Source organism: Cannabis sativa, chromosome 4 (genome assembly GCF_029168945.1).
Source record: "Cannabis sativa cultivar Pink pepper isolate KNU-18-1 chromosome 4, ASM2916894v1, whole genome shotgun sequence".
In the NCBI taxonomy this organism is placed as follows: domain Eukaryota; kingdom Viridiplantae; phylum Streptophyta; class Magnoliopsida; order Rosales; family Cannabaceae; genus Cannabis; species Cannabis sativa.
This window is the reverse complement of record NC_083604.1, coordinates 72,827,307-72,888,254: the sequence shown is the minus strand read 5'-3', so window position 1 is coordinate 72,888,254 and position 60,948 is coordinate 72,827,307. Positions and strand designations below refer to the sequence as shown.

Below are 60,948 nucleotides of genomic sequence, written 5' to 3'. Positions count from 1 at the left end.
TAAATATCTATAAATAATTTTCCATAATTAAACATAATTAACTGTTAATTTCCAAATTAAACTAAGCGGTCTTTACAGTACCTCTCCGTTTTCTTCTAAGTAAGTGTCCATGTGTCACCCTTTTATTAGTCCACATCACAAATTTTTATTTTTCATTTTAAAATTCATTAAAACTTATTTAAAAATCATTTTAAAATTAAAATAATATATTTAAATGTATAAAAAATAAAAATAAAACTTATTTTTTAAAATTTAAAAAATTACAAAATTAAAATACACATAAACTTAAATTAAATACAAACCTATAATTCACCAAAAAAAAAATACAAACCTTAAAAATCTGAGAAAATCCCATTCCTCCTTCTCTTCTACGATTCAGGTCAGGGGTTCCTTATCGTCTTTTGGGAACAAGGGGTGCGAATTAGGAGGTCATCGTCGTCGACCTGTGAACTAGGGGTGCGAACCAGGAGGTCATCGTCGTCGTCGTCTCCGTCTTTTGGGAACAAGGTGTGCGAACCAGGGGTTCCTCGATGGTCCGTTAAGGACAGAGACGCTTGATTCAGTACATTAGTTTGACCAGGATAGAGCAATCGCACAAGAGGACGACATCGCTTGATTCAGTACGCAATCGCTTGAGTTCTCTCCACTCTCTCAGTCCCTCTCTTTCTCGATCCACTCTCTTAGCCCCTCTCTTTTTCGATTTCTCTCTGCTCAGGGCGGGACGGAGCAATCGCACAAGAGGACGACAAGGTTGAGATCTGGGCATCAACGACATCTGGATGGATCTGGGAAGCTTGAGTGCTGGGGTTGCAATCGCACAAGAGGATGACGATGATGTTGCAATCGCACAGGAGGACGGATGATGTTTCTGTGCACTCAAGAAAATCGCACAAGGCTTCTAGGTATTATTTTTTACCTTTTTTTATTTTCTTTTTCAAGATATTATAGATGAGGATTTTTGTGGGAGAAATTTATTGGGTTTTTTTTTTTTTTCAATTTTGGGATATTTGAGTAGAGTTTTGTTTGTTGGATTGGTTACATCAGTTTTATCTTAGTGAGAATGTTTTTGAGCTTTAATTGGGTGAATGGTTTTGGGTGAGAAATTTTTTTGAGATTTTTGGTTGAAGACAATGGTGAGGGAGATGAAGAACACGATGGAGAAGACTATTTGAGGTTCTGGGTTTTGTTCTTTTCTGTGTTTCAATTTCTCAATTTGAGTTTATTTTTTAATGCAAAGAAAAACAAATGGAAAAGAAATAAATGTTAAAAAATAAAAATTAATTACACCTAGCTTTTTATTATTTTTTATAATTTTCAAATATTTAAATAATTATTTAAATAATAAATAAAAAAATTAATGACATGGACCAATTAACAAGTGACACGTGGATCCTGACCTGGCACTTAACGTCCAGGTATCTACGGAAGTTCCAAGATCCTAACATAAAGTATTTTTACCGTCAAAAATAGGACTTAGGTATTTATCTAGTACTCGGCATAAAACTTCAGTATTTATGGCGCAAATTACTCTTAAATTAATTTTCACAATTTTTTTTGGTAATGTTTTTTTTAGCTGGTAATTTTTTTATTGTTCCACGTGCATGGTCAGATCTAAGAGCAACTGTAGATTAGGACACAGGTCGATCCAACGGCTGTAATAGCGTCTTTGATTAGGCTAGGGTTTTAGTTAACGAGGGCAGTATCAAACCATATATAAACAAACCTTCCTCATTCGATTCGATTGCGGTGCCGCCATCATTCTACGCTGGTCGCTACCGTCGTTTTCGTCTTTGGATCATTTGTTGAATTTTTTTTCTCCGGCGGTGTTTTCCGAAGACCCTCTATCTTCTTCTTCTTCTACCTATAAAAAACGAAAAAGAGAAAAAAATGGCGCAGGTTCAGGTTGAGGTTCCTGCTCAAAATGGTGTCACAAACGTTGCAAATGGTGTCGTTCAGATGGTAACCACGTCTTTGTACGTTGGCGATCTCGATGCCTCTATCAACGAAACCCAGCTTTTTGAAATGTTTAGTCAAATGGGTCAAGTTGTTTCTGTTCGGGTCTGCAGGGATCTGAGCTCAAGACGCTCCCTTGGTTATGGTTATGTGAATTTTAGTAATCCACAAGAAGGTCAGTCACTTTACTTCAGTTTAATTTTCATTTCTTGCTGTTTTAATTTTCATTTCAATAGCTATTGAATTTTTATGGATTGTTTCTATGGTTCTGGGTTTGCTTTTGTTTCTTATTATTGTATTGTTATTTTTTTTTATTACAGCTTCTCGAGCATTGAATATGATGAATTTTTCTGTTGTTAATGGTAAGCCAATTAGAATAATGTATTCTAATCGGGACCCAAGTATTCGAAAAAGTGGAACTGGAAATATTTTTGTTAAGGTACATTTGTTTTATTAAGATTATTGTAATGTGTTTTTTGTTAATGTTATTGTTATGATTTTCTTAACTAATTGTTACGGAACATTTGTTTTATTAAGATTATTGTAATGTGTTTTTTTGTTAATATTATTCTAATGATTGTGTTAATTTATTCTGTTACTTATTTTGTTTGTGGTAGAACTTGGATAAAGGAATTGACAACAAAGCTTTACATGAAACATTTTCAACATTTGGGAACATTTTGTCTTGCAAAATAGCTACTGATGTTTCGGGTCAGTCAAAAGGATATGGTTTTGTTCAATTTGACACTGAAGAGGCTGCACAAAGTGCTATTGAGAAGCTTAATGGCATGCTACTTAATGACAAACAAGTTTTTGTTGGACCCTTTGTTCGCAAGGAGGAAAGGGAATTTGGTGCTGAGAAGGTCAAATTCAACAATATTTATGTAAAAAACTTTTCTGAAACTTTGAGTGAAGATGATTTAAAGAACATTTTTGGTGAATATGGAGCTATTACTAGTGTAGTTGTTATGAGAGATGGAGAAGGAAAGTCGAAAGGTTTTGGATTCGTTAACTTTGAAGAGCCTGATGATGCGGCTCGAGCTGTTGATGCTCTTAATGGAAAGAAGTTTGATGACAAAGAGTGGTATGTTGGCAAGGCCCAGAAAAAAGCTGAAAGAGAGATGGAATTAAAAGGCAAATTTGAGCAGACTGTTAAGGAGACTGTTGACAAAAATGAAGGACTGAATCTCTATGTTAAAAATCTAGATGATAGTGTGACTGATGAAAAGCTGAAGGAATTGTTCTCTGAGTTTGGTACAATTACTTCATGCAAGGTTTGTGTTGTTTCCTGCATTTCATTTTGTGAAATAAGAAGCCTTTATTTATAATTGTTGCTGATTTTACATTTTTATTGGAGATATATATAGGTCATGCGAGAACCTAGTGGCGTGAGCAGGGGATCTGGATTTGTTGCTTTATCCACTGCCGAGGAAGCATCTCGAGCTGTGAGTAATAAGCCTACAGGCAGTTTTGTTTTTTCACTCTGTTTTTTATTTAGTGTTTTTAATCATTTTTTTATTTTCTTGTTGGTAATTACCTTCTTTTTGTTGAGTTTGTAGCTTGCGGAGATGAACGGAAAAATGATAGTAAGCAAACCACTGTATGTAGCACTTGCTCAACGCAAAGAGGATAGAAGAGCAAGGTTGCAGGTATATACAAACTGAAATGAAATTCTTGAAATCTTCCTACACATGTAGTAGGAATGTATGGAATAAGGATAGATGAGGTTGGGTCCTTGGATCTACCTTTTCTATATGGTGATATGGGATTACCAATATAGAAGTAAGATGGATGGGCTATTTTTTTGTAGTGAGATTATTTTGTATCCTTTGCAGGCACAGTTCTCTCAAATGCGTCCACCTGCAATGGTGCCACCAGTTAACCCCCGTATGCCTATGTATCCACCGGGTGCTCCAGGTCTTGGACAGCAACTATTCTATGGTCAAGGCCCTCCTGCTATAATTCCTCCCCAAGTAATCTTTCTTGTTCTTGTTTACCGAATGTTTTTATACTAGTTACTTATGCTGTACATATAGTTTATTGGGCTTGCTGGTGGATTGTCTAATTAATAATTGCCTGTTAGAGGTAAACTGGCTGCACTTTTTTACTGCTCGTGATTCCTTTATTTTCTGTCTCTCTCTTTGTTTTTTGCATGGAGCCTCCTAAGTTAGTTATGGATGTATTTATCAGTCTTTGCACTAACTTCTGTAACCAAACAAAAAGTTCCATCTTTTGCTTGTTTTGAATAGTTTTCTTAAATTCAAGATTTTTAGTAGGTTTTCAGCAGTAAAGTTTATAGTTCATTTTCTTTAAAATGCCAACAACTGATCACTATTCCGCCTTTTTTTTTCTAGCCTGGGTTTGGGTATCAACAGCAGTTACTTCCTGGGGTGAGGCCGAACTTTTACATGCCCATTGTCCAACCAGGACAGCAGAGTCAACGTCCCGGGGGTAGACGAGCTGGGGCAGGGCCTGTACAACAAAATCGGCAGCCTCCACTTGTGCAGCCACAGGTAGGCTTTACCTTAAAATATGCAGTCTGCGTGGTCTAGCTTTTAGTCACTATTCCCTCGTAATGTGTTCTTGTTATTTAATGATATTTTATAATAGTAAAAATCCATTTTCAATGTATAGTATAATGGTTGGTTCTGGTTATTTTATAAGTTCTTATAATTTTGAAAAACCCTTTTCAATATATATATATATTAATATTCTCTGATTGCAATGGTGGTAAGCAGATGCTTCCTAGGGGACGTGGTTATCACCGTTTCCCACCTGGTCGCAACATGCCTGATCTATCCATCGGCGGTGCTCCTGGTGGCATGCTACCAGTTCCTTACAATATGGGTGGTGTTCCTTTTAGGGATTCTTCATTTAACCAACCCATGTCCACTGGTGCTTTGGCTACTGCCCTAGCCAATTCTACACCCGAACAGCAGAGGACAGTAAGTCTGCTTCTTCACAGAATATGCTGAATGTTTGCTTGATTACCCTACTATTTCCTTGTTTCATTCTATGTTTTTGACTATGTTAATTGATCAACATCATAGAAAAGGAACTATTCTGACATTGGATTTTCGTTTCTTGTATAGTTGCTGGGAGAGAACTTGTACCCACTTGTGGACCAGTTGGAGCATGAAAATGCTGCTAAAGTCACTGGCATGCTTCTAGAAATGGACCAGACTGAGGTTTTGCACTTGCTCGAATCTCCTGATGCCTTGAAAGCCAAAGTTGCTGAAGCTATGGATGTTTTGAGGAATGTCACTCAACAGACACAGCAGCCTCAGGTCAGCAGTCCAACTGATCGGTTGGCTGCATTGTCACTGACTGACAACCTTGTCTCTTGAGTTTTCGCAGCAGAGCAAGGTACCTAGGATTAGCAGCATGCTAATTGAAGATCTCAATTTTGAAATTTTGTTCCTAGTTTTTAGTTGCTGCTTTAAGAAGAGCTTTTCTAGAATGTAGCATTCAATTATTGACATTGGATTTTATTTGTGTTAATTAAGAATTTATCGCACACCTGTTGCTGAAATTATGAGTTTTTTATTGGTATGAGTTTCCATTGAATATTATTTATTTTATGATTTGCACTGAAAATACAATCAACCAATTATTCCAACTGCATGAGTAGTGACATATGATTATAAATGAATTAATTGGTAGCCATGACTATTAATATCACCATGTCTTCTTCTTTTGTCTTGAATTTGTTATAGGCATTAAAATTTAGGAAAATATATGTTTATATATATATTTTTTAAATATTTGGATTTAAACTGCCAGTTGTTGGAAATATTTTTTCTGTTGAGAGGACAAGATAATAGTCCATTGTCTTGAACTACAATATCATTTCTGGTTTTTGTTTTCGTGTTTGGAAATTGATTTTGGAAATAAGAGTATCTCCAATAAACAAGTGATGTAAATCTTAAATATAGCTTATTTAGTAAAAAATTATGTTAATGGATACAAAAATGGTACTTTGTTAAATTTAGCACAATATTTGTTATTAAAGTCACTAGTTTTATTTTTATTTAGTTGTAAAATTAAATTAACTATTTATATTATTTTTTACTGTTTTACATAATAAAATTAAAAGTTATTATTATTTTATTATATATTTTAATAAAAACATTAATCAAACATCAAATTTTATATAAATTTTACAATTGTGCTTGGAGGCTAAAAGTAAAATTTGATACAATCTTTTTTTTAACCAAATATAAAGGTGCAAGATAACCGGCTAACCACTTTTTGAGCATAATAGATGCCGCCCTATAACAGATATTGACTGGATCAAAAATACCAAAAGTTGAAGCCAACACAGCCTCTAGTCTACCCAACCACTGAGGCTCTCTTAGGGCTAGCAACACGAGCCCACAACAGCTAATCAAGTGCTAAAGCCACCATAGCTGCATCTGATTTAAAAACCACTTTTGACAACCAAAGTTGGAGAGGAGAACTCGCGGAGAAACAAAGAGGGGCGATGACACCGACAAGCTCCTTGTAGAGGATGCTCTTGGCAACTAAGGTTTTTCTTTTGTGACCTAATGGTTAGGACTCGAGCATGTGCCTCTTCATGAGCATCCGAGACATCGATGGATCCTTCTTGTTCCTCTCGCTCTTGTGAGCATGCTTACGACATTAGGAGACAGTGAGCAGGACTGGGCGTTCCCATGACTAGATGCTCCGTGCTCGTGATGGTCAATCTCGATGTTGTACTTGAAGGATTTGCTTTGTTATAGGTATTATGATTCTATTACAATATCCATTATAACAAATTAAACATGCTCTAAGTTCTTATTTGCCTAGTATATACTATGGGGCTTTTGGTATGAAAAATTGTTTTATAAAAAGATAGTATTTTTGTAAAAAATTTCGTGTGAAAGTAAAATTATAAATTTTTACTTAAAATTTAATATTTTTATAAAAACACCTTATTGTTATTATTATTTATTTTTTATTTAGGCCTCTAATGTTGGATTCTAGATCCATCTCAGGTATGTTTGGGCCAAAATTAACCTACTGTGTATTGCTAAGTGCTAAGTCTAGTAATTGAGCCTATAATATACCTAATGACCGTAGTCTAATTTATTTTGGGATTATTTCACAAATAAAATAATAATAAATAAATAATAATTAAAAAAATACGATTGTACGGAATTTTAAATATTTTTATGATTTTTTTTATTTTATTTACAGAAAGTAGAGTCTTTTTATGTTGTACTCTTGTTAATTTGTTGTTAATTTTTTATTATATATATTTATATGTTATATTTTTTGTTGTTGTTTTGATATTGTTTGGATGTTATTTTCTTATTACTTTTATATAGTTCTCTTGTTGTTTTCATGTTGTTTCTATAGAAAACTGTAAAAATATATATAAAAAAATCTTAAAACATAAAAATATAATCTTAAAACATTATATTTCATATAATGTCTAATAACATTGCTTAATTAATGAAGAGAGTGGATTAGGCGAAACTACATAGGGCCTTGCACGGCCATGGGCCCTATAATTTTTTGGTTTATATATAGGGAATTTTTCAGAGGAAATTACACTCTATACCTTTTTTATATTGTTTTCTTTTATTTTTACTTTCTTTTTTAAAGTCTATTATTTTTATCTCTTTTTTAAACATTGTACCAATTTTGCCCATATCACTTCAAGATACTCTCAATGTGACTCTCTTATGTAAGAGTATTTTGGGTACAATACATATAAAAAGAGGTACGTTTTAATTAAAAATAAAATTAGAGGTAAATTTGATTAATAAAAGTGATATTTTTCAACTTACCCCAATTTTTCAAGTGAGAGTATCACTTTTGTTCTCACTTATGAGAGTATTTTATTTTAGTATTTTAATTGGTTAAATAATTAAAGGTACATGCAGTTAAAATAAGTTAGTGTATATACAAACATATATACCGTTAGTTATATTAGCATTTTTAAAATTAAATTTTTTATTTCTTAATGAAAATTATGAAAATGACTTTTGAAAGTGTGTTCGGTAATTTTTTTTTTACAAGAAAATTTGTTTTTTATTTTTGGGTCTTTTTCATTTTTACACTTTAAAACAATTTTTTTTTTGTATTTTTACAAAATTCTACATAGAAACTCCTATTGCAACTGGCGCTGCAACCTAAATTGCAACAAAAAATCGTATAGAAATCCCTATTGTAACTAGCGCTGCAAACACTTTAGAAACCCAAACCGTAAATTTAAAAAACAAGTTAAAAATAGTATATGAGGTAATTCATTTTTATTTTTTTTTTTAATTTAAAATCAAAATTTTACAAATATAATTTTGATGCTTTTAAAATTTTTAAAAACACTTTTTTTTTTTTCTCTCCCTTGCTTTTCTCTCCACTTCTTCATACGCCTGAGATTTCATGTTGTAACTGTTAATTCTAAGTTCAAATGTTTGTAACAAGAGGTTTTTTTTTGGAACAAATATTGGTAGCGAAAATTCATTGTCTTTGTTTACTGAATATAAATCTAAGCAAATACCACATGTGGAATTACTTGACAAATCATTACATTTATCATTCAAAATCAACTTATAAGCTATATTATATCGTGATAATAATATTGTGACAAATCGTGATTCTCATGAGTGAAGCAAAATTTATTCTCATGGAATTGTAGATGTTCGTAATGAGCAATTCGGAAGGAAATTTAGAGTGAATGAGCAGCGTCTAAAGTATTATTTGGTGGTGAGGTCGATCGAGCAAATACCTCAAAGTAAGTATACTTTAATGCCGATTCTTAAAAAAGGAAAGGAAAAAAAAAAAAACAAGATTTGACTCATTTGATGCCTAGACATTTTGGGCCACCAGAGTTTAGACGGCCAGCATGCATTATTGACTACATATATGTATATACATATATAATATGATATATAGTAGGGAAACTTATAAAAATACTGGAATTTTGATTAACTTTTACAAAAATATTGTCACACAGAAATATTTTTAAAAGTACTGTGTTTTTGTAAAACACTAGTAAAACACAAAGCAGAACAACTCAAAACAACAGTAGAACAACGAATACCAGTGAAAACTTAACACAGTATATTGCAGTATGAAACTTATAAAAAAATACAGTAAAAAAGTAAAAAATACCGCCTGACAGTATTTTTGTAAAAAAATGACAAAAGTTAATATACCATGTAAATTTCCCTATTGTATTATCATAATTACCATTTTGAAGTAATGTGATTCTGTAATAAGATATGTTCTATACCAACTACCAAATATTGATTTAAAGTTTCCTTGGTTCCTTTGTATTGATACTTTTTTGCATTAGCTTTGTTACTTGCAGCTTCAGCCATAATAATGTATCATTTTACTTAAATGTGCTTCTCATATATAATGTGTAAAACCTGCCATAGGATCTACCATTAATAACATTAGTTGAAAAGTGTATATTTTATTTAGATTTACGGCATAAGTTGGCTAGAACTTTTGGAGGACTTATTGTGAAATACTTTGTGTCAATCTAGCTAAATTGGTGTTATAGTCAAGAAAGGCTTCTAGCTTGGTGTTATAGTCAGGAAGACTTCTACTTGCTAAAGTAAAATGTCAATTTCAGTGAGACTAAAATTATGCTTTCCAGTTTAAATCAGTATTTTAATTTCTTAGTTATAATTGTTTGCTATGGGTGATGGAGATAGTGATGGGATAAAGAGAGAATGGAGAGATATGAATATGTACAAATAATAAATTGATGATAAATGTTACAAATAGATGTTTGACTCATTAGACATTACATGATCATGAGCTTTGACCATTGTTATTTTGTACTTAGAATACATATATTAGATATTTTGATAATATACAAAATATATTAGATTTTATTATATTGTAATTACGTTATTTTGACAAAGATAGGCATTATAAAATTTAATAATTTCACTATAAAAAATACAAAAAAATAACATTAACAAAGTATTATTATTAAAAAATACAAGAAATTATTAAGTGGATTTGGACTCTTGAACGTAATGGACGCTTTTCATGTAAATCCACTTACCATACTCAGGCTTTGGAAAGAGTTCCTCCATGTGAGGTGGCTCCATCGCTGTGGAACAGTAAAATTCTGGAACGCCATAAGGTTCTTTGGTGGTCAATTCTTTCCAATGCTCTACTTGTTCGATCTGTGATCCGAAAACGGTTTCATATTGAAGATGCAAGTTGCCGTGTGGGATGGGGGAGGAAACTTTAGAACACTTATTTCTCTCTTGTGATGTGGCACTTCATGTTTGGAGGGCCTCCCCTTGGGGTATTTATCCTGCTTGTGATACTGGTATCCATATGTGGGATTAGGTCAAATTCATCTGAGATCTCAAACACAGGGGAATTGATACTCATGAGGTCTTCCTCTATACTTCGATTGTTGTTGACTCTCTATGGCGTACCCGAAATGATAAGGTTCATAATAATTATCCTACTGACATGAAAAAGTGTATTGATAATATTTGTAATTCTTTTTATAAATTTACATGTTTCTCTTTTTGCTTCCCTTGCTTTATGTCGGAAGGATGTCTGGTCTCTTCCTCTTATGGATTGGATCAAATTGAATTGCGATGTTAAAGTGGGGCTTCAAAGCATGTGTATAGCTGTAGTTGATAGAGACCACCTTAGTAGGGTGGTCGCGCGGGGTTCACACTTCTCTTTTGGATTTCTCTGATGCACTTTGCGGAGAAGTGACGACTTGCTGTTTGACGGTTTTGGTTGCCATGGTCTTGGGCTACAAGTTTGCTATTGTAGAGAGCGACTCGAGGATAGTTATCAATGCTCTCAATGGGATGGAGTCTCAATGGGCTTTAGAAAACTATGTCTCATTTTGTAATAGTTACTCTTCTCGGTATTCTGGTTGTACTTTTTCTCATATAAGGAGAACTTGTAATTTTATTGCCCATAATGTAGCTAGGTGGGCTTTCGCCCACCAAGGATTTGGAGTTGTTCCGGTTGTAACTATTCCTACTGAACTATTTTGTAATGACCAGGAGATCTAATGTCGTTTTATTATTTAATCAAAGAACGCTTTTTATTAAAAAAAAAAATTATAACAATATTAAAATGTAATATTTTTTAATATATAACATAATAATAATGTAATTAAAAATTATACGCGCGATTACATTTTAAAAATATTATTAAATGAATATATATAACATAAGAGGAATAATAACATTAAAAAATAGTTATTATTAAGAAATTATAACAACAGTAAAATGTAATATTTCTATATATATATATATAACATAATTATAATGTTAGTAAAATCTATGCAATTACATTTTGAAAATGTTATTAATAAATGTAACATAATGAATTATAACATTAAATTAATGTTAAATTAATGTTAACTATTTTAATTATATAACACTAAAATAATGTTACAATATGCTATTTAATAACATGTGAAAAATATAATTAAATTTTAATATTTTTTAATTACATGAGCTGTCTTAACAGTTGCTAAAAATGTTATAAAATGCATTTAATTATATTTTTTCAGTGTTACCGTAAATATTTTTACTACAAAAAATTGTTACTTGTGGTGACAACTGTTTAGTCACAACATAATTTTTTTTGACTAAATGTGACTTTTAATTAGTTACAACAAAAATGTTCCTTGTGACTAAAACACATAGTATTTAAATACAATTTGTCACTAATTTAGTTTTAGTCACAACAAGTATTGTCACTAAAACTACATTTAGTCACAATATGACTAATACTTTTAGCCACAGACCTTTTAGTCACATTAACATAGGAATGGTGATTTATAATTAGTTACAATTTTTTCACTTTTAATCACAAGTTTTGTTGTGGCTATTATAAATTAATCTACACCAAACCGATATATAATTTCTTTTTTTCATTCTAACTCTTCTTTTATTTTATTAAATAATCATAAATTAAATATAATTATAATTATTTCACAAATACATTATTGACTATTAATGTAAATAATATCAAGTAATAAAATATTTTTATTAAATATCATATTTGATATATTTGATGTAATATTTTTGTTGAATCATTGGAGTTGTTAGTACAACTATTAGCTAGCTAGAGATGGTTTTAGTTGGAATTTTTATTTTAAAAACTTACACACAGACTAGTGGGATGAGGAAGTTACAGAAAGATAGATCCATTTATATAATATATATATATAATATATATATATATATATTAATTAGAAAGAAATGGAGAAATAAAGGGTTTGGTACGTAGTAATCCAATTTGTTTGAAGCCCAAAAAGAGGTGCAAGTTGACACATAAAAGTTTTATTTTAATTAGAATGTAATTGTAAATATATATATAAATTAATATATATTATATGTATATAATTAATATATATGTAAATATATATGTAAATATATATGTACGTACAATGAGAATGAGATGCTTAAGTTCTGTCAAGTCTTAGGGAATACAAATTGTTGAGATAATCGATCGATTCGTTGCATTTTGCTTTATATACATATAGTGGAAATCTATATATATGTATATTCACGTAAATACAACACTTGATTTTTTTAGATTTGCATATATGGAGATCGTTTTATATTGGCACTAGGTAGGTAGGTACCAAACCTTAAATATCAGCATTACAATATTATATGTATATAATTAATATATATTTCTAGAGAGAGAGACGTACGCCAACTTATTAATTATAATAACCCTAAAATTGCATGTGTTTTCCCATGCACTAATAAAGGGCAACTTTGATTTTCACGTGTGCCTTTAATCGAAGGGAACTAAAATTAAGATCAAGAAAACAGTGACCACCTTAATACACAAAGTTATGTCTTTTAATTAATTAGGGTGAAGTCAAACTAAAAAAAAGTAGTGTATGTATATCTCTTCGAAGAAAACACTCGACACTATTATCTAAAACATTTATTATAACTACTACGTACGTTGAATTTTATGGTCTATATATATAGTAGTTTTATTTAGACAACGTGGGATTATTAGTGTCAATTTATATGTATACATGTTTTTATATACTTTTTGACACATAATATAATCTCAAGTTGACAAAAATTAGCTTACTTGAATTATATATTCATTTGTTATTGTTTCTATGCTATTAACTTATTATATATTATGAATTTCTCAAAATTTAGTTTAAGAAAATTGAAAATATAATTAAGCCATATTTTTATGTATTAATTAACTATTAAAAGCTCATATTTTTATAGAACAATATAAAAAATTATGTGGTTGCCTATTTGTGTTTTAGTTAAATATGCTCTTTGGCCTTCTACCAGTACTGTTTGGTATCTTTTGTATATCAGAAACATTATTATGGCTAATACTATTTGATTAATGTAGGTGGTATTTTGCAGAGGCTATTTCCTTTTTTTTTTTTTTAAAAAAAAAGAAGTTCATATTGTTAAAAATGATATATATAACCGTCTTATTCTGATTAGCAAAAATATTTAAAACTAGAATTGAACTAAAAGTATGTGAAAATGAAAAATGTAAAAACATACTTAAAAGAAATGTCATTGTCAATTATTTCGGACAGTATTATACAAGCAAAACAAGTAACTACTAATCTAAGGTGGTAAAAGGAAAAACACATTTTTAATTTAATTTTCTTTTTTTAATCAAGTTGAATCTGCCTTTGTGTCAGACTTTCTACTCTTTCCAGTCTCTTCTTCTTCTCCCTCTCGACATGCATAGTCTGAACAGACTCTCACCTTCATCTCCAATGAGTTCACACTCATTCCCTCTGCGTTCCCACTCGGTGGAATCTTTCTCAAGCCCCAGATCTATCGATCTTGGTGGCTCCGACTCGCCCTCCATAGACACCCAGCACAGCTCGACTCGCCCGAGCCGCCTCAGCCGCGTCGAACAGCCCTGCCCCAACCATCCCAGTCACTTCAGCCATAACTCCGGCCAGTCTCCCAGAAGTCCGAACCGTACAAGTATTAACCAACCCCTTACAGGTATTAACTCCTCCTTCCACCTTTTCCTATTCCCTGTCAAATCCCATCAGAGAAATGGGTATTTTCTAGGTTATTTTAGATATAAATTCAGCTTGCCCATTAAATTACCTCTGCATAATCGATTTTTGAAAATGAATTTGGGTAAAGGAAATATTTTTATAATGATTTTCAGAATTGCCATAATTCCTTTTGCCCAAAATTTTCAACTGTTAGCATTTATACTAATCTGCAAGGGTGATCCGCCTAGTACCTTTTGTAATCCTATTGTGCAGCAACTCTGCCCGAAAGTAAATGCTCCTGAAGTGATTGTTACCAAATCGGTTCACAACTTCTTCACTAGGATTTTTCTATATAAGGGCAGACCATTCATTTGGTCTTGCACATACAGTTTTATTCCTACAAAGAAGTATCCTCTGCATAAGAATCTTTATAGTAGTCGTATTTCCTTATATATACATATTTTCCACTGTAGCAGCTCAAGGCCTCTTATCCCTCATATTCTCTTGAATCATGTTCTGCATTTAGCCCCAAGTGTCTCCCCCACCGATCCATCTAGCTCGCTGTTCTGGTATTACATTATAGTTAAGTTTTTCTGTTTGTTAAAATTTTCAAGTCATTACAGCCCATATCTTCTTTGGTCAGTTGCTCAAAGATCCCAGGTCTTTAGTCTCACGTGTACTCTTGGTCAAATATATCATTTATCATCTCTGTTTTGGTCTCTTTTTCCTCCTTTCAGAAACATATATCACACATTCCTACAGTTTGCACTGTCCTCCCATAGTTATATTGACCTTTTAGTTTTACGATTTTTTCTGTCCATTTGCATCATGGATGAGCTAACCAATTCCTTATCCGTTGCTCTTAATCTCACAGATACCGAAAGCACCATTCAAACTCTTCATGAACCTAGCCCTACAAACACCCCTGATAATGAGATTCAACCCATCCCACTGTTTCTTGTGATCAAGGTTCACACGGTTAAGTCTTTTAACCGTAAGAACTTCATAGAAAAAATGACCAAAGATTGGAATAATATTTCCCGCAATCCCGTGACCATATCTGACCGTTCCAATGGTCTTTTCCTTGTTGAGTTTGGCTGTGACGGGGACCGACGTCGGGTTTTGCTGCAGCAACCTTGGACTTACCTCAACCAAGCAATCCTTATGGACATCCCCAACTCTTTGGAAGTTCTCAATGGGGATAGCCTTCTCAAAATCCCTCTATGGGTTCAAGTGTTCAATACTCCTTTTCTCAAACGCTCCGAAGAGTTGGCGGGGCTTGTCTCATCCTCTCTTGGCCACTTATTGGAAATCTATCGGCCTTCACTCCGCGAAACTTGGGGTCCCTACTTTCGGCTTAGGGTCATGTTCGATGTGGCTCGTCCCTTGCCACGGGGATTACCTATCCACTTCTCTGGCATTAACAAAGTTGTTTGGCTCGAGCTGAAATATGAAAACCTCCCGGATATCTGTTTCTTCTGTGGTAGAATGGGGCACAGCTACAACAAAGGATGTATGGATTACATGAAAGCCTGTGATGAAGCCCCGTTCCCCCCGGAACTAAGGTATGATATCAAAACTATCACCGGTAAAGTTAAGGTTTCTACTAACACTTTGTTATGCCATGATCAGCTCAACTTTGCAAACCCCCCGGTGGCAGCCTTTATGACCTCAAACCCTGCTAGCTCTGTTTGTGTTGCCCCCCTGGAAACCGCTCCTCCTTTCCCCACTTACGGCTCTCTGGATCAAGGACCTTCTCATGGGCAAACCCAACAAGTAGGCTTTTACAAGTCCGGCCCCATGCCCTACATCCAACACCCCCCTCCCATGACCCAAACCGAAACATATGCAAACACAAACACCATCCAACCCATTTGCACTCAGCCCGAGACCATCAATCCCTCCTACACCGCTATCCTTAATGCCACAATGAGTAACTCCAGTGTCCAAAAAACCTCTCCCATATCTAACCCAAGCCACACTATCACACCCCAGAACTCTAGCAGCTCCCATTCCACTAGCTCTAAATACTGTCAGGTCCCGCTCCCAGAAAACCTTCCCCTCCTTGACACAAGCAAAAAACTTGAAGCCATGAACCTTACCTACCAACCTGGTGCGACCACCCCCTCAAGCTCGAAAGCCTCAAGGAAAAGAAACAAGCCCGACACAAAAGACAAGTTCAAAAGGCAGACTGAGATGGTCAATGGGGAGCTTAGACACCAAATCAAGCGTTCCCGCTCTGAGATTCCGCAAGCCAATGAAGTCGCTACTAGTATGGCAGGCCTCGCCCCCGAGCAGGCCTGCCCGCCACCATGAAGATTGTGAGCTGGAATGCACGTGGATTAGGGAGTGATCGTGCATTCCGGAACCTCTCCCGTTTAGTATCTACTAGTAGTCCTACTATTTTATTTATTATGGAATCTCGGCTTGTAAAGAATGCTATAAATCATGTAAAATCCAAGCTCCATTTTGATTCGGGCTTAGAAATGCCTAGGGTTGGTAGAAGCGGGGGCTTGCTTTTGTTATGGACTAATGATGTAAACGTTACTCTAAGTTCTCAATCTATTAGTCATTTTGATTGCTATGTGTCATGCGCCTTTTCTAATGTTTCGTTCCATCTTACTTGTTTTTACGGTTCTCCTGTTGACTCTCTCAAACCTCACACTTGGGAAATTCTAAGAAGGATAGGCCGGAACAACCCCCGAGACCCTTGGCTTCTCATAGGGGATTTTAACGCTTTCCTTTTCTCCCATGATAAGCAAGGGGGTAACCCCGACCGGGGCCCTTCTCCGGACTTCAGACAGTTACTGGACACCTTCAACCTCTCCCCAATTGACCCCGAGGGGCCTTTGCTCACCTGGAACAATAGTGTGGCCCATCCTAAAAATATTCAAGAACGGCTGGACTGGGGATTAATCAACAGTCCCTGGGAAAATCTTTTCCCCGATGCCACTCTTGCCCACCTGGGTTTTTTTGGGTCTGATCACAGAGCTTTGGAACTTGCCACATCCCCGGCCCCGGGGAATCGGCCAAGGGACCGTAGCAAGAGGTTCCTTTTTGAGAACGTGTGGTTACAAGACCCAAATTGGGATAGAATCTTCAACCACTCTTGGACAAATCTCTCGACCTCTGAGGAAGCTATCCCCAAGCTTGTTGCTACTCAATCCTCGTGTGCTCAAAAGCTCAACAATTGGAACCACAAAAAAAATTTTCAGTTCAAAAAGCAAATCAGTAAGCTGGAGAAGGAGTTAAATTTGGCCCGGTCTTCTCTTATTTGGGACGACCGTACTATCGCTACTGTTAAAGATCTCCAATCCCGGCTTGATGCTTTACTCTACAAGGAAGAAGCTTACTGGAAACAACGCGCTCGCACCCAATGGTTAGCTCAAGGGGACAAGAACACGAAGTTCTTCCACCGTTTTGCTTCCCAAAGGAAGAAAACCAACAAAATTCACCAACTCCACACGCAAAATGGAGGTATGATCTCCGATGAGGAAAGCATTATTCGAGAGATCGAGTCCCATTTCGACCATCTCTTCACCTCATCAAACCCCGCTGACTCGGACATGAATCTAGCCTTGGAGGGAATTTGCAGCTCTCTCTCTGATGCTGATAAGTCCCTCTTAAGCGAGGCTTTCTCCTTGGATGAAATTGAAAAAGCGTTTTTCCAGCTTCCTCTGGACAAAGCCCCAGGCCCGGACGGCTTCAATTCCCAATTTTACAAAGCAAACTGGCATGCTGTCCGGAGAGAGGTTCTCGAAGCAGCTTCCAGCTTCCTCAATGGAAGTGCGAATGTGGCCCCTCTAAATAACACCCTCATCACTCTCATTCCTAAAGTTAAGCAACCTAAGTTCATCTCTGAGTTTCGGCCTATCAGTCTTTGTAACATCATATATAAAATCATCTCCAAGACCATCGCCAATAGGTTGAAACTTGTCTTGAATTCTCTCATCTCTCCGAACCAAAGTGCTTTTCTCCCGGGCCGGCTCATCTCGGATAATATCATCATAGCCCAGGAAGTTGCGCACTCCATCAAACTTAAGACTCGGGGGAAAAAGGGATGGATGGCGATCAAACTTGACATGGCCAAAGCCTTTGATAGAGTGGAATGGCCCTATATTGTTGCTATCCTTAGGAAATTTCAATTCCCCCCCAGGTTTGTCCAATTGATCCATGCGTGCATTTCCACTGCATCCTTCCAATTCAATCTGAATGGCAAAGTCTTAGGCAGCGTCAGCCCTTCCAGGGGCATTCGGCAGGGCGACCCCCTTTCTCCCTATCTTTTCTTGCTTTGTGCGGAAGGTTTTTCCTCTCTTTTGCACCAGCAAGAAAGTAGGGGAGCCCTTTCAGGTTTTAAAGTCGCGAGAAGAGCCCCTGCTATTTCTCATCTCCTCTTTGCGGACGACAGCTTCCTCTTCTGTCAAGCCAACATCAGTTCTTGTAATACCATCAAAGAAGTGCTTGAGGCCTATGAGAGGGCAACGGGCCAGAAGGTTAATTTCCAAAAATCTTCTCTGTACTTTTCCCCTAATGTTGAGCTTAGGGATCAAACTTTAATCTCCGACTTTATGGGCATCCCGGTGCGGTCTTCTTTTGAAAAATATCTTGGTCTCCCGCAGCACATTGGAAGAACAAAAAAGCAATTGTTCCATTACCTGCATGACAAGGTCTGGGGTCACCTTCACAATTGGAAGAACAAAGTCTTCTCGAAAGGGGGTAAGGAAACTCTCCTTAAATCTGTAATACAAGCCATCCCCACTTACTCGATGTCTTGCTTTCGTCTTCCGATTGCCACCTGCCACTCTCTTGAATCTGTTATGGCCAATTTCTGGTGGGGTGTCAATGATAACAACCGTCCTAAAACTCACTGGCAAAGCTGGAAAAAACTCTGTCGCTCCAAGAAGGATGGAGGCTTAGGTTTTCGCTCCATGGTCCACTTCAATCAAGCTTTACTTGCTAAGCAAGCCTGGCGCATCCTCAAACAGCCAAACTCAACGGTGTCAAAAGTCTTGTCTGCTAGGTACTTTCCTCACTCATCTTTTCTTGATAGTTCGATAGGGCACTCACCTTCGTTTGTCTGGCGGAGCATTTGCTGGGGAAAAGAGTTGTTGCACAAAGGTTTAATCTCAAAAATTGGAAATGGGCAGAACACTTCCACGATCCGTGATCATTGGATCCCGGGTATTCGCCAGGTCCCTACCCTTGCCCCTGTCCCCGATACAGTAGCCTCTTTCATTTCCCCTTCTTCTACCTGGGACCTAGTTAGCTTGCAAAGATGCTTCCCTCCCCATGTGGTCGAGCAAATCCTCTCCATTCCCCTCCCCCTGAACCCCCACCCCGACGAGTTCATATGGGAACATTCCCAATCAGGGGTCTATTCGGCTAAATCCGGTTACCATCTCAGCCTTGCTTCCACTCCCCCCCAGGACATACCTTCCTCCTCCTCCCCCTCGCCTTGGTGGAAAAACCTATGGCACCTTGCCCTCCCTGCCAAGGTAAAACACTTTGCCTTCCGAGCCACAAATTCAACCCTCCCCACTGCAAAAAACCTAGCCATAAGGAAAATCATTAATTCCCCGGAGTGTGACCGTTGTGGAATGTCGGAAGAGTCTGTCTCACATGCATTATTTTACTGCCGGAGCATTAGAAGAGTCTGGAAAGGTACGCCTTTTTATCACTACATTTTTACTCATTCTTCTGAGATCTTGTTCCATGACATTGCTGATATGATATTTACATCTCTAACCAAAAAAGAAGTCGAGTTGTTTCTTTGTACTGCTTGGTTTGTTTGGTTCAACAGGAACAAAGCCCTTAAAGGTCAAGCACCCGACCCCGATCATGCAATCCTCAACTTGGCTCAAAGCTTCCTGGAAGACTACCACTCCACTCAGCAGACTATTGCGCCTTCCTCCTTACGCCCGGTCGATTCCCCCGGTCCAACCGTCTTGGTCCCCCCCAGCTGCAGGTCATCTCAAGCTAAATGTGGATGCAGCAGTCTCCAAGGTCAACCGGAAAGCGGGCTTCGGTGGTATCATTAGAAACAGCGAAGGCTTGGTGGTAGCTGCCCTGGCCCAGCCTCACTTCGGAGGAGGATCGGTCTCTACTCTGGAAGCAAAATCCCTCCTCTCTATGCTTCATTGGTGCCTTACAGAGCATTTTTTGGTCCACGAGGTGGAAACGGACTGCAAAGCCATCACTGATGCCCTTTCTCGCCATATAGAAGACATTTCGGTGTTTGGTGACCTTATTCGTCAAATCAGGATTACTTTGTCTCAGTTCCCTGCTGCTCGGCTGTCTCACGTCCGTCGCGAGGCTAACACCCTGGCTGATAAACTTGCGCATCGAGCTCTAGGGTTAGATGAAGTAGCCATCTGGATTGGAGATGACCCCTGTAATCTTATCGAGCTTCTTTCTGTCTAGTGGGCTCCCTTTCTCTCAAAAAAAAAAAAAAAAAAAAAGAATCTGCCTTTGTGTCCCCACCAAAAATAAACTGTGAGCTACCTTGAATATCCACAAGAAATTGATTTTAAGGTATTATGAAGCCTAGGAATAGGACATTAATGGACCCCACATATGTATATTATCATCTTCATTAATTATGATGTCCTTGGTTTTGGTTTATTTTTTTTAGATCTATAAATATATAAATTGATACAAATGTGAAATCATATAAAATAAATCAATTATTGTATGCTTGAGAAAAAACCAAAAACCAAAAAATAAAAAATCTTACCCCACCTCAAAACAAAAAAGGAAAATGAAAAGGAAAATAGGAAGTAAAAAGAAGCATCTAGGCTCTAAATATAACTGAAAATGCCAATAGGGCATTACATCTACATCTTAGCTCCACAAGTGTGTTTGCCTTTTCCTCCACAAAAAAGCATTTGAATAAAGATTATTTAGAGATGCCAACCTTTTCCATATAAATAACTTTATTTATTTTTTTTTAAAAAATTTTATATATAAATAAGATGCCAACTATTTTGTATGTATACATGGTCCCCCCACATTCACTTTTCTAAGTTGACAAAACAAGAATATAATTTTGCAAGGAAATACACAACAAAACAAGACCTATGGCTTTTATCTCTGGCCTTTTCCTAATTGGGACATTGGGATGTTGCTCTTCTATGATTTGTGTTTATTAAGTAATTTTTCCCTGCAAAAATCTTAGCCCTATGATTTAGTGTGTTTTAAGATACAAAAATATACATAAATGAGTAATGGTATGTGCATGTACTATAATTATACTCAAATATATTACATGTTTATTAGAAAAAGTAAGTAACAATTAAAGAAAAATTATGATTGAAACAGAAAATTTATCACATAAGTAACATTACTCTAATTTAATACACTCGAGAATTAATTAGTAAAAATAGTATTTTTTTTAAAAACGAATTTCCTCGATAAAGTATGGAGTATGTAAGAAAGACTGTATAAAAATAATACATATATATTTCTTTAAAAAAAAAAATTAATACATACATATAAGATTATTATTATTATAATTTTTAAAATATCTATTTTACTAAACCCTCAAACACCGACGCATATTATAAGGGAAGAAAAAATTGTCACAGTCAGAGATAAAGTTTTCCTTTGCCAAATTTAAATGAATGGAAAATCCAAAAGAGGTGGGTTGTTGCTTTCAAGGTTTTTGGGACCATATGTTACTTTGATGAATTTAGGGGGTTGTGTGTGGGGGACCATATATACATGTATAAATATGTGTATATAATATATATATATATGATATAGGGTGTTGTACTTTTAAAATGGATCTACCATTTGTTTTGGCATCTGAGGGTTCGTTTGGAACGCCGTATTAGGTCGTATTGTATTGTATTGTATTATATTGAATTGTATTTTATACAATATTTTTATGTAAAACTATATGTGGTATTAACTTTTATTGACACCTAAATATATAATATTTTAGTATAAATTAAAGTTTAACATAGTATTATATAAAAATATGATATATAATCCAATTCAATGTAATACAATACAATACAATACGACCTAATACAGCGTTCCAAACGAGCCCTGAGAGTATTTTTTAATTTATTTTTTTTATAGTTGTCTAAGTTATTTTATTTTTTATTTTTTTTTTGATAAAGTGATTAAAATCACTCATAAATTTACGACGCTCATGTCCGCCATCGGCGCTGGAACCTCCTCGAACTAGGATAGCTCATCGTCTAACCGCAGAGCATGCTTTGCCAACCATGGACCGCTAAAAACTTAGAGCGAACCCCATGGGACAAAACTGCCTCCGAAAATTTAAACAATAAAGCTATAACATTTTCAAGCAACGCTCCTAACTCAATAAAATACTGAACGTAACTCTTTTATTTAATATAGTGTGTGAAATAAATTGTTTGAATCTTATTTTTCAGTGTGATATTTTTTAAAATTTCTTAAAATTTTAAATATCTTAAATAACTATAATATATATAGACAATCATAAAAAAAAAGTTTAATCTAAAAAAATTTATTCCAAATAACAAAGTAGATAAAAATACATTAGTATACTATAAAATAATTTTCTTATCATGTACATATATATATATACATACAAATCAATTATCAATACAATACCAAATCTGCAAAGAGTCAATAATAATGTAAATAAAAACAGTATTGAAATATCCTTACAAAAAAATATATTGAAATGCCTAGTTAGTGGTGATGTTTGGAGTCTCTCTCTCTATATATATATATTCTAGCTAGCTCTTTCCAACAAATGTAATTAGATTTTTATTTAAGTTTACATTAATTTTTATTAGTTTTAACAAAATATGAGTTGATTGAATAGTTATTTACTGTATTAGTCCATATTGTTAGTAATTAATAATTAATGAACTTAGCATTTGTGTGTGTAAAGTTTAGTTGAAGCTGAAGTGTGAGCTTTTTTAATTAACTGAAACCTTTGATGATAGACCTAGTCCAACTAGGGTTATGTATCATTTTCTAACTCTATAAATACATATTGTCCTATCACAATTATATAATTTTGATAATCAGATAAAATAAAACTGCTTTTGATTTAGACATCTAGGAAGGAACAGTTAGTTGATAGTATTGTACTATCAAATTACAATAATTGCTATAGATCAATCAAGTATGTATATCTAACTATTATATCATAGTATTCTATATTGTATACAATTTTGTATCTTGAGATTATTTGATTTTTAAACATGTGGTATCAAAGATTGTCAATTGTATATGATCTAAGACCTATAATTTGTGTAACAATTAATATGTATATGTTACTTTTCATCAATTACATGTTAATTTCGTTATTATTTTATGCTGTATTTTTTCGTTTTTCAATCTTAAAAGTTTAGGGATTATATTCATCATGAAATTTTCTTTTTATTGATATCTCATATGACTAAAATTGTTGAGTAAATTGAGAGGATTTTATGATTAAAATTTTAGGATTTATATGTTTTAATTATGAAATCAAATTTTTTTATTTATTATTATATATTGATTATTGACTGAAATTGATTGTGCAAATCTCATTACCAATTTATTTACAGTATTTTTACACAACTAATTTTTCGAATTGCATGAGATATACACAAAAAATCATAATAAATTTTAGAAAATTTTTCCTTACTCTTACACTCGTTAGTATTCTCTTAAAATCTCACCCTTCACATCTCAAAAAATCGTGAAATTTCATAAAGAGGAAACTAAGATTGTTGCCCATCACTTTTCTATTTGACACATGAAGAGGAAATGTAATTTTCAACCACTAATAATCTCTTTTATCAATATAATGAAAATCTCACTTCTTTGATAGTGGTACTGCTTTGTGAAATATGGTTCAGACCCATCTCAAAATATTTTTCCCCGCTAAGTATAATAAATTTGTACTACTAAGATATGAATATGTAAATATGTTACGCGTTAAATTTGTTTAAACCATCTCAAAATATTTTTTCCCGCTAAGTATAATAAATTTGTACTACTAAGACATGAATATGTAGATATGTTATGCATTAAATTTGTTTAAAATGGCCCCCTAATTGAAAATTTTAAAATTTTTTTCTTTATAGAGTAAATTTTAACAAGTTTTTTCCTTACTCTTGCACTCGTTAGTGTTTTCTTAAAATCTCACCGTACACATCTGAAAAATCATAAAATTTCTCAAGGAGGAGGCCAGGACTGTAAAGCCCGCTTAGTTAATTTGGAAATTAGCAGTTATTTATGTTAATCAGGAAATTATTTATAGCTATTTAAATAATTTATCATTGATATTTATGGAATTCAGATATGCATATTTATGTCATCAGCAGTTTTTATATTTCGTATTTCCGGTGTCCGGTATTTTGGAACGCGGCGTTTGGCTCAGTAGAAATCACAACTTAGTATGTTAGTATTTTGGGGACGGGTTTTAGACATTGGGAATGTCGGGAATGGCCGGGAATTTAGAATGTCCCAAAAAAAAAAAATACCCCTTTAGTATGATTTTAGTGATTTTATGGTGGAGGGGCAAAATGGTCTTTTTGCCCCATTAGTGTTTTGTCTTTTAGTGACTTTTAATTGGAATTGGATGTTTATTTGTTTAATTGCTTTGGCTGAAAAAGGATTTAATAAATGGTATATTATGGCTTTAAATTTTTAGTTTCCTTCATTTTCCAAACTTAGTCAAAAATTAGAAAAAAATCAAAAAGAAGCTCTTTTCCTCTCTCTCTCTATTCGGCCATTAGAGGCAGCCCCTTGGATGATTTTTCTTCTTCAAATTCTTGTGGATTTTAGCTTGTTGTGTGTCTCTAAATCAAGGTAATTCTTGTCTTACTCTTCTAGTTAGTTTTCTTGAGTTTTTGGTGAAATTGGATGAAATGCATGTTGGATTTTATGTTGTTGTTGCTGCTGTAATCTAGTGATTATTTTGAGTTTAAGCATGTTAGTTTAGGGTTGTTTTGATGCTTGATTACTAGGTTGAGCATGCTAGAGGTTTCTATGTGAAATTATGAAATTTTGAGAGAAAATGCCATGTTTTGTTTTACGTATATTTGCTTTGGATGTTTTTGTTAGTTTGGAGAGGTGTTTTAATGCTTAGTTAAGTAGAATTAACTAGGCTAGGGTGCATGCTAGTGGGTTTAACCAAGTTTGAGTTCTTGAACTCAAAGCTTGGTCTTCAATGGTGAAATTTGCTTGTGAGGTTTCTGGGTAGGTTTGAGGCCTTGGAATGGTCATTTGGGACCTATAGAGCAGGTCTGGAAAGTTTGGGATCAATTGGGTTCGAATTGGTCAAGATATGTGAATTTTTGGTTGCTTTGCGAGGAACCGGTATTCCGGTTGAGCATCCGGAATTCCGGATGGGGGTTCAGATTTTCCCAGAACCGGAATTCCGGTTGGGCAACCGGTCTTCCGGTTGGGGATTTTTCAGAACCCTAGTTTTCCTCGTTTTTGGGTTTTTAGGGGTATTGCCATGCTTTTTATCGATAGAAACTTTTAGTTTCAAGTTTTAGTCCCGGGAAGTGATTTAGCGTGTCAACTTATAGCGTTGTGATTTTTATGGTTTAGGAGCCGATGTCCGCCGTTCAGCTTCAGTTCCAGTCAGGTTGACCGGCACACCTGAAATCGGAATCCAGGTAAGATTAGTATAACAGTATGCATATGTAGATTACATGTTTAGCGTGCATATAGGAAGCCTGTTAGTTTACATTAGATATGTATTTAGGCTTCGAACCACCCAACCCTGTCACGTCGGTACGGTGGAGTATGACCCGGCCGTACCGGAGTATGACCGGTTCGGCCGTCAGCCGACACGGGTTGGTGGTTCGGTGCTATTGACCTATCCCGTCGGTACGAGGCCGGAGTATGACCAGCGGCGGAGTATGACCGGTTCGACCGATCAGGAGGATACTTGTCAATAGTACCGTCCCCTGAACGTTCAAAACTCAGTACCATGTTGGACATGGCAGTAGTGCTCAGTACCATGTTGGACATGGCAGTAGCGGGACTCAGTATCGTGTTGGACACGGCAGTCAGTTTTATGTATGATATTAGTATGCTTTTCTTACTGAGTCTGTCGACTCACAGTTTACGTTCATGTGTAGGTAAAGGCAAGGCAGTTGCTGATGGACCGTGAGCGAGCTTATGGGGTTGTACATGTCGGGGCGGTTAGGCCTGGAGCGTACGATCCTCGGGACAGCAGGGCTGAGATTTTTGTAACGGTCGTTAGATGACCTTATTTTTGATGTAAAAGTTGAATAGTAAAAACGTTTGTAAATATTTTTATAAATCGGGATCCCGAGACTTTTTGGTAAAATGGTTTATAAGTTTAATGAAAAAGCAAAATTTTAATTAATCACGTTTTTCCATAAACCTCGTTGATTAGCAACGAGCTGCACAGTACGTTTAAAAATCACGTAATACGCCTAAATTAGTTAGGGTGTTACAACTTGGTATCAGAGCCGCCAGGTTGTCTTCCGAAGATCGTCACGACATGTACAATCATCATCAGCAGTTAGCTCGGTTCACGGTTCAGTAAGCCTTTATTGCTTTAGTAGTTTATTTTATTCAGTTATGAAAAGAAAAGCCTGTTAGGAAGCATGTTAGTAGCCTGATAGTAGAATAGGCGCATGTTTCATTTCTAATTTCCAAATTAAGCGGCATTAGTAAGCTCGCCTTGAATACGACCTGATATGCCAACTCTTGGTTTCGCAGGCGGTTCTAACTAGATGGACGCCAGGCGGACTACCAGGAGTCGAGGCAACTCCGTGGGGTCGAATCAGGGAGAGGGAGCTCGGTTTCCCCCACCTGCTAGGGGCCGAGGTAGAGGTCCCCGAGGCAGGGCTCGTGGTCGGGGTGATGAGAACCCGCCACAGGCTGCCCAGGCTCCCCCAGCCGATCAGGGAGCCCCGAACTGGGAGTTGCGGTTTGCGGAGATGCAAGCCCGGATCGAAGAACAAGACCTCGAGATTCAGAGGTTGAGACAGCAGGGTGCTCCTGCAGTTCCAGTGCCAGTAGTTCCAGTGGCACCTGCCCCTGCTGCCCAGGCCGAGATGGTAGTGGCGGCCCATAGATTGGAACCGTTGTATGAGAGGTTCCGGAAACAAGCACCTCCGGTATTCCTGGGAGGTCCAGATGTGTCGAAAGCCGAGCAGTGGCTTACGGTGATCACCAGAATCTTGAACTTTATGGGTGTCACCGGCAACGACAGAGTGGTGTGCGCCACATTTCAGTTCCAGGAGGATGCCCTGGTATGGTGGGACATGGTGTCTCAGATCCATGACGTCACCACCATGACCTGGGAGAGGTTCCAAGAACTCTTCAACGCAAAGTACTACAATGAGGCGGTTAGAAGCGCCAAGAGGAAAGAGTTCGTTCACCTGACCCAGCGGGAGAACATGAGTGTCACTGAGTATACTACTCAGTTTGACCGGTTGGCGAGGTTAGCCTCGGGAATTGTGCCGACCGACTTCAGCAGAAAGGAGAAGTATCTGGATGGGTTGAACCCCAAGATCAGGCATGACCTGATGATTACCACAGACGACAGCACCACCTACGCTCAGATGGTGGAGAAGGCACTGCGAGCTGAGGGCGCAGTGGGGTGCATGTCAGAATCAGCTAGTACTCCGATTAGTGGCGGAGCTCCTACCCCTCCTGCATCAGGATTTAGCAGGGGGAGTAGTGGTTCGGCCATTGATCAGAGGAAGAGGGCACCCACTGCTTCCGGCGGCTCGAGTCAGAACAAGAGGTTCCGGGGGAACCAGAACAGAGGGAGTCGTCCTGGTGGTAATGAGACTCGCTTCTCCTATCCCGAGTGCCCTAGCTGCAAGAGGCACCATCGGGGAGAGTGCAAGGGGCAGGGATGCTTTCATTGTGGCATGCCCGGGCACTTCAAGAGGGAATGTCCCCGGCCCTGCGGCCGGCCAGAGGCACCGAGAGCTCCAGCGGTACCCACTCCAGCCAGGGTATTCGCCATCACGCAGGCTGATGCAGATGCCAGCCCATCAGTTGTTACAGGTCAGATTCTTATTAACGACTCGTTTTATTCAGTGCTGTTTGATTCTGGGGCTACACGTTCTTATGTGGCGGCCAGAGTCTTTAGTAAGTTGGGTAGACCCTTTGATAGATATGAGTCAGGGTTTGGAACCCTGTTACCTGGCGGAGAATTGGTTATCTCCAATAGGTGGATTAGGTCTATGCCGATCAGGATAGATGGTAGAGAGTTAAGCGCTGATCTGATAGAGATGAGCTTAGTCGAATTTGATATTATTTTAGGAATGGATTTCCTATCTAAATATTCGGCGAGCATTGATTGCAAAAGGAAGATGGTGGTCTTCCAACCGGAAAGTGAAGAACCGTTCGTATTCGTGGGTTCGGTTCAGGGATCTCGGATCCCGGTGATCTCGGCTTTGTCAGCGAGAGAATTATTGCACGGTGGGTGCTTAGGGTTTCTGGCCGTGGTGGTGGACACCACTCGGCCAGACACCTCGGCTCCGAGCCGAAGGACATCAGTGTGGTTCGGGAATTTTTGGACGTTTTTCCCGAAGAACTTCCAGGGTTACCACCTCAACGGGAGATTGACTTCGTGATTGACTTGGCACCAGGGGTGGATACGGTTTCTAAAGCCCCGTATAGGATGGCTCCAGCTGAACTTAAGGAGTTAAAGATTCAGCTCCAAGGGTTGCTTGACATAGGGTTCATTCGGCCCAGTGTGTCACCTTGGGGAGCCCCGGTTTTATTCGTGAAGAAGAAAGATGGATCTATGAGGATGTGCATCGACTACAGAGAGTTGAACAAGCTGACGGTGAAGAATAGATATCCATTACCTAGGATCGATGACTTGTTCGATCAGCTTCAGGGGAAGACGGTCTTTTCTAAGATTGATCTCCGTTCGGGTTATCATCAGTTGAGGATCCGAGAGGAGGACATTCCAAAGACGGCTTTCCGCACTAGGTATGGACACTACGAGTTCCTGGTTATGTCATTCGGACTAACCAACGCTCCTGCAGCATTCATGGACCTGATGAATAGAGTATTCAAGGATTTCCTCGATATCTGTGTGATTGTGTTTATCGACGACATCCTCGTGTACTCTCAGTCAGAAGAGGAGCATGAGTTACATCTTCAGATGGTACTGCAACGACTTCGAGAACATAGACTCTACGCCAAGTTCAAGAAATGTGAGTTACGGTTGTCTCAGGTGTCCTTCCTAGGACACATTGTGGGTAAGGACGGGATCAAGGTGGATCCCGGGAAGATCGAATCCGTCAGGGATTGGCCGAGACCGAAGACAGTGACAGAGATCAGAAGCTTTTTGGGATTAGCTGGGTACTACCGTAGGTTCGTGGGGGGGTTCTCCAAAATTTCTATGCCCCTAACCGAGCTTACAAAGAAGAATCAGCGATTTATCTGGACAGATAAATGCGAAGCTAGTTTTCGAGGCCGAAACGAGAGATTGATTACGGCACGGTACTAGCTTTGCCTTCGGATGAGGAGAAGTTCGTGGTCTATTGTGACGCATCCAAACAGGGTTTGGGGTGCGTATTGATGCAAGCCGATCGGGTTATCGCTTATGCCTCCCGTGAGTTAAAGGATTATGAACAGCGATACCCGACTCATGATTTAGAATTGGCCGCAGTGGTTTTTGCACTTTGAAGATTTGGCGGCATTACTTGTATGGAGAGAAGTGCGAGATCTATACAGAGCCATAAAAGTCTCAAGTATTTCTTTACTCAGAAAGATTTGAACATGAGACAAAGGCGTTGGTTGGAATTAGTGAAGGACTATGATTGTGAGATCCTTTACCATCCAGGGAAAGCCAATGTATTGGCCGATGCCACGAGCGTAAAGGGTCCGGGCAAGTAGCTAGCATGGTTCGGATCTCACCTCGGCTAGCGAGAGGATATGGTTAGATCCGGCATTGAGTTTGTGGTAGGTCGGCTTCACAACTTAACGCGCAATCGATCTGTTAGAAAGAATAAAGGTTGCTCGGACGACGTCCGGAGTTAGTGAAGATCCGAGATGAGGTATTGGCTGGTCAAGCCAAAGACTTTTCAGTGTCAGCTAGTGGAATGCTTTTGTATAAAGCCAGGGTTTGTGTCCCGAACAGTGTGGACTTGAGGAACGAGATCTTTGAGGAGGCTCATTCTACTCCATATTCTCTACATCCCGGCACCACCAAGATGTACCAAGATTTGAAACCGTACTTCTGGTGGAGCGGTATGAAGAAGAATTTGGTAGAATTCGTTTCGAGATGCCTCACGTGTCAGCAGATCAAGGCTGAACATCGAGACCGAGCGGGGTTGTTGCGGCCTCTAACCCTACCGGAGTGGAAATGGGAGGATATTACGATGGATTTTGTGGTCGGGTTACCTAGGACCACGGGTATGTATGACTCCATGCGGGTAGTGGTGGATCGATTTACGAAATACGCTCATTTTCTGCCGGTTAGAACAACGTTTACGGTGGATCGGTTGGCGAGTTATACGTCGGGGAAATAGTGAGACTTCACGGGGTACCGAAGTCTATAGTTTCGGACAGGGATCCGAAATTCACCTCCAAATTTTGGCAGAGTTTGCAACGGGCAATGGGTACGAAGCTAAAATTCAGTACAGCATTTCATCCTCAGACAGATGGTCAGTCCGAAAGGAAAATTCAGATATTGGAAGACATGCTGAGAGCCTGTGTTATGGACTTTGAGGGTTCATGGAATAAATATCTACCGTTAGTGGAATTTTCATACAACAACAGTTACCAGAGTACGATAGGGATGGCACCCTACGAACTGTTGTACGGTAGAAAATGCAGATCCCCTATCCACTGGGATGAGACAGGGGAGAGGAAATATTTAGGTCCAGAATCAGTTCAGCGGACCAATGAGGCAATAGAAAAGATTAAAGCTAGAATGCTTGCCTCCCGGAAGCGGACGAGAAGAGTTACGCAGATCCGAAACGTAGGGATGTTGAGTTCCGAGTAGGGGACCATGTGTTTTTGCGAGTATCTCCGATGAAGGGGATTAAACGTTTCGGGAAAAGAGGCAAGTTATGCCCTAGATTTACAGGACCTTTCGAGATTCTCGAGAAGATAGGTCAAGTGGCATATCGGTTAGCGTTGCCTCCAGCTTTATCAGCAGTGCACAACGTATTTCATGTCTCAATGTTGAGAAAATACGTTTCAGACCCCTCTCATATACTCAGTTATGAGAGCCTTCAGCTTCAGTCAGATATGTCTTATGAGGAACAGCCAGTGCAGATCCTGGATAGAAAGGATAAAGTCCTTCGGAATAAGACCATAGCATTGGTCAAGGTTCTCTGGAGAAACAGTAAGGTGGAAGAAGCCACCTGGGAGCTAGAATCAGATATGCGAGCTCAATATCCAGAGTTATTCAGGTTAGATTTCGGGGACGAAATCCTTTTAAGGGGGGAATAGTTGTAAAGCCCGCTTAGTTAATTTGGAAATTAGCAGTTATTTATGTTAATCAGGAAATTATTTATAGCTATTTAAATAATTTATCATTGATATTTATGGAATTCAGATATGCATATTTATGTCATCAGCAGTTTTTATATTTCGTATTTCCGGTGTCCGGTATTTTGGAACGCGGCGTTTGGCTCAGTAGAAATCACAACTTAGTATGTTAGTATTTTGGGGACGGGTTTTAGACATTGGGAATGTCGGGAATGGCCGGGAATTTAGAATGTCCCAAAAAAAAAAAATACCCCTTTAGTATGATTTTAGTGATTTTATGGTGGAGGGGCAAAATGGTCTTTTTGCCCCATTAGTGTTTTGTCTTTTAGTGACTTTTAATTGGAATTGGATGTTTATTTGTTTAATTGCTTTGGCTGAAAAAGGATTTAATAAATGGTATATTATGGCTTTAAATTTTTAGTTTCCTTCATTTTCCAAACTTAGTCAAAAATTAGAAAAAAATCAAAAAGAAGCTCTTTTCCTCTCTCTCTCTATTCGGCCATTAGAGGCAGCCCCTTGGATGATTTTTCTTCTTCAAATTCTTGTGGATTTTAGCTTGTTGTGTGTCTCTAAATCAAGGTAATTCTTGTCTTACTCTTCTAGTTAGTTTTCTTGAGTTTTTGGTGAAATTGGATGAAATGCATGTTGGATTTTATGTTGTTGTTGCTGCTGTAATCTAGTGATTATTTTGAGTTTAAGCATGTTAGTTTAGGGTTGTTTTGATGCTTGATTACTAGGTTGAGCATGCTAGAGGTTTCTATGTGAAATTATGAAATTTTGAGAGAAAATGCCATGTTTTGTTTCTGTATATTTGCTGGATGTTTTTGTTAGTTTGCAGAGGTGTTTTAATGCTTAGTTAAGTAGAATTAACTAGGCTAGGGTGCATGCTAGTGGGTTTAACCAAGTTTGAGTTCTTGAACTCAAAGCTTGGTCTTCAATGGTGAAATTTGCTTGTGAGGTTTCTGGGTAGGTTTGAGGCCTTGGAATGGTCATTTGGGACCTATAGAGCGGTACGGAAAGTTTGGGATCAATTGGGTTCGAATTGGTCAAGATATGTGAATTTTTGGTTGCTTACTGCGAGGAACCGGAATTCGGTTGAGCATCCGAATTCGGATGGGGGTTCAGTTTTCCCAGAACCGGAATTCCGGTTGGGCAACCGGTCTTCCGGTTGGGGATTTTTCAGAACCCTAGTTTTCCTCGTTTTTGGGTTTTTAGGGGTATTGCCATGCTCTTTATCGATAGGGAAACTTTTAGTTTCAAGTTTTAGTCCCCGGGAAGTGATTTAGCGTGTCACTTATAGCGTTGTGATTTTTATGGTTTAGGAGCCGATGTCCGCCGATTCGGCTTCGGTTCCAGTCGGGTTGACCGCACACCCGAAATCGGAATCCGAGTAAGATTAGTATAACGGTATGCATATGTAGATTACATGTTTAGCGTGCATATAGGAAGCCCGTTAGTTTACATTAGATATGTATTTAGGCTTCGAACCACCCAACCCCGTCACGTCGGTACGAGTGCCGGAGTATGACCACGCACGGAGTATGGCCGGTTCGACCGATCAGCCGACACCGGTTGGTGGTTCGGTGCTATTGACCTATCCCGTCGGTACGGCTGGAGTATGACCAGCGGCGGAGTATGACCGGTTCGACCGATCAGGAGGATACTTGTCAATAGTACCGTCCCCTGAACGTTCAAAACTCAGTACCATGTTGGACATGGCAGTAGTGCTCAGTACCATGTTGGACATGGCAGTAGCGGGACTCAGTATCGTGTTGGACACGGCAGTCAGTTTTATGTATGATATTAGTATGCTTTTCTTACTGAGTCTGTCGACTCACAGTTTACGTTCATGTGTAGGTAAAGGCAAGGCAGTTGCTGATGGACCGTGAGCGAGCTTATGGGGTTGTACATGTCGGGGCGGTTAGGCCTGGAGCGTACGATCCTCGGGACAGCAGGGCTGAGATTTTTGTAACGGTCGTTAGATGACCTTATTTTTGATGTAAAAGTTGAATAGTAAAAACGTTTGTAAATATTTTTATAAATCGGGATCCCGAGACTTTTTGGTAAAATGGTTTATGAGTTTAATGAAAAAGCAAAATTTTAATTAATCACGTTTTTCCATAAACCTCGTTGATTAGCAACGAGCTGCACAGTACGTTTAAAAATCACGTAATACGCCTAAATTAGTTAGGGTGTTACAAGGACCGTTGTCTATAACTTCCCTATTGTACTTGTGGAGAGAAAATGTAGTTTTTGAGCACTAAAAATCATTTTTATCAAAATAATAAAAATCTCACTTTTCTAATAGTAGTACCCCTTTGTGAAATATGACCCGCACCTATCTTAGAATATTTTTCCCTACCAGGCACAATGAATTCGCACTACTAAAAGTGAATGTGTAAATAGGTTTCGCATTAAATTTGTTTAAAATGGTCCCTTTTAAAAAATTTAAAATGTTCTTCTTTTTAGTGTAAATTTTAATAAGCTTTTTCCTTACTCTGACACTTGTTAGTGTTCTCTTAAAATCTCACTCTACACATTTTAAGAAGTCGTGAAATTTCATAGAGAGGAAGCCAAGAGCGTTATCCATCACTTTTCTATTCAACAAGTGGAGAGAAAATGTAGTTTTCAAGCACTAATAATCATTTTTATGAAAATAGTAAAAATATCACTTTTTTTTATAGTGGTACCCCTTTGTGAAATGTGACACATACCTATCTCGGAATATTTTTTCCCGCTAAGCAAAATGAATTCTTACTACTAAGATGTGAATATGTAGATATATTTTGCGTTAAGTTTATTTAAAATGACCCCCTAATTCAAATATTTAAAAATGTTCTTCTTTTCAGGGTAAATTTTAATAAATTTTTTCCTTACTCTTACACTCGTTAGTGTTCTCTTATAATCTCACCTTACACATCTCAAAAAACTATCAAATTTCATAGAGAGGAAGCCAAGACTATTTTTCATCACTTTTTTATTGAACGAGTGGAGAAAAACTATAGTTTTCAAGCACTAATAATTATTTTTTTGGAAACAGTAAAAATCTCATTTCTTTAATAGTGGTATTGCTTTGCGAAATGTGGCTCAATCCCATCTCCAAATATTTTTCTCTGCTAGGCACAATAAATTATACTACTAAGACATGAATATGTAGATATGTTACATGTTAATTATGTTTAAAATGGCCCCCTAATTCAAAAATTGAAAATATTTTTCTTTAAATGGTAAATTTTAATAAGTTTTTTCCTTACTCGTTCTCTTTAAATCTCACTCAACACATTTCGAAAAATAGTCAAATTTCAGAGGGAGGAAGGAAAGACCTTGTCTATCACTTTTGTTTTGGACTTGTGGAGAGGGAAGGTAGCTTTCGAGCACTAAAAATTATTTTTATCGAAATAGTGAAAATCTCACATTTCTAATAGTGCCCCTTTGTGAAATGTGGCCCGGACCCATCTCAGAATATTTTTCTCCGCTAAGTACAATAAATTCATACTACTAAGACGTGAATATGAAGACAGATTTTGCATTAAATCAATTTAAAATGGCCCCCTAATTCAAAAATTTAAAATGTTTTTCTTTTTAGGATAAATTTTAGTAAGTATTTTCCTTACTCTGACACTCGTTAGTGTTCTCTTAAAATCTCACCCTACACATCTTGAAAAATCATGAAATTTCATAAAGAGGAAGTCAAGATCGTTATCCATCACTATTCTATTCGACACGTGGAGATAAATATAGTTTTTAAGCACTAATAATTATTTTTACGGAAATAGTGAAAATCTCACTTTTCTGATAGTGGTACCCCTTTGTGAAATGTGACTCGGACCCATCTCGGAATATTTTTCTCCGCTAAGCAAAATAAATTCTTACTACTAAGTTGTGAATATGTAGACATGTTTCGCGTTAAATTTGTTTAAAATGACCCCTAATTCAAAAATTTAAAAGGTTCTTCATTTAAGGATATATTTTAATAAATTTTTTTCCGCACTCTTACACTCGTTAGTGTTCTCTAAAAATCTCGCTCTATACATCTTAAAAAATTATGAAATTGCATAGAGAGGAAGCCAAGACCGTTGTGCATCCCTTTTCTATTCAACACATGGAGAGAAAATGTAGTTTTCAACCACTAATAATCTTATTTATCGAAATAGTTAAAATCTCACTTCTCTAATAGTTGTACTGCTTTGTGAAATGTGGCTCAGACCCATCTTAGATTATTTTTCTCCGCTAGGCACAATAAATTTGTACTACTAAGACATGAATATGTAGTTATGTTATGCGTTAAATTTGTTTAAAGTGTCCCCTAATTTAAAATTTTAAAATGTTCTTCTTTTCAAGGTAAATTTTAACAAGTTTTTTTCTTACTCTTGCACTCGTTAGTATTTTCTTAAAATCTCACCATACACATCTCGAAAAATCGTTAAATTTCACAGGGAGGAAGCTAAGACCATTGTCTATAACTTTCCTATTGGACTCGTGGAGAGAAAATGTAGTTTTTGAGCACTAAAAATCTCACTGTTCTAATAGTGGTACCTTTTTATGAAATGTGGCTCGGACCCATATCAAAATATTTTTCTATGTCAGGCACAATGAATTTGCGCTACTAAGAATTGAATATGTAGATAGGTTTCACGTAAATTTTTTTTAAAATGGCTCCCTAATTTAAAAATTTAAAATGTTCTTCTTTTCAGGATAAATTTTAATAAGTTTTTTTCTTACCCTGACACTCGTTAGTGTTCTTTTAAAATCTCACCCTACACATCTTAAAAAATTATGAAATTTGATAGAGAGGAAGCCAAGATCGTTGTCCATCACTTTTCTATTCAACACGTGGAGAGAAAATATATGAACACTAATAATCATTTTTATGTAAATAGTGAAAATCTCATTTCTCTGATAGTGGTACCGCTTTGTGAAATGTGGCCCGGACCCATCTTGAAATATTTTTCCCGTAAAGAACAATGAATTTGTATTACTAAGACATGAATATGTAGATATGTTATGAGTTAAATTTGTTTGAAATGGCCCCTAATTCAAAATTTAAAATGTTCTTATTTTCAGGGTAAATTTTAATAATTTTTTTTTTACTCCTACACTCTTTAGTATTCTGTTAAATATCACCCTACACATCTTGAAAAATCGTCAAATTTCATAGAGAGGAAGCCAAGATCGTTGTCCATCACTTTTCTATTCGACACGTGAAGATAAAATATAGTTTTCAAGCACTAATAATCATTTTTATGGAAATAGTGAAAATCCCATTTCTCTAATAGCTAGTGGTACCGCTTTGTAAAATGTGGCCTGTTCTCATCTCAGAATATTTTTTCCTAATAGGCACAATGAATTTGTACTACTAAGACATGAATTTTAGTTATGTTACTCGTTAAACATGTTTAAAATGACCCCCTAATTCAAAACTTAAAAATGTTCTTCTTTTCAAGATAAATTTTGATAAGTTTTTTCCTTACTCTTACACATGTTAGTGTTCTTTTTAAAATCTCGCACCACACATCTCGAAAAATCGTTAAATTTCACAAGAAAGAAGGCAAGACCATTGTCTATCATTTTTCTAAATGACTTGTGGAAAGGAAAGGTAGCTTTCGAGCACTAAAAATCATTTTTTTTTATCGAAATAGTAAAAATCTCACTTTTTTAATAGTGGTGCCTCTTTGGGAAATGTGGCCCAAACTCATCTCAAAATATTTTTTCCCGCTAAGCACAATGACTTCATACTATTAAGACGTGAATATGAAGATAGGTTTCACATTAAATTAATTTAAAATAGCCCCCTAATTCAAAAATTGAAAATGTTCTTTTTTTTACAGTAAATTTTAACAAGTTTTTTCCTCACTCTTGCACTTCTTAGTGTTCTCTTAAAATCTCACCCTACTCATCTCAAAAATCGTAAAATTTTACAGGGAAGAAGCCAAGACTATTGTCTATCACTTTTCTATTGGACTCATGGAGAGAAAATGTAGTTTTTGAGCACTAATAATTATTTTTATCAATATAGTAAAAATCTTACTTTTCTGATATCGGTACCCCTTGTGAAATGTAAGTTTTGCAGGTAATGACTGTGTGCTTTGAATAATAATGGAGACTTAATTTGTTGTATTGTGTTATTTAGTTTGTGTGTAGATATTCTCTTACTTGAGGGCGAGTTAGAAGAAAGCTTGGTGGAGTTTGTTAGACTAGCTTTAGCCTATTTTTTTAAGTATTTTAATCTCTATTTTCTTCTTGTGAATACATATGTTTTTGGAACATAATTATGCTTATTTTTCTTTTTCAAGTTTAAATGATATAATTCATAGTATGAATGGATTATAAGAAAAAAAAATTAATAAATGAGATGAATATGATGAATTTACTATGGAATTACGTGTTCTAAGATATAATGGGTGAATAATTCTAAGTTTTGAATGTCTAACACGTTCCGTTTGTCGTTGAAAATCAGTCTGAAGATTCAAGCCAATATTTGACTATGATTCTTTCACTTTCAAGAAAATAGTTGTGAATAAAAGTTTTAGTTTCTTTTAGCTTTTCAATACATCTTGAATCATCCAATTCTGAGCAATATTAAGAAAGTTATAGCCAAACTACCATCAGTTGACGCAGCAGGATTTCAAGATAAAAAATATTGTACACTATTGGAATTAGCGATGTAGCTCCCAATATTGCACTGAGGCACCCTACTACAAAGGAGATTGATGTTTTCCAATGGTACCTGGCATCGCAGCGGGGGTATTGTTGCCTCGGCGCCACCTATCGTAGAAATCATGAACTTTTAACTTTTTAGAATTTTATGGGAATTACAATAAAAATAGTATTAGGTCTTTGTTTTAACTGAGAAAATCGCGAATTTGAGAAGAAGAGACTTTTTAGAACTTAGAAAAATATAAAAAAATGAGATTGGAGATCAAACTTTGGAGCAATTATGGCAACCCCAAATCTAATTTCTTCTATTGTCTTTTAAATTTATATTTTTATTATATTTTTTATGGATTTGATTATGAATATGTTGATGGAGATTGTTAGCTAAACTCTAATTTAGGAATTTTAATGGAGATTATTTAAAACTTTCTATGGATTAATGCTATTTTAATTTCTTTCTTCTATTGATGTATGATTTATTCATACTTGTGCTTATTACATGTGTCTGACTGGCCATCTTATGCATGATCTATGATTTTAATACAAAATCTTTAAAGTGAGTATTTAGAATTCTCTAATTAAATAAACATTAGGTTTCGACACAAAACAAGAGTATTTGTGTGGTTTATGTAGCTTTTAGATTATTGCTTAATGCAAATTACATGTGTGTTATGCCTCAAAAATTTAAGATAGTGCCATATAATTTAGATTCTATATGTTCTAATCAGAATATAGATTATTTTATAATCCACTATCATACTAGATAGAAGAAGAACATTGTTTTGCATTATTCACATATGAAGTGGAATCAATTGAAATTAAATTCCTTATAATTTATTTCTTGATTAAATCTTGTTTATTATTTTGTTATTTAATTTTTACTTACATTATTTAGTTTCAAAATCCATTCTTTTATTGCCAAATAAAAACAAAAATTCAATTATTTTGTATTTAGCTACAATTCTCGTAGGAACGATCTCACTTACCTGAGTATTACTTGTAAAAATATTACGTGTACTTGCGTGTTAGATTTATTACAACAAACATTCCTTAAGGTTGAAATTGCAACCTCAACAATCAAGGTTGGTCGATCGATCGACCACCATAGGCAAAGCTAGTACCGATCAAATAGCGAGCACCAGAGAGCTAAAAACATAATTTTTTAAAACACACCTGAATCAACCAAAAATAGCTTCAGACATGTTATCGGTCATCTTATCATGTTTAAACACTCAAAAATTAGACATAAATATATAACATCACTCAAATGTATCTAACACATCATCATCAAACAAACATGTTTCTAATTAAAATTAAGAGAAAATTGGGTCTAAAACCCTAATTTGTTTCGCCAATCAAAAATTGGAAAGAAAAGGGGTGCACACTAAAAAATTTTAATCATTGAACACTTAAATATTACCTTTCAATAAAGAGAACCAACTAATCGTGTATCTAAACTTTCTCTCTCTCTCAAGGGTGAAAATTAGGATTTTTTGTTCTAAATCTATAGTTATCGGAGGTTTTTTTTTTCTGGCCAGGCCTGTCGGCCTTCCTTGGGCTTAGGTGCGGCTTGGTCAAGGTTGTATTTTGTTACTATATATGATTGGTCTTGTCTCTGTGATATGATTTTGAGTATTTTAGTCTTGTCTCAATAATATAGTTTTGAGTGTTTTTGTCTTGTCTCTGTGTTATATGATTTTGAGTGTTTTAGTCTTGTCTGTGTGACATGGTTTTTTTTAGTTCTTTTTTATTCTTCGATTGCTCGCCATCAAATCGTTGCTAGAGATTGGGAATAATAAATTCTTTGCGACTGAAGGGGTTGTTAGTAGGGAAGTGTGTACCTTACACAATAATTGAGTGCTCAAGTTACAAGGTTAAATAAACCTGTTGCAACAGTTTCTACTGTTGTGTCTTCTGAGCGATGGATGTAACAAAATATATGTGTTCTTAAGGTTAATTGTGATGTTGCAATATTTTTCTTTTAATTTTATTTTAGTTTTTTTTTGTCAAACAATTTGAAAATTAGACTACTGATTATTTAGCTCATTTTTCTAATTTTAATATCGGTCGTGATTCTAATGGGATGATGTCCTAATTGAATTGCATGCTATTATTTTAGTTGATTGCCATTAACAAAATTCTATTATTTATTCAAAATTTATATATATATATATATATATATATAAAATTTTGGGGGCTTTTACATTTTTACACTTCAAAACGGGTTTTTTTTTTTTTTTGTTTTTTTTTGTATTTTTACAGAATTCTACATAAAATCCGGCCTATTGCAACTGGCGCTGCAACCTAAATTGCAACAAAAAATCGTACAAAAACCCTTATTGCAACTAGCGCTGCAACCACTTTAGAAATCCAAACCGTAAATTTGAAAAAAAAAATGTAAAAAAAAATAGTATATGAGGTAATTTCCCAAAAATTTTATTAGATAAGAACATTATTTTTGCTCTCACTTTTGAGAAAATTTTGTTTTAGTTTTGATTGATTGAATAGTGAAAATGTATGAAATTAAAAATGAGTTCTTTAACATACTATTAATTTTTTAATAATATCTTATAATATATATATATTTTTTGCAAATTAAATTTGACTTGATCAAAAAGAGTTAGAGGGATCTCTTTCATTAAAAAAATAAAAAGCAACGTAGGATTTCTTATTAAAGGAAAAACAAATTAATAAACATCAAGATTATAAGTTTCATATGGTAAGTTCAAAACTCTTCAATAGTTTAACGCAAAGGAATAAAATTTAAAGCAAACTATTTTAGTCTTGAAATTTTAAACTATTTGTGAAGACCTTCATATGTTAATTGAAATACACCAATTATTCTAACTAAATGTCAATTTATATTAATTATGTTTCTTCCATTAACTATAGGCTGCAGTTTGTCATATATGTAAATATATATATATATATATATATATAAAATATCTTGTTGTGCCCTTTATTGAATATTTTGTTTGAGGATATATAAGCTAATAATGTCGAGTACTATATTTTGTTTCAGAATGAAGCTATTAAACTGTCTCTACTCAAGTTAATGATCATATATATAATTAAACACCACTTGGTGTGATTTACGGTAGAAATTTATTGTTACAATATAGGTAGGATGAATATTTTTTTTTTTTTTTAATATTTTATTTTTTGTAAGGAGATGAAAACATGAAGTTTAATATATATAATGTGATTGTCAACAAACATTAACATGAAGTTTGAAAGTTGGTGGGTTTCCCAGAAAACTCTATGTTAAAAATGATCGTGTATTGATAAATATTTTAAGAAAATGCAGTTGGGAAAAAATATATTGTTACAGTTTGTTTTGCTTTATGTATTATTATTATAAATAAAAAGAATACGTGATTAATAAAATAACAATATATTGCTAACGCTATGTGGGTAATTTTTTTGTTTTAATATATAAAACAACAAAAGTGATTAATCTTGTATGAGATACCCACAACACAAGATTACAAAAATACTCTTATTTGTAGGAACAAAAATGATACTCTAATATAAAGAGTAAAATGTTGTCTATATATATATGGACGGTTAATGAGTGTACTCTTACACATGAATGAGTAAAAGTAGAAAATTTTGAGTTTTTATGTTTAATTTTTTTCTTATCTAATTAAAAAAAATATCTTATTTTTATATCGGCTGAGATTGTTCCATAAAAATAAAATTTTAAAAAAAGTTTTTTTAGCAAAAAGAATAAGAAAAGAAAAAATTGAGTTTGAGTTGAATATTTTTGTATGAACATATTTTTGATATAGTGTAAAAAAAGATATTTTTTGATATTTTTTTTAATTAAGTAGTTAAATTAAGCATAAAAATTTAAATTTGTGATTTTATTATTCGTTATTAGATCAAAATTCGATTGTTTGATATTTTTAAAATTAATATTTATAGTTGAATTTATTTAGTATCTAGTAATACTCATTAAAAAGTGTTCTATATATATATATATATATATATTTATATATATTATCTTTCAATCTTTCATTATGGTAAAAACCCCCAGTTTCTATCAATATATACAACCGTGAAAATTGTAAGAGATCTCTTCACAAATCTCTGAAAATTAACCACAAAAATCTTCTTCAATTCAAGCTTAGTTTATCTAAATTCTTCAAGAGAAAAGAAGACAAAGAGTTTCTTGTTTGTAATAATATCATTAGGAATTGTAAAATTATTTAACAAAATAAAGATAGTAACCACTAATAATTATGCAAAATAAAGACATTAGATATTTTTATGAATTTTATTTCATTATTTTTTTTACAAAAATATTATTTTCATGTTGTTGTTACGGAAAAAAAACATTAGAAAAATATTTTTTTTTAAAAAAAAAACATAATTCATAAAAAACAGTAAAAATATATAAAACATTATAATTTTAAGTACATTATATAAATTTTCTATAGTAATTAGAATAATTAAAAATAATAATAAACAAAAATTGTACATTCTCAACAAAATACTGAAAAGCTATTATTAATAATGAATTTTTTTTGACTTAATTTGTATCTTGTGTATGCAATTTTGCAAAATTATTATAAACAGTGAGCCGAATAAACATTAATATATTTTTTTGTGTCAAATTTATTAATTTACAAAATACAGTAAAAAATGGAGACAGTGATATACATGAAAGTTAAAATAAATGAAAGAAAGAAAGAATTAATGGAAATGGGGCCCAACAAGAGCAACAGTGTAGATTCGACGACAGAAGTAGTTAGCTATAATTACACCGTGGATGATTTCTTTCTTTTGCCAAAATTAATAATAATAAAAAATAATAATGATGGCATATTGCAACAATATTATTATATATAGAAATAGGTCCACACTCATATCTGTCAACACGTGTAATTCTACTTGAGACAACCTAGGCTCCACATTTGACAAAATATCTTCAAAAATAATATTTTTTCATCCTTAAAATAAAAATATATATTAAAAAAGTTGTACAAGTACAACGTGGGAGGAATTGAAAATGAAATCACAACTTTATGTTTATTTTCCTTGAATGTGTGTTTTTCACTCTTGTCCCATATTTTGTGTGGATTTTAGAAGTATTTATATTATAATTTGCTCACTTTTTAAAACAAGATCTAGATGTAGGATAATAATACAAATTATTCTTGCACTAAATAAATTAAAAAATAATATATATATGTTTATTGTTTAATTAGTATATGAACTTAAGCAAAATTCAACATTGCAGAATGCATTTGATATGTAAATTGTTGTAATTTTGTTATTTATTATTATTATTTGAAGAGAAAATGCAATAAGTTCAATCTTTTTTTTCAAAACAAAAAAATCCACTTACATTGAAGTAATCTAATATAATCAAATTACAAAAAAAATAGATGAGAATAGTAAAATTTTAATTGAACTACATCGATTATATATTGAATACCACTTTTAAAATTTAATTAAAAATCGATACATTTTAATTACATATAATATATATGAAAAAATATTATTTTTATTTATATATAACAAAAAATAATTAAATTTTAATTATCATTTGTTACTTTCTCAATGACTCTATTTTCTTTATTTAATTTTATAAATCAAGTGTCGAATTTAAATTTAATTAAAAAATTGATCTAAAATAATTATTAATTAGATGAGATTAAATTGAATTAGATTTTGAATTGTAATTAATTTGAATTAGGTGATGATTTTTTAAATTCAATTATTAATTGGATTGGATCATATTACAATTAAAATATTAAATTGTATCGGATGCTTAGGTATCATTTAGTATATATATAATATAAATACATATTATTAATTGTGTTCTAATATAATAAATAGAATATTTTATTTAATTAAAAATAATATAATTTTTAATGAATATTTTTGACGTTACAATAGCATGAAAAGAATTACAATTGATATATATATATATATATATATATATATATATGATATTGTGTGGTAGTTGATCCTCTAAATCAAATTAATACTAACTCACCTACACTTATAACAACTTAACTAACTTTCAGTTATGTTGTAAGTTAGTTGGTGCTGTTATTGCACCTAGTTTTAAACTGTGAATTGTGTCTATTTATAGCTCATTCTTTTCACCTTTAAGGTAGAGATTACATAGAGAGATTTTGAGATTAAGTGCTTAGGTTTCTAAGCTGTGAAGTCATGTTCTTGAAAGGGTCAAGAACTGAGGGTGTATTCGGGTAGTGGTTGAGAAACTGTGACTGTTTCTCTGGTGTGTTTCTCGAGTGCAGAAGAGCATTGTTGCTCTGCTATTAGTGCTTGTATCTACTCTCTTATTCTCTATATTAATGAAAGCAAGATGGTGTTTCTCTGTTGGAGTATGGCCAGGGATCAATCTTAATCTCTAAGACAGGAACCAGGATAAAATTTGTTGTCTTCTCCCTTGTTCAATTCTATTATATTGCATTGTGTTTGTTTTGTTATTGTTGTTCTTGTTAACAGTTTAGTGCAGGTTTTGGAGTTACAATCTTAGTGTTATTGTTGCCAATTTTACAACAAAATCAGAGCTTTGGTTCAAGATCCATAAGAAGGAAGTAAAGAATCAAGATTCAATCAAGAACTCATATGCAACTAGTCATGACAGGAACAACAAGGTTTAAACGTGAGAAGTTCAATGGGACAAGGGATTTTGGCTTGTGAAGAGAAAGTTTAAAGGGAATACTTGTTCATCAAAAGGTTTCTAAGGCCTTAAAACCCAACGAAGAACTGACTGACAAGTTGAAGAAGGAAGAGCTTGAAGACATGGAAGAATTGACATACTACACTATCATAATGTAACTGTCATATACTGTAAGGAGAAAGGTTCAGAGCATGAACACAACTCGAGAATTATGGAGCAAGCTTGAAGAGATTTACATGAAACCCTCTTTAACTAATAAGATCAATCTGTTAGAATCTTTATATGGTTTTAAAATATCTTCTCATTTGTCTCTAGATGATAATCCTGATACTTTTAATCAAATTATTATAGGATTGGCTAACTTGAAATATACTGTTGATGAAGAAAGTCAAGCTGTCATTCTCCTCACATCATTACCAGCTGCATACCAGGAATTGAAGGCTGTGATCAGATATGGAAAGGACACTCTCACCCTTGATGATGTTCTTGGAGCCTTGAAATCCAAAGAACAAGAGATGGCCAAAGAAAAAGACAAGATTAAGGATGAAGCTTACTTGGCCAGAGGAAGAAACAACACCAGGGGTAGTGATCATTACAAGAAAGATCACTTCAAAGGCCAACATAGATCTCAATCAAGATCAAAACCCAGGGGAAAATATCACAAGGACAGAAAATGTTATTTCCGTGGAAAAGTAGGCCTCATCAAGAGGTTTTGTATTGAGTTTAAGAATAAACTCAAAGAAGATAGGGAAAAGAAATATGATTTTGCTTCAAATGTAGTAGACTCAGCTCAGACCATTGCCCCTCTGATGGTGACTTGTACATGGTTTCAGATCAAAGAATCACTAATGAATGGATTCTTGATTCTGGATGCACATACCATATGTGTCCTACTCTTAAAAATTAATTAATTATAGGAAAGTAAATTCTGGTACTGTACTAATGGGGAATGGCAATTCTTACATGGTTTTTGGCATTGGAAAGGTGGCCATAAAACACTATGATGGCACTATTCGAATGCTGCATGAAGTGAGACATATACCAGAGTTGAGAAGAAACCTGATCTCACTAGGAACTGTTGAAGATGAAGGATACAATTATAAATGTAGCAATGGCCAGATGAGAATTGCAAAGGGATCTCTCACCATCATGAAAGGTGAAAAGAAGAATGGCTTGTACATTTTACAAGGAGAAACAGTAATTGCTTCTGAAGCCAGTGTTGTGCAAATCAAGAAACTAAGATGAAAATATGGCACAAAAGGATGGGTCATATGAGTGAGCAAAGGATTAAAGAATTGACCAAGCAAGGCCTCCTAGGCAATTTCAAACCTAATTCACTACCATTCTGTGAGGCATGTGTGTTGGGAAAGCACCACAGGTTGAAGTTCATGGCAAGCAATCATAGTTCAAAGAGGCCATTAGAATATGTCCATGCTGATCTATGGGGGTCTCACAAAGTTGGAACACACTCAGGTAAACGCTATTTTCTGTCTATTGTAGATGATTTCAGTCGGCATGTGTGGGTTTATCTTCTTAAAACTAAGAATGAATGTCTGGAAAAATTCAGAGAATGGAAAATTGAGGTAGAAAATTAGCATGAAAAAAAACTTAAAGTGCTTAGGGCTGATAATGGCTTAAAATTTATCAACACTGAATTTGGCTTGTTGTGTTTTGAGTTTGGAATTTCTAGGCATAGGATTGTTAAGCACACACCTCAGCAAAATGGTGTTGCTAAGGGAATGAGTAGGACTTTGTTGAATAAAGTAAGGTGTTTGCTAATTAGTTCTGGTCTAGGGAAAATCTATTGGGGGAGGCTCTCATTACTGCATGCTATTTGATCAATAGGAGTCCCAGTAGAGTCATTAATCTGAAAACTCCAAATGAAAAATTGCATGGCACTACACCTAAATTGAATCACTTAAAAATCTTTGGCTGCACTGCATATGCACACTAGAAACTTGATAAGTTGGAACCTAGGGTCATTAAATGCTTCTTTCTTGGATATCCTATGGGTGTTAAAGGATATAGGTTGTGTCAAATTGAAAATGGGAAGCCTAAGATTATTATATCCAGGGATGTAGTCTTTCATGAACATGAGTTCATGCACTTGACAGCCAAGAAAGGAAAAGATTCTGATGTTGCAGGTGCAAATAGAGATGACCTAGCTGAGTTGGAGATAAACTTTGATTGAATAGAAGTCTCAAATGAATCACCACACACACCAGCAGTGAGGACAACAATTGAGGTGGAAACACAGGTTACTATGGAAGAACATGATGCAGGCACATTTAAGGTGAAAACTTTGGGAAGTGGTCAAGATAATCAACCTGATTTGAACAACTACTAATTTTCAAGGGACGTGACAAGGAGAGAGATAAAATCCCCAAGTAGGTATGCTGAGGCTGACTTGATAGCTTATCCCTTAGCTGTGGTTCAGTCTGAAAGTGATCCAGAACCAACTACCTATGAAGAAGCCATTGCTAGTAAATCAAGGAAGAAGTGGCTTGCTACTATGGGAGAAGAGATGCAATCCTTGAAGAAAAACAAAACCTGGATTTTGGTTCCCAGACCACAAGACAAGAAAGTTGTCTCCTACAGATGGTTGTTTAAGGAGAAAGAGGGAATGACAGAGGATGAGCCAGTTAGATACAAAGCTAGATTAGTCGCTAAGGGATTCACACAGGTTGAAGGGGTAGATTACACAGACATTTTCTCACCTGTTGTGAAGTACAAAACCATCAGAATGATGCTAGCCATTGCTGCACATAATGACTTGGAGGATGAGCAGTTAGATGTCAAAACTGCTCTCTTAAATGGTTTTCTGGATGAAGAGATTTTCATGGAGCAGCCACCTGGTTTTCAGGTGGAAAATGGTAAAACAAATCTGGTTTGCTCCCTTAAAAGATCACTGTATGGGTTGAAGCAATCACCTAGACAGTGGAGTCAAAGGTTCAATCTGTTTGTTCAAAGTATTGGATTTTCAAGATCCAAATTTAACTCTTGTCTCTACTACAAGGAGCTAGGGACACCTAAGGTTGTGTACCTATTACTCTATGTTGATGACATGATGATCATTAGCAAAGACGAGACTAAAATCCAAGTCATTAAAAACAAGATAAATTTTGAATTTGAAATGAAAGACTTGGGAGCTGTCAAGAAAAATCTTGGGATTGAAGTAATAAGAAGTTGGCAAGAAGGGAAGTGATGCTAACTCAGAGAAGCTACATTGAGAAAGTAATCAAGAAATTCAACTTGGATTAAGACCACAGTTGTGCCACTTGCTGGGCATTTTAAACTGTCAAATGAGTATTATCCTAAGACTGAAACAGAGAGAGAAAACATGAAGGGGGTACCTTATGCTATGGTTGTTGGATGCCACATGTATACATGTTTACTATGCCTAATATAGCTCATTCTCTAAGTGTATTAAGCAGGTTTATGGCAAACCCTGGGTTAGAACACTGGAATGCAGTGAAATGGCTAACTAGATACTTGAAAGGTACAATCAAGTATGGTTTGATATATCAAAGGGACACATCTAATGTGAGGTTAGAAGGTTTTGTTAATGCTGATTGTGCATCAAACAGGGATAAAAGAAGATCCATTATTGCATATGTGTTCATGGTTAATAAGAGTTGCATATGTTGGAAATCACAACAACATGCCAGTGGTGGCACTCTCAACTACATAATCTGAATTCATGGCCACCACTGAAGCTTTCAAGGAAGCCATTTGGTTACAGGGAACACTACAAGAATTACAATTGCTCAAAGACAAAGGGACAGTCTATTCTGATAATCTGTCATCAATATTTCACCTATGTAAGAACCATGTGTACCATGAGAAGAGCAAGCACATTGACATTAGACTATACTAGATTCGAGAGAAGATTGAGGATAGGGTTTTGGAGCTGGAAAAGGTGCACATAAGTGACAACCCTGCAGACATGGGAACGAAGGTTCTCACCTTCAACAAACTAATGCATTGTCTTAATTTGCAGAAATTGGTACTTGTTGAATATATTGAGATATCAACATCATCAAGGCTTATGTGAAAAGATTGCCAGCAGTTTGATTCAGAAAATCAAGGTTGAAATTTTGTGGTATTTAGTCCTCTAAATCAAACTAATACTAACTCACCTACACTTAACTAACTTTTAGTTATGTTACTTAGTTAGTTGGTGTTGTTATTGCACCTAGTTTCAAGTTGTGAGTTGTGTCTATTTATAGCTCGTTCTTTTCACTTCTAAGGTAGAGATTACAGAGAGAGTTTATGAGATTAAGTGCTTAGGTTTCTGAGATGTGAAATCATGTTCTTGAAGGGTCAAGAATTGAGGGTGTACTCGGGTAGTGGTTGAGAAACTGTGATTGTTTCTCTGGTGTGTTTCTCAAGTGTAGAAGAGCATTGTTGCTCTGATATTAGTGCTTGTATCTACTCTCTTATTCTCCATATTAATGAAAGCAAGATGGTGTTTCTTTACTGGAGTATGGCCAGGGATCAACCTTGATCTCTAGGACAGGAACCAGGATAAAACTTGTTGTCTTCTCCCTTGTTCAATTCTGTTATATTACATTGTGTTTGTTTTGTTATTGTTGTTCTTGTTAACAGTTTAGTGCAAGTTTTGAAGTTACATTCTTAGTGTTATTGTTGCCAATTTTACAACATATGGTATAACACCAAATATAGTATTATGATTGGAGATAGTTTCAACATTTCTTTTTGAAGAAAATGCTTCATTAAAATTTAAAATGCAATTCTAATAAATTCTCTCCATAATTTGTAACAGACTTAATTAGTGCATGGGTTACACTATTAACACGAAATTGCAACTAATAAATTAAAAACATCACTAATAATTGAACTAAATAAATAATTAGAATTTGGATTGTTAACCCAAAGTATCATAATTGTTGAATCACACTCCACTCTAATTAATGAACCTCACGACCTACTGAAGATCCCAACCTCACTTGAAGCAACTTAGTAGCAGCCACTGAAAACCCACCTCGAATTCCCCCGGCCCACAAAGCCCACACTATCCCTTCCGATCCCGAATAACACCTCTCAGCCTGACACTCACGACCAGCAACTACCGAGGCAACGAACCACCGATGGCGGCCTTCATCGCTCCCCACCTTATACTCCAAGAATTAATACTTTTGCCGACACTATTTTGTGTCAGCAAAAGTCTTCTGTTTGCACTGGGAAAGCTTTGTCAACACAATTTGGTGCTGGTAATACCTCTTTGGCTATAATTAATGGTGTTACTTGATGTAATTCTTTTGTTTAATTTAATGAGAATACTTCTCCTTTCAAAAAATAAAAAAAAAAATATATTTGAAAGATATAATAATAATAAAAAAAAGTAACTTCTCCATCTTTAAAATTAATTCTTCTATAAATAGTATTATAAAGACAGATCTACACATATGGGAGCTTTGCCCCCTTAAATATATTTTTTTTAATTTTTTAATTTTTTTGCATTGTATTTTTGTAATTTTCATGAAAAATTAATAAATTGACCCCCTTAATTTTATTTTTTTACACTTTATAAAGTTCAACCTGTGCCCCTGATTACAAACATACAACTACAAGTTTCATTTAATAATACTAAATAATTATTTAAATAAAAGATTATATGAGTATCATGATTATTCATCATCAATATCGTAATAGTGCACGTGTTTAAAACTCCATAAAAATTTATGAAATTTGGTTTTGTTATTGATGGGATGTGTTATGTTTATATACTGTAGATTTCTTTTCTCTGAGTTTTTATTTATTTATTTATCTTTTTTGTGAATCATACAAATTCATCATTATTCACTCTAAATGTATACAAAATAAATTCATAAATTAAGGATACATCAAAAATTTAGGCAATAAACTTCCTAAACAAGAATCTGTCAAAAAAAAAAAAAAATTGTCAGATGAGATTAGATTACTAGCTAGTTCTAAAATACTGGTCGTATCATATAAAGAACTCTTAAATTGATTAAATAGTTGTTCATATAGTGAAAACTATTTTTTTATCTATCTTCTTTCATCTCTCTTGTAACTTTAGATATGATTCAATAAGAAAAAAAAATTATTGTGTCTGTATTCATACCATATATATATATATAATATCCATCTTCATTTAAATATAGGCTTTAGCTAAATATTAAGTTACAAAATTATTACGTTAAAGGATAAAAGCATTAAGTAATTAAAATAATAAAATATATGTGATTTTGCTCCCTACTTGGATACACTTGTATCCCATTTTTAGGAAAAGAACTGACTTTTTCTAATAATAGAGGGAATCAAAAAAAGGGAGATTTCTATAATCAATCAATCAAATCATTTCAATTTTCATCTTATAATATAATTAAATAACCAACCTATTCAATCATCTAAACGGTTCATATCAAATCATATCATATCATATATTTTATTGGTGTATTGATAGGATAACCCAATAGAGGGAATATCTCATCACAACTTGCTCTTTATTCTTTCTAATTTAATTTACAAAATCCCCAAGAAGTAATTCCACCCACATACTTTATTATTATTATTATTATTATTATTATTATTATTATTTAAAGTTTCACCTAGGATTCTCAAAAAGTTTAAAACAGTTTTTTTTTAGGTTGAAGGAGGAATTTATAGTTCTGTCAAAATTTATCCAAACTATATCATACAACAGATTCTTTTCTTATACACTATAAACAGTACAACTCTACATGTGAAACATTACTATTCACTGCTATACATTTATTTTATTACATTTATTATTTATTATATATGTGTAGTGTATATATTATATATAAAATAAATAAAATATATTAAAAGATAGAATACTTATATAAAAAGATTTGGTTATGTATTTTGAAAGACAAAAGAAAAAGAAAATTGTTAGGAATACTGTTCTCAGAATAACCTTACTTTCATTTAAGGCAAGATAAAATTCAACTCGGAATATATAATACTCAAGATTTGGTGTAAAATTTATGATTAAAGTAGTCTCTAGAATTACTTATTAAAAAAATAATATTGTTCACAAGATCATAATATAATTAATTGTACATATATATATATTTCTTGGCATTAATTTCTACTTTAATAATGGCATATGAGTGGAAAGAAAAGCATGTGGTGTTCACTGTACGATGTTTATTTCTCATGTACAACCCTTCTTATAAAAATAATATTATAGTACTAGCTAGTACATCCATTTTATTTTGATGAAGAAAGTGTTATATATTGGTATAAGTTAGGTAAAGTATATAGTCTTATATAATTGTTTTTTTCATCTTTTAATTAAATGATGTAGTGGACCATATATTATATATAATGCATTTGACCTTCTTGATCTGACCTTGCAATTATCCTCTCTACCAACTTAATTAATCAACTTTGAAATAATTATATTAGTGGAATCTCTAAGGCAATCTCCTCACTTAGACAGTCTATACTTGGATATGAATATTTTTTTAGTGGGGGCAAAGAAAATTTCAGGATATATATGGAAATTTACAAAGGACTGATATGTTTAATTAAATAAATATTTATATATATAATTTGATTGAAGGAAAAAAAATTGTATGTGTACTTTCTCATATATATAAATATATATATTATCTTTTATGTAACACATTGCTTCAATTGGCATCTTCTTTACTCTGACTGACTTTTTAAATAAGTTACTACAGTCTATACAATCTGTCTTGTAGTTTGATATTAGTGAGAAACATGTTCCTTAAAAAGAAGCATAACAAAGTTATAAAATAAACATTTTCAACCTTATACATATTAATTTATATATGTATACTAATATTTAAAAAATGCATTTAATAATTATATTTTATAAATGGATCTGATCATGTATCAGTGTTTTGGAAAAGTACCCTAAAGAAGTAGTTATAATTATTTAACTAAATGCAAGGTGTAAATTGTAACTAAAAAGTGTAGCTTAAAATAGAATCATCACTTTAGTTCCTTATAATAGGATCCACATTTAATGTATAGTATTTCTAAGTTTAAACTTATTTCCTCCATGAAGTTACATTTAATGAAGCCTATATATTATTTTATATATTTATAATAAAGTCCCATAAATAATTTTGTACCTTTTCCAATTTCCACTATCACCTGCCAATTTGGATTTTTAGTATTATTTGGAGTTAAAGAGTGTCGAACATGATCAACTATATTTAGAATTACCAACTTTTTACACATAGATTACACAACATAATATTGCAAAGTTCTATATGTTTGGTGTAATTTTTTTAAAAATAAAATAAAATAAAAAATTGTGTGTTATTTTACATTGTTCATGTGTGAGTGATTTGTAAAATTTATATTAATATTTAATAACTTTCAAGTCTAATTAGCCAAAAAAAGACTTTAAAATCTAAATTTTATTATAAAATTTTAGTAATTAGATAAAAAAAAATAATAAAATATTAGAAAATATGTCGGAACTAAAAGTCATAACAAAATCATTTATGAAAATTTGATCAATCTATTTGTTTGGTCGGTAAATTTCTAAATTTGGCATGAATTTCACATTTGGTGTGTACCTTATAATTATTTTGATATATAACCTTTTTTCTATCTTCCACCAATACTTTTTTTAATCGTTTTTGTTTAAAAAAAAAAAAAAAAAGAGAGAGAGAGAAAGAAATATAATATACGTACATGGAATAATCATGTCTTCTAGCTAGTATGTCCCAAATCTAAGTTCTTAATACACCGCCCTAACTTATTTGTTTGTGTAAAATTATATTTAAATTTGAAAAGGAAATACTACAAAAGAAGTTATTTTCGACATTTTCATACCTAAAAAAAGCTAAGTAATAATAATTTTAGTATTATTAGAATATGCTATATTGAAGTGAAATTCATGTGTTACTTTTAAATAATAATAATTTTTATATATAAAAAAAAAGTAAAATAATTTAGGATTAATTTATATTTGAACTATTATTATTACCAAATTATGTTTTCAAATTTCTTTTTGCCCATTAAATTTTATCGTACTATTTATGATAAATACTATTTTGGACTCTGTTTTGTAAAAGTTACTAATTGAACTCTCTGTTTTGTTTAATAATAAAATGGACCATATATTTTTTAAAATTGTACAAATAGGACACTGAACTAATTTTTTGTCAAAATAAAATTTAATAATAATATGATCTAGAGATGTTATGACAAAACTGGTTATATTTTTTTGTATCTGTTCGTGTTAAAAATTGTCTTAAAGTTAGTTATATTAAAAAATAATTTTTTTGAAAATTGAGCTCAAGGTCCTATTTTTACTATTTTGGAAAATATAGTCCACTTTATCATTTGATAAAACAGAGAGTCTAATTGATAATTTTTGTAAAACACATGATCCAAAATAGGATTTACCCTTATAATGCTGAAATTGAAATTGAATATATGATTTTTGTTAAGTTTTATTGCATGTAGTTGACAAAATATTTGTGTGGCTGATGTATCATTGCCATATTAATTTAAAAATATTATATTAATTATCAGAAAATAAAAAAAATGAACTAATTTTTTTAAAAAAATGGTATATTGATGGTTGATAAGAAATTGAGGTTTTTAAATTTTAAATTAATATTTTATTTAAATGTCACATGAGATAAAACTTAATAAAAAATTTATATTTTAGCATTGTGATAGTTTGGGGAAATTTTAAACTAGCAAAAAGTTTAAGAGATACAAATTGTTAGTGATATTAATTTGGAGGTAAGAATCCTAACAAATGAATAAATGGGAATTTAGTTATCAAAAAAGAAGAAATAGAAATTTCAATAAAGTTTTTATATGATAGCAACTAATTATTAAAACATAAACAGAGAGTATGAGAGGTTAGGTTGGAAAATAGGGAAAGACGAAATCAAGTTAAGGAAAGTGGGCCTGAGCAACAGGTACATCCCAGTGATAGATAGAGTAGTATGTGGGCCTGGGCTTTGAATAATTGAAGCTATGGAGGGAAAAGGTGGAGGCCCACTAGGAGGAAGGTCACTGTTTCCTTTCCTTCCACTTGAGGAAAGCAACGTATTCTATCTACACCTTCGTTCCATTTCCATTTATAGGAATATTTTCGATTAATTTTTATCATCATCATCAGTTAACATTATTATTATTTACTTTATGAAGCTGTAATGGTATTTTTGTTGAATGTGTTTAAGGATTTATTTAGACCAATTAGAAGATGGGCTGGGATTGATAATTGGGCCTGGTCTGGGATTTTGTCTGGTGCGGTAATAAAGGGGCCCACTTTTTTAACCCCTCATGGTGGGCCTTCACTGTTGCCTCTAGAGTATGTATGTGTCTGTTCCTATCTGACACACATCTCTTCCAACTGCCATTTTAACTTAAACAGTTCATCAATATATAATGTATACATTGTGTATATTATGCCTATGTATGTATGTATGTTTTTGTAATGTATAATGATGATGATGATGATGATGATAATGATGTAATGGGTGGGTGATGATATTTCTTAAAAATACGAATCTATCTATCAATCTATTCCTATTTTGCTGAGTTGGCTTCAACATTTTAGTCAGAAGTAATTAGACCCACCCTCTCTTTCTATGCTTCTTCTCCACGCTCTACAATTATAAATTAGTTTAATAAATATATATATCACAAATTTAAATATAATTAAAAATACTTTAATATATAAAATCTTAAATTATATTTTATAGAATTTTTATTAAATAAAATAATAATAATAATAAAAGATGAACAAAAAATATTAACTTAAAATTATTGTTGGAGATTGCAGAGAAACAACAATTCTATACAGGAAGCAATTGTCAAAAGATTTCAAAAAGCAGTTTCAAGATGCGAGAGATTGTCAACCAGAAGCATCTTCATTGACTAATATCAAACAACAATCAGGAGAATCCCTTAAGGCATATTTAAGTTGCTTTAGTACGGCTGCAGCCAAAGTCAGAAATGTGAATGACATTAGTTATGGGATGATTTGCAAGGGCGTCCTGCAAGAAATATCAATAAATTCAATGAAAGAACATAAATTTTTGTGCAAAAAGAAAAGGCACAGAATGAAATCAAGCTATTAGAGTCAAGCTTGGGAGATAAACCCAGCACTAGCACAGCAACAACAAGCACCGTGACTACCAAGGTAGAAAATCCAAATGGTTCGAATACCAAGAGGAAGGATGAGTCAAGAGACTCATCCAAGGATAAAAAGAAACAAAAGAAACATGAGAAGTATGTTCATATTTATTCAGCATATACCAAATTAAATGAAACTCGCGAGAATATTTACCTCGCCAATAAAAATTGGGTCGCATTTTGTAGACCAAACCCAATGAGACATGCGAGAAATAAGCGAGATCCCATTAAGTATTATTGTTTCCACGAAGACATTAGGCATACAACCGAAGAGTGTCGTCAGTTAAAAGATGAAATTGAGAGCCTAATCTCGCAAGAATATTTAAAGCAGTATGTGAGGACACAAGGAAATTAACATAACTAGCCCAATAACCTGAATAACCCAAGGATACAACCTCCCCCTTTAGAGGGAGAGGATATCTTAGTTATTTCTGGAGAGCCTCACCTCATAGGAAACAGCAATAGTGCATAAAAGAGGTACATTAATGAGGTAAAAAATGAGGCATCAACATTCACCCCAGAACCTTTGAAGAAAGAAAAATCAGATGAACTACCCATTGTCTTTTATGAAGAAGACTCAAAACATGTACGATACCCACATACGAACCCTCTATTGATAACAATTTAACTCGCTAATAAGAGAGTAAAGAGTAGGGATGTTCGTGGTGCGGGTGGTGCGATTTTTGACCATTTTTTCAAACTAACCCGCACATGCGGTTTTTCCAATTTTCCAAACCGCACCCGCACCGTGAAACTAAAAACCCGCAGAAACCGCACCGCAAAAAATAGTGCGGTGTGGTGCGGTTTTTGCGATTTTTGCGGTTTGGATTATCATTAAATAATTAAACTATCACAAATACAACAAACATTGAGCACAACTTGTCAAAATACCATAAGGCTCGAAAATAAATATGAAAAAAAAAAAAATTAAGTGTCAACAATACAATAATTAGTGGACTTTTAGTTGAACATTCACATATTGCACCTAAATAAATATAAAAATTAGTATTTTTATAATGTACGGTGCGGTTTGAACTGGATGTTAACAATTCAAAACTGCAAACCGCACCGCACCGCGCAGTTTAGAAAAAATTCAAATCGCAACCGCACCTTGAAGAATTTTAAACCGCATTTTTTTTGCTGTGTGGTGCGGTGCAGGCAGTTTGAGCAGTTTGATGAACACCCCTAGTAAAGAGGGTTCTCGTGGATAATGGAAACTCTATCAACTTGCTTTATAAGGAAACATTAAAGAAGATGGGATTAGAAGAAGCAAAATTAAGACCCTGCATGGTAAACTTGTGTGGGTTCACAGGCGACAGTGTTGCAAGTTTGGGCATAAATTAACTTCCCTTAACCATGGGGGGACCACCATTAATTGTTCGTGACCTAAATGCAAGAGTTCTTAGTTATCGACATCCCCTATATCTATAATGTGTCGATGGGTTGTCCAGCTTTAATTGGATTGGGGGCAATAAGCTCGATCAAGCATTTGTCCTTAAAATTCCCTACACACTCTTGAGTAGGAACTATTAGAGACGACCAGCTATTAGCCCGAGAATGCTACAGGGTGGAACTTAAAAACAGAAGAGCTAGTCACTAGCTGATGGTGATTTTGACAGAAGAGAACAAAAAGAAAATAGAAGATCTGGATCCTAGGATCCATAATGATAATAACCAACTCAGGTCGATTGAGGAGTTGGAAGAGGTGAGTTTAGACCTAAATAATCCCATTAAGTGTGTTAATATTTGGAAAAGTTTGGGGGAAGAACTAAACTAGCAACTAATCACTTTTCTGAAGGCAAACCAAGATCAGTTTGCTTGGAGCCGTTCAGATATGGTCAGGATAAACTCGAATGTGATTTTCCATCACCTCAATATTGATCCTAATCATCCTGTAAAATGTCAAAACATCGACCACTGGACTCGAGAGAAAAAATGCGCTCAAAGAAGAGGTTGATAAGTTATTAACCGATAACTTCATACAAGAAGCCTTTTATCCCTTGTGGATATCAAATCCAATACTCGTACCAAAACCAAATGGCACATGGAGGAGATGCATAGATTTCTCAGATTTAAAGAAAGCATGTCCTAAAGACTGCTTTCCACTACTAAGGATTGACCAATTGGTAGATGCAACAACAGGGTATGAGTTAATGACTTTCATGGATGCATATTCTGGATACAACCAGATTAAGATGCATATCCCAGATCAAGAACATACAAGCTTTGTGAAAAATATGGGGCTTTATTGCTACAAAGTTATGCCATTTGGGTTAAAGAATGTTGGGGCGACATACCAACGTCTTGTGAATGGTATGTTTGAAAACCAAATCAGGCAGAACATGGAGGTTTACGTTGATGACATGTTGGTGAAATCTGTCAAAAGTGAAGACCATACAAAGGATCTCACGGAATGTTTTACCATACTTAAAAAGTATGATATGAAGTTGAATCCTGAAAAAATTTCTTTTGGGGTATCCTCAGGGAAATTTTTGGGTTTCATTGTGAATGTAAGGGGAATAGAAGCTAATCCAAACAAAATAAAAGGGATACTCAAGATGCTTTCGCCGACAAAGCCAAAAGAAGTTCAAGCTTTAATGGGAAGAATGGCAGCACTCAATAGATTCATCTCGAAGTCAAATGAGAAACACCTCCCATTTTTCAATATCCTATGAGGCTAATCTCGTATCCTTTTTTTTTTAAAATCAAAATATATAAGAAATTCGCCCTTGACAGTAATATATGTTGTGTATGTAAATCCTAGATAAAAAGTTCGAGTGGAATGAAAAGTGTGAGGAAGCATTTAAGGGAATAAAGAAACACCTTCCTACACCTCCAATTTTGGCTAAACAAATTACTGGGGAAACAATGTTCCTTTATTTGGAAGTCTCAAAAAATGCCATAAGTGCAGCATTAGTGCGAGAAGAAGGCAAAAACCCGAAACATGTTTACTACGTCAGTAAAAGGTTACTGGGGCAGAATTGAGATACTCGCCTCTAGAGAAACTTGCACTCTGCTTGATACATACATCTCATAAGTTGCAACCTTATTTTCAAGCGCATCCTATTAAGGTCCTAACAAATCAACCATCCTGATAAGTACTATCAAAACCTGATGCATCAGGAAGATTAATTAAATGGTCGATTGAGTTAGGAAATTTTGAAATAACTTACCACCTGAGGACTTCAATCAAAGGACATGCTTTGGCTGACTTTTTGATAGAAGGAATTAACTCAGGAGAAGACTCTGGAACAAAAATGAAATAGAAACATGGAAACTGATCGTTGATGGGGCTTCAAACGAGAATGGCTCGAGGCCGGAGTAATAGTGGTCTCGCTAGAAAGCTTTAAATTTCGTTATGCGCTTAGATTTCAGTTTGAAACTTCAAATAACGAGGAAAAGTATGAAACCTTGTTAGCAGGATTAAGAATAGCTGAAACACTGAAAGTCAAGAACATTAAGTGCTTCAATGATTCACAGTTAATAGTAGATCAAGTCTCGGGAGAGTACCAAGCAAAAAGCCATGAAGATGGCCTAATATTTAGAGAAAGTTTGGAAGAACTTGGAAAAGTTCGATTTTTTCAAAATAGAACATATTCCAAGATAACAAAACTCTAATGTAGATGCCTTAGTGAAACTGGCATCTCAATTTGATCTTAACAAGTTGAACTTGGTCCTAGTAGAGGTACTGGACGAGCCAAGTACATGTGAAAAGAAAGATGTTGACATGATAGATACAAGGCCTACATAGATGACACCAATCGTCAAGTATCTATTAAATGCAAAACTTCCTACAGATTAGAATGAGGCACGAAAGCTCTTATATTTTATTCCTCACTATACAATGGTCGAAGGAAAATTGTACAAAAGAGGATATTGTATACCTCTATTGCGATGTGTGTTACCAACAGAAGCTAATGAAATAATCAGAGAAATTCATGAAGGTAGGTTTCTGTGGAGATCATGCAGGTTGGAAAGGCTTGTCTAAAAAGATAATCCGTCAAGGATAATACTGGCCAACTATTAATAAAGACACACACAAATTTGTTAAGAGATACGACAAGGGCCAACAGCTCTCTCATATACCTCGAGTACCACCCACCGAGTTAAGAATGATGACCTCGCCATATCCATTTGCAATATGGGGGATTGACTTGATTGGGTCCTTACCCACAGGTCGAGGTGGCACAAAATATGTTGTTGTGGCAGTTGACTTCTTCATAAAATGGACAGAAGCCAAACCATAAGTATCCATTACATCCAAGAAGGTTCTTGATTTTGTTATCAAGAACATTATTTGTAGGTTTGGTATTCCAATTAAAATAGTATTTGACAACGGTACTCAGTTTGATGGAGCTTTATTCACTGAGTTCTATGAAAGGAATAAAATAATCAAAAGCTTCTCATCAGTGTCAAGGCCTCAAGCGAATGGACCACAAGTGCTCTGGGGCCATAGAACCACAGAGAAAACATCAAAGGGACACACTCCATTTTCACTGGTATTTGGCTCGAAAGCAATGTTACTTGTAGAAGTAAACATTGCGACCCATAGGCATGAATTCTACAATCAAGAACAAAATCAAGAACCTCTAAGCATGTCCTTGGATCTACGTGAAGAAAAACACACAGAGTCACAAGTAAACAATGCTGCTTATCAACATCGTATCACTAGACACTTTGATAAAAGAGTTCGATTTTTAGCCTAAGTTCCAGGTTAATTTTACAATTGTTTTCTTTGTTAATGTTATCTTTATAAATAGTTTTATGCTTGATTTCCTTTGTTTTAGATACTCGAGGCATTAGAGTTCAAATTCTATCAATTGTTGAAAAGACAGGGTGAACTGGAGAAAAATCTACTGAAGCTGACAAGTATGCTTCAGCAGTCGCGACCACCATTATCCATGGTTGTGACCCTTTTTAAGGACAAGCCAATTCTAAAGATTCTGGAATTGCAAATTGAGGGATAAATTAGGACATGGTAATAAAAAAATAATGTCCTAATTTCTAGAAAAATGAGCAAAAATAAAACCCAAAAAACTCTGTGAATTGTATAACCTTAAATTTTCTAGCCCTAGAATTATCCAAACACTCAAAATCAAATTAC

At 34.4% G+C, this 60,948-nt stretch overlaps 1 protein-coding gene across 1 annotated transcript; it reads left to right on the top strand.

Annotated features, from left to right (window-relative positions):
• Positions 1–1,612: 1,612 nt before the first annotated feature.
• Positions 1,613–5,572, top strand: LOC115715248 (polyadenylate-binding protein 8). Its single transcript, XM_030644088.2, has 9 exons — positions 1,613–2,128; positions 2,274–2,392; positions 2,571–3,227; positions 3,321–3,398; positions 3,513–3,602; positions 3,789–3,926; positions 4,308–4,466; positions 4,692–4,898; positions 5,046–5,572. Exons 1-9 carry the CDS (start codon positions 1,888–1,890, stop codon positions 5,298–5,300), a joined length of 1,944 nt encoding a protein of 647 aa, XP_030499948.2. The 5' UTR covers positions 1,613–1,887; the 3' UTR covers positions 5,301–5,572.
• Positions 5,573–60,948: the final 55,376 nt, after the last annotated feature.

Excerpts from the sequence above, each read along its gene's own strand:
- LOC115715248 (XM_030644088.2), top strand. The coding sequence starts at position 1,888 with ATGGCGCAGGTTCAGGTTGAGGTTCCTGCTCAAAATGGTGTCACAAAC. Across the intron at positions 2,393-2,570 it reads CTGGAAATATTTTTGTTAAG|AACTTGGATAAAGGAATTGA; the intron begins GTACATTTGTTT and ends TGTTTGTGGTAG. Across the intron at positions 4,899-5,045 it reads CACCCGAACAGCAGAGGACA|TTGCTGGGAGAGAACTTGTA; the intron begins GTAAGTCTGCTT and ends TTTCTTGTATAG.